This window comes from Trachypithecus francoisi, unplaced genomic scaffold (genome assembly GCF_009764315.1).
Source record: "Trachypithecus francoisi isolate TF-2019V2 unplaced genomic scaffold, Tfra_2.0 Lachesis_group14, whole genome shotgun sequence".
Lineage (NCBI taxonomy): Eukaryota > Metazoa > Chordata > Mammalia > Primates > Cercopithecidae > Trachypithecus > Trachypithecus francoisi.
The window spans coordinates 55,903,351-55,972,310 of NW_022681459.1; the positions used below are offsets into that span (position 1 = coordinate 55,903,351).

The window sequence follows — 68,960 nt, forward strand, 5'->3', positions numbered from 1 at the left end:
AGTAGAGGTGGAGATAAAGCCAGAAGTGACAGAAGCAGATGTCCCAGGCCTGGGGCCCATCCTACACCAACTCAGCACCAGGAAGGCCTTGAGACCTTGAGCTCCACAAAGCCAAGGTCGGCAGAGCCAAGGTCAGCAGAGCCAGGAGGCGTCCCAGGACAATGGCGCCAGCACCTTTGTCCTTCTCTGACAATTATTTCCCAACTTCTCCCCATGGAGGGCGTCTTGCTTGTGTCTTTTGGTTTCAAGCCCGTTCTAAAAGCCAGCCGCATGTCCTTGTGGAAGCTTCATTTTCCAGTTAGCTCCCCACAGACGCATGCAGGCCAGCGCTCCACGGAGCCTTCCCCGCCAGCCAGGCTCCATCACCCAGAGCTTGCCGCCCTTCCCCAGGGCTCTGAGGGGACTTCTCTTCAAGGCTCGATAGGAATTTGAACGGCCGTCCATTTCCCTATCATTTGCTGCAACTGGGGAACAAAGATGATGATTGTAGCGGCTTGTGGGAAAGGGACACAAAGAATGTATTTTTCCTTCCCTTATCCGAGCGGGGTCACCAGGCCCATGGGCTGCCTGGGAATTCCGAAGCTGCAGGGAGGAGCTGGGGCAGGGGGCGGGATGGTCATCCCCGCAGTGCCTCGGGGCGTCCATCCTAGCCTGCATGGCCCATGCCTGGCCCATGTGCATGTGTGGGACACCCTTGGCCTCTCTTTCTCCCTTCCCGACACAAGCCTCCCTGACCTCCTTCTCCAGGCCCCTTGCTGGCTTCAGCCTCCTCCCGGCCTGCCACCCTCCCTGGGTGCTCTCCGAATCCCCGGGCACCAGTGTCTCCTATGCTGCCTCCAGCTGCCCCTTACCTCCCAAGTTGCCAACTGGGGTGCCTCCCAGGAGCCCCCAAACTGCCCTAAAGCCTGACCTCTCTCAGTGCTCCCCGTCTTGGCGTAGGGCATGGCCTACCAGAAATCTGTGCATGGCCTAACAGCCCCTCACCCTCCACACCTGTGACAACCTCCTAGGAGTGGCTTCCTCAACACCTCACCACCCTCGACACTGTCACTGTCACTTGTGCCCTGGCAGGCTGCCTGCTCCCAAAACAGCTCCCCACTGCACTCCCCTGCCCCTCCCAGTCCTTCTCGCAAAGTGCCTCTGGGCTGGGCGCAGGGGCTCATGCCTGTAACCCCAGCACTTTGGGAGGCCAAGGCAGGTGGATCACTTGAGGTCAGGAGTTCAGACCATCCTGACCAACATGGCAAAACCCTGTCTCCACTAAAAATACAAAAATTAGCCAGGCGTAGTGGTGCATGCCTGTAATCTCAGCTACTTGTTAGGCTGAGGCAGGAGAATTTCTTGAACCCAGGAGGCAGAGGTTGCAGTGGATAGAGTTCATGCCATTGCACTCCAGCCGGAGTGATAGAGCGAGACTCTATCTTGAACAAAATTTAAAAATAAAAATAAAAACACCTCTGACCCTGTCACTCTGCCTAAAACGTTCTGGAGCCTCCCTGTGGCCGCAGGATGAAGCCCCCAGCATCACGTGCCTCTGGCTCGTGGGGAATGTCAAGGACACTGAACCTGCAGGGTTGGGCATGCCAGGAGCCGTAGTGCAGGTCCCCGGCCCCACCTCCGCTGAGGGTCCTGCACAGATGAGTGTCCTGGCTGCCCAGGCCTCCTGGGGGGGTTTTGTTGTTGTGCACTCATTGTTTTTGGCCCCAGACAGTCATGGAATTCAAAGTTTTTCAGACATCACAGGCCGCGGAATCTTAAGAGGACAGAAGGACGGCACGTTGAGGATTACCATTGCCTTCTGCAGGAGGAGGGAACTGCAGAGCTGGCCGGGGCCGGGCAGGGACCAGGTTTGTTCTGGGTGGGGGACGCAGAGGTGACCCCATCTCTGGCCCTGACCCCAGGATCACCAGGCCAGTGGTGAGTGCTCTGGCTCACGGCCTGGGCAGTTGGGGTTGGGGGTCAGGAGGCCCCTCCCAGGCATGAGGCCCATTGCTTTCCAGGTGGAAGGGGTGGGGAAGGCACTGTGGGGAGAAGGAGCACCAGGAATGTTCTAGCAGGGAGAACACCTAGACCAGACTGGAGCAATGGTTGGTGTTCCATTCTCAGGTTTTGTAAGAACTTGCTCATTTAATCTCCATCCTGGCCCTATGGGATGGCACCAGTGATCCCCACTCTGAGGGTGAGAAAAATGAGGCAGAGGGGTTACAGATAAAACTGGTGGAGCCAGGATTTGAACCAGGGACTCAGCTCTGGAGGCTGGGCTCCTAAGCGTCATGCAGTCCTGCCTCTGGGACTTGGGGGGTTCGGGGGGTCAAGAGTGAGGCGGGACAACCACAGGGTGCCAGGGCCGGCTTCACATTGCACCGCAGGGCTGGGGAGGTACAAGTGACTGGGAGACAGGTGTCTGGGAGGGGAGGGCAGTGACCGAGAGAGAGTGAGGAGCCCAGGATAGCTTGAGCCCCAAGTGAGAGCTGGGGCCTTTGCCCTGGAAGGAGGACAGACAGGGAGGTCTGGGGTGAAGAGGCCAGTAGGGCCCCGTGGGAGGGCCGGGGAGTGAGCTGGGTGCTGCCTGGGGCTCTGTGAGTTCCCAGCCAGCCAATGTTCCCCTGTAGCCCTCTTTGGAGCTGTGGGCTGGCACTTCAGGGGCCAGTGGGACCTGTGACCCAGTGCCAGGCTGGAAAGGGCCTGCTGAGTGGACCGAGGTGGCTGCAGACTGCATCATCTATGGGGCAGGAGGCCTTCAAAGGTGGTCCAAAGCCATCCCTTCCCTGGGGGTCAGGCACTCAGGCCCTTAGGCTGTGCCCAGTCACCCTGCCAGAGCCGGAGGCCCCCCAGCATGCCAGCTATCTGCCCCTGTAACCAGCATACCCGAAGAGCTGAGGATGCCACGGACTCCTGCTAGGATTCCACGGAGCTCACATTTCCTTCCCATGAGTCCACAGCCCTTCGGAGCCCAGCCCTGGCAGCTGAAAACTGCAGGTTCATGGCCCCAGGCCTGGATGCTGTGGCCTGAACAGAGGAGAGGGCTCAGTGCAAGGGTCAGGAGGCTTGGCTTCCAGCCCTGGCCGACACTGACCATGGCATGACCTTGGCCTGGCCTTTGGACTCTCAGGGCCACGTCACACAGGAGTGAGGAGGCCCTTTGGCCTAGTGGCTTTAGGGGATGGCTGTGCCCATGATAATACAGCCACCCAGCCCCCTGTTGCTCCCTGGCCCTCAGTGGCCCCCCGACCCAGCTGGACCCCACTGTGCCCTCTGCCTCAGAGCACCAGCCAGCAGCCAGTACTTGGGTAACTGCCTCCATTGCAGGGCCAGGTCAATGGTGTGCAGCCCAGGGTGGCTGTGTCACCTCAGGACTGTGCAAGACCAAGCTCCTCCACCCAGTCACCTCTTCCCCTTGTGCCCAGGGACCTTCCAGCTGCTGTCAGGTGGGTGGCTACCACCATGGCACTAGCCAGCACAGGCCAGCTACACAGACAGCATTAATTACAAGATGAGGCTGGGCATAGTGGCTCACGCCCATAATCCTAGCACTTTGGGAGGCTGAGACAGGTGGATCACTTGAGGTCAGGAGTTCAAGACCAGCCTGGCCAACATGGCAAAACCCCATTTCTACCAAAAAGACAAAAACTTAGCTGAGTTTAGTGGCACATGCCTGTAATCCCAGCTTCGTGGGAGGCTGAGGCAGGAGAATCGTTTGAACCCGGGAGGCAAAGCTTGCAGTGAGCCGAGATCACCCCGCTGCACTCCAACCTGGGCAACAGAGTGAGACTCCGTCTCAAAACAAACAAACAACAACAACAAAAAACTACAAGATGAGTGTCTGTGTTGGGTCTGGCTGGCCATCAGCAGATCAGGGGCCTGAGTCCAGTCTGTCGGGTGGAGAGTGCCAGGTCCCTGCACGCCGCTTCACGGGTGACCTGATGGCTGAGAGCAGCCAGTGCTGAGGCCATGCAAATTTCAGCGTCCAGTGTGGGGTTGCAGACCCCAGCGCCCTGGGTCTGAATCCTGCTGCTGGTCCTGAGATATGGGAGCCACAGGTACCCGGGTGTGGGTGCTGATGGCTCTCGGGAAACCTGGAGGTGATGAGGTGGCTCCTGGCGCGACCCCTGTCCCAGTTACCCTGGCCACCCACACTCTCAGCTCCTGCCACTGCTGCCCCAGTCTGGGACCTGTCTCCACCCGGTCCCCCAACCCACGCTCCTGGAGGCGAGGTGCTTCTGGAAGCCTGCCCCCGACCACGCCTCGTCTTCCCCTCCTGTGCTTCTCCCTGAACTAAGGGTCTCGTTTGTGCTGCTCGCTGCTGATCCCAGGGTCCTGCACTGAAGGCCCTGAAATAGGCCTGGGGGTCTCGGGAGGTGTCACGTAGATATGGCGGGCGTGTTCTGGACAACCTCGGTGACCTCTGTGGCCAGCTCAGCATCTTCATTCTGTCCCCTCCCCTCATGGGCACAGGGCCCAAGTCTCTTCCCAGCCTCTGCTGCCTCCCTCCCCTCTGCCCGCCTGGAGCACTTTCCCTCCTTCCATGGCCCACACTGAACACAGGGCTCCCTCTCTGAACCCCAAATCCACCAATGCCCCCTGCCGGACCCACCCACTTCCCTCCACCTCAGCCTTCACACATACTGTTCTCTGTGCCCAAAACACCCTTCCTGCCCTTGCTTCCTGGGACCCAACTTGCAGGGAGGGGCTTCCCTGGGGCCTAGCAGGAGTGACCCCTGCCCTGCACCCGTATGGTGGCATCAGCTCTGGCACCTGCCCAGCGCTCCCAGGAGCGGATGCTCTCACTGCTTTTATGGCTCTTTGCTTAGATGTGGGCTAGGAGCGGGGCACAGTCTGAGCCAGGCCCATCCCCGGTGTGGATCCCTGTGCGGGGGCTGACAGCAGATTGAGCCCGGGAGGGCAGAGGGACTGGGCGTGGGAATGGGGGCCAGAGGCCCGGCAGCACCAGCCCCAGATCTGGGCTCTGCCAGAGGCAGGGGGCCACTGAATCCACACCCCTCGTGCATCACTGGAGAGAGAGTTCAGGGCCGTGGGGAGTAGCCCCTCCCTCATGTCCCATCTCCACCGGCTGCCCCTCCACACTGCAGGGCACCTGCCTGGGGAAGCCCCCACCTACCACCCTGTCCTCTCTGCCCCAACCCGTGTGACCCCAATCCAGAATCTACACCCAGCCAGAAGGAACTTCGAAACACTCCTCTGGGCCAGGCGTGGGGCTCACGCCTGTCATCCCAGCACTTCGGGAGGCCCAGGTGGGTGGAGCACTTGAAGCCAGGAGTTCAAGACCAGCCTGGCCAATATGGTAAAACCCAGTCTCTACTAAAAATAACAAAAACATTAGCCGAAAAAAATTAGCCGGGCGTGGTGGTGGGTGCCTGTCGTTCCAGCTACTTGGGAGGCTGAGGCAGGAGAATCGCTTGAACCTGGGAGGCAGAGGTTGCAGTGAGCTGAGATTGTGCCACTGCATTCCAGCCTGGGCGACAAGAGTGAGATTCCTTATCATAAAGGCAACAACAACAACAACCATAACCACACTCCTCTCATCTCATCACTCACCTGCTAAAGCCTTCAATGACCTCCCATGGCCCTCAGGGACCCACGGGTGCCCAAGGCCCTTGGTGGCCTGCCCACCCTCCCCTGAGCCCCAGGCCCCGTCCCTGGCAGGGGCTTCCTCACCTGTGCATGTTGTGCACGCTTTTCCTCACCCCACAGCCCTGCTTTATCTCTGCTCTTTGCCTTCAGGACTCAGGTTAGTGGTCAGGAAACGGTCCGTGATTCTCAGGCTGATGAGGGCATGCCTCCCATGGCCCATGCATGCTCCCTGTGGCTGCCTTCACCCACACAGAATGGATTTTGGTGCCAGCCTCCCGATAAGGCTGGACATTCCTGGTTCATGCCAGGGAGGCAAACCTCACTACGGGAGTTGGGGCTGCAGGTGCAGGCTGGATGCTTAGAGTCCACGGATGTGCTCCTGCTGCTCCTCCCCTCAGCCTTGGTTTCCCCGTCTGTGAAATGGGGAGCAGTTCCACAGCACGGGGGCAGTGGGGTGTGCTGGGGACAGTGTGGCTGTGGCTCCGTCCAGCGGTTGCCTGCAACACCAGCTCTGTCACTCACCACCGCGAGACCTCAGGTTGACTTCCTCCATCCTCTGTTTCCTGGCTGTGAAATGGGGATGACTGCAGGGGCCAGAACTTGGGAGGACTCCGCGGATGATGTGCAGCATGCACCGTCAGAGTCAGGCTCGCGGGAACAGCCCAGGCACCAGAGCAGTCAGGGAGCTCCCAGCCCAGGTGGGAGGCTGGCACTGGGAGGGTCCCAGGGGAAGGAGGGCCCGCATGAGGACACGGCGGGCATGCTGTTGGCCCTTCCCTGACTGCCCACCCTTGGGAAGGTCGTTGGCCTCCTGAGCAGTCCGCCCCTCTGAGGCCTCGCAGCATGGCCAGGCCTCACTGTGTTCCCAGGCCCCGGGTCATGGCCTGGCAGCCCAGCTGTTCCTGCGAGCTGGCCCCGGCTGAACGCGGCACTCAGCCAAGCCGTATTTCTGCATTTAGCACTGGAATTACGGTCCCGTAAAGCAGAGAGGCCACTTCCTCTTCCTCCTCCTCCTCCTGCAGCAAGAGAAGCACCAAGGCCACCCCTCTGCAGCTGCAGGTCACCTCAGGTAGCTGGTCGCCAGCCCCTGCCCTGGCTGAGAGCCCCTCCAGCGACACAGGCTCTGGGGCAAGACACTGGGGGCCACCACAGGCTTGGGGTGGACGAGTGAGCATCAGGGATGAAAGCAGCCATGTGGAACCTGAGGCCATGCTGACCTGGACTGGGCACTTCACTCTCTGTGCCTCAGTTTCCCCATCTCCTTCCCCTCGCTACTATTTTGTTCACCAAAGGCCAGGTGGGCCCAGCACCACACCAAGCCCTGGCCTTGGCCCTGTCCATAGGGCTCCATCTGATTCAACTGATTCCAGGAGAGGCCCATCCTGGCTGTGGAGACACAGGGCTGGGGTGCCAGGAGAAGTGGAGGGAGTGATTTAGGTGATCTGGGGCCAGGGAACCAGAGGAGGGGCACCTGGGGCCTGTCCCCCATCAGCTACGGTGTTGAAGCTTTATCAAGCCCCAGCCCCACCCTTCACTGTGTGGCTACTAACTCCAGCAGAGGCCCAGAGACAGTGGGGGCCTTGCCTGAGGACGCACGGCCTAGCTGGGGGCGTGCCCACCAGGCCTGGCCGCAACTCCTAGCCCACTTCTCTGCCTGCCACCAGGCTCCCGCTATGCCAGCCAGCAGCCACCCTGCCCACTGCTGATGAGGCAATCTCACCCCGGGCCACCTGCCCCTCACTGAGGCATGGGTCGTTCAGCTGGAAGAGCCGGTGGTTTCCCTGCCCTTGGGGTCCCAGCTCCCATCAGCTGCCAGGGCCTCCTGCCCACAGCCATTCCCACACCCGGGCCCCTCCCTGCTGCTGTCTGCCCCTGATCCCCCCGAGACTCCCTTAAGGATGTCTCCCCGAGGCTCTAGGAGGTTGGAGACTTGACCAGGGTCACCCAGCTGTCACCGTGCTGGGCACAACAGACAACAGTGTTTACTGCCCCCCACTCCTATGGCTGGCCCAAGGGCAGAGGGGAGCAGGGAAGGCCCCTATCCCTGAGGGACACCACAGTGTGACCTGGACTCATGTCTCTGCGTCTTGTATCCTCACCTAGAGCACAGGGATGGGACACTGGACCTCGGCCTCTCCTGGGATGAGATGACAGCACGGGAGACGCCTGGAGACACCTCCTGACACCTGGCAAGTGCCGGACCACCGGGGCTTCCTCTTTGCTCCTGTCTCTCACCATCTCATCTGCTAGGTGTGACCTCGGGCCACACGACCTTCTGCAGCAGGGCATGGGGCAGTACCCTCTGCTCTGCCAGCGGCCCTGGTGGGGATACCCTGTGTGCAGTGGCTGGCACCACGGTGGGGGCAGTGGGAGCAGAGGGTGGTGCAAACAGGAGGGGGATGGGCAGGGCCTCCTGGTCTGGCCTGTGGCCAGCCTCACCCACCCACGGAAGGGGTGGAATTATTACCTGTTTTACATATGGGGACACTGAGGCTGGGAGAGGCAGAGGATAGTGGAGCCCAGGGTGAAGTGGAAGTGAGCACAGAGGGAGGTGGGGTGAGACCCCAGTCCGCCAGAATTCCTGCAACCCCACTGGAGGGTTGAGGGGCCGGCCTCCTGCACACCCCTCCACCCACAGCCCACAGCCTTCCCCAGCACCGTGCCCGCCGGGGGATGTTGCTGCCGGAGCCGGAGATGCCCCCCACAATGGTGGCAGTGGCCAAGCCAGTGTTGGAAACGCTGTGCACGCACCCCACCACCTCCATGCTCTTGACCGGAGGGCCGCTCAGTCTAGGGGCCGGTGTAGGCGGGGCCAGGCCTCCCTGACACTGATTCTCCAGCGGGGGGCGGTGTCCACATGGCCGCCCCTTCCCAGACCCACGCGTTTCACTGGGTGCCAGGCGCCACCTGGTGGTCAAGCCAGAAGCCGCCGCTACCGGAGCCGCGTGGAAAGCATCCCCAAACCCTCAATGTCCTCTTCCTGTGAGCTTGGGGAAACTGAGGCTGGGGAGGGGTCGGATCTCCCCAGGTCCCTCATAGAGGCAGGGCCTGGACTAGGGACAGAGGTCAGGGCTCCTGATGCCTGTCCAACGCCTGCAGCTGGGCTTAAGTGGCTTAGGGGATGTAGGGGCCTGGCCATGCAAGGATGGAGGACAGAGCCCAGCGCCTGAGGTCCGGTGCACTTGCCCTGGCCATGCCAAGGCCTGGGAGCCATGAACACTGGCAGGTCCCACCTGCTTCCCCAGCACGGGTCCCAGGGCCCACGTGCGGCAGCATCTTTGTAGGAGACACTGGCCTCACTCTTGATAGCAAGGAAATGGGATCAGGTCTGGGGTTCACACCTAGGAGCCAGACCCTGCCCAGGCCCAAGGCCCAGCTCGCTGGGGAGAGGGGGAGCCCACAATGGCCCAGAGCTTTGCCTAGAGCGGCAGCACCAACAACCACGTGTCAGCGCCTGTCCTCGGAGGTCCCAGCCCTGAGCCAGCCTCACGGAGCAGCTCAGAGCACTGCCCAGCTCTGAGTCCTGTCTGGGGCCTGGCTGGGGTTCCCTTTGCTGCTCCGGAGCCCGCTGAGTCCCATGGGGGCAGGGTGTGAGGTGCGCTTTCTGACTCTGAGGGCCCCAGGCGACAGGGTAAGAAAGCCAGGCCTCTCTTTGGAAGCCCCTAGGGCAGGGTGGGCAGGGAGGGTGGGGGTACCGGCAGCTACTGAGTCTGGTGTCACGGGGTGGGTCTAGGTGGCTCCCCTGGTAGCAAAGGCCTGGCCTCCAGCCCTCAAGGTCAGTCCCTGGGGCACCTCACACATGACAGGTCCTAAACTCGCCTGCCCAGACCTGTCCCCAGCCTGACTCCTCTGTCCCAGTGGCCACCCACCCACCCACCTGGAGAGACCTGGGCCTCCCCGCCACCCCCGTCTCTGCCCCAGCCGGTCCCCAGGTCCCAGCTATGTCACCCTTCAACAGCCTCTCAAATCCGACACCTCCAACACTCCCTGGTCATTAGTGTCGTCTCAGCATATCCTTTGGTCTGAGTCCAGGCAGCCACCCTCTCAGAGCTCTACACCCCCACAACTCCTCTCTCTTCATGGTGGCCAATGCAGGGTTGCCAGCCCGGGCTGCGCTCAAGTCCTGTGTTGGCCTCTGCACTGTGGGACAGCCACTGGGTCTGACTTAAAAAGCCAGAGCTGGTACAGTCCGGCTAGCCCAGGAAACTGTGGGTAAACCGAGTCACATGGACTTGTTTCCTCCCTGCAGGCCTTGTCAGAGCCTTCAATAGGTTCACCACAGCATGGCTCCAAGAGAGGGCATTGTCAGCAGCAACTGTGGGGCATTTGTCCAGGGAACGTGCCATCCAAGAGTATTTCCCAGGCTCCTGAGAGGGACAGCCAGCCAGCTACCTCCTCAGCCTGGGTCCCCAGGGTCCCCCAGGGGCTGCCCCCTGCTGCTGGCCTGCCCTGCAGCCCCCTCTGCCACTTTCCCCCATGGTGCTAGGTTCCACCCTATTCCACTTGACTGAGTCCTCACTCTAACCTGTTTGTTCATTCAGTGGGCCTTTTTTTTTTTTTTTTGAGATGGCACCTCACTCTGTCACCAGGCTGGCTGGAGTGCAGTGGCGCGATCTCACCTCACTGCACCCTCCACCTCCTGGGCTCAAGTGATTCTCTTGCCTCAGCCTCCTGAGTAGCTGGTATTACAGGCGCCCGGGCAGGAGGCTGCCAGGCATGTCACTGGCTCGGGACAGTGACCCGCCAGTCATTGGCTATGGTGGGCACAGAGGCCCTCACACCTCCCCTTCAATCACATACACGCCAGGGGAGCAGGAAGCGCCCCGGTGTCCCTCCCCAGGATTGTCCTCAAACCCAAGGCTTCCACAGCCCAGAAGGGGTCACCCTAGTCCCAGCTTTGGCCTCGGAGGTGGGGGCTGCTGCCACACAGTGTCGCTGTCGGGAAATGCACAGTCCAATGGCGGGGGTGGCTGGCAGGCAGGGGCCCAGGCTGCCCAGGAGGGGCGGGTGGTGGGGGAAGCAGGGCACGGTGAGAGATGGCAGCCATTGAAGGAGGCACTGACCTCCCGGGGCAAGGTCCTGTACGGATTCCCTGGCAGGGCACGTGGCCCTCCTGGGCCTTCCTCCACAATTCACAACACAATCACAAACCGCACCCCTGTGCGGGGTAGTGAGAAGACACCCAGGGCCCAGGCTGGGTTCGCGCTGTCTTCACCCGTCGTCCACCCCATTCTAGAACATACTCATTCCACATTCCACATTCAATATTCCAGGGGCCATTTTCCCTTCCTGCTTCAAAAGAAATGGAAACAAGACTCTTCCTGGGCCCTCAGCTCTGTGCCTCCTGCTGATGCGTGACCCGAGAAAGTCCCCCCCAAGATGCTCCCTGTCTGCCACCCCACTGGCCTTGTCCTAGCCCTGGCCCTAGATGGCGGCCCTGTCCCTTGGTGCTCAGGCTGCCGGGTTCAAGAGGTGGGCTGGCTCTGCATCCCTCCTAGGAAGGCCAAGGTCAGCAGTGGCCCTTTTGAACCTTAGGGCCCAGGGGCCTCTCAAAGGGCCCACTCCGGACAGCCCAGGAGCCCCCTCGAGTCTCTCTGAGACCTCATCTCCTCGGAGGGCAGGCCGGTGCAGACCTCTCTTCCTTGGGTAAGGCTGTGCTCTGGCAGGACTGCCTGAGCTGGGAGGGGTCCATGGCACGAGGCTCCTGCACAGCCCAGGAAGCTGGGGCCATCCTGAAGGTCCCTGGTCCCCGGCTCTTCTCTCTGGACTTTGTTCTCAAGGTGACTCATCCACATCCCTGGGCACTCTGATAGGGTATCAGCTTAAATCCTCATGGGCGCCCTGGGAGGTGGAAGCTACGGTGACCCCGCCACAAGACGGGAAACAGGCTTGGTGAGCAGAGTGACTGATCCAGGCCTGTCACCCCCAGAGCTTTCACAAGCTGCTGCCAACCAGGTGATAAGTGGCTCCCTCCTCCCACGGCCCTCATCCTATATTTTGGGCGAGTTCTGGCAACCCCATCTCTAGGTACGGCCAGTCCTTTGGTCAGCTGGAAGGTAGAGAGGGACACGGGGTGAACTAGGCATCACCTCCTCCAGGAAGCCACCCCTGACTACAGGGCTGGGTCCAGGGATCCTTAGGGTTCCCCAGCCCTTGGGCTACTCCACTGTGATGCTGACCCCAACACGTGGCCACTGTGTGTCCCTGGCAGCTCCCCAACCAGGCCTTGAGCGCTGCAGGGCCAAACCCCTGCTCCAACTACACAGTATGGGGGCCAGGAGGAGAGGCCACGTTCACAGTCCGCTCAGACACAGAGGCTACAGTGGCCAGAGGTGGGTCTGAGCCGTGGACTGAGGGGTGGGGGAGCCGTGGTGAGCAGGAGAGAGTCCTGGTGGAGGTGAGCACAGGCATGAGGGAGGGGTGCTGGGAAGCAGCGCAGGTGAGGGTGTCGGCAGAGATCTGCTCCGGAGACAGAGGGGGCTGCCCTGACTCTGAGGCCTGGCAGTGGGAGTGGGGAGGTATGGAAATGGTGTTCACAGGACAGAAGTGACCAGACGTGGCTGCGGACTGATTATGGGGTGAAGAAGGGGAGCTGGACAGTGCTCATGTGTCTCCCACTCTGGCCCCAGAGGATGATGGGAGAAGGTCACTCACTCTGGCCCCAGAGGATGATGGGAGAAGGGACCACGGGGCACGTCACTCACTCTGGCCCCAGAGGATGATGGGAGAAGGTCACTCACTCTGGCCCCAGAGGATGATGGGAGAAGGGACCATGGGGCACGTCACTCACTCTGGCCCCAGAGGATGATGGGAGAAGGGACCATGGGGCAGGTCACTCGTCTCCAGCTGCAAACTCCTATGCTGTCAAGACCCAACTCAGATGGCCCCTCTTTAGGAAGCCCTCCCTGCCCTTGGGCTCCTCCTCCACATTCCCTTTGCCCTTGGCCCACAGTGCGGCAGCAGCTCTGGGAGGGTAGGCAGGCCTGGGCTCTGAGGTGCTTGCCATGAAGGACTGGCACAGATGGGTGTCAGGGTAGGGGGTGCTGGTCTGTCCAGATGTGGCCATGCAGGGCTGGGGTTGCCTGCAGAACCAAGGCAGGTCAGGAGGGCACAGGGGGGAATCTGGGCCAAGATCGTGGCCTGGGTCAACAGGAGGGGCGAGGATGGGCATTTGGGTGGGGGAGGTGTGGGCCCAGTTGTGTCAGCACCTCCCCTCCAGGGGCTCTCAGTGCTGGGCCAGGCATGGACAAGCCCACCCTGCATGCCCAGGGTGGGACTGCTGGGACCAGCCTATGGCAGCTGCTGGCATGGGGGCATGAGGCCTTCCAGGAGAATGGGTGCACATTTGGGATGGCAGTCGGTCAGAGGAATTACGAGTGCCCTGGAAATGGTCCTGAGGGAGGACAGAAGGACAGGCATGTCCGGGCTTTGGTCAAGGCACTTAAGGCACTGAGGTGGCCTCGGGAGCCAAGCCTTGGCAGTGCTCTGAGCTGTGGACCTGGGGCCTCGGTGGCTGCCCCGTGGGGACCTCTCCACTGGGCTTGGGTCCTGGTGCTCAGCCTGCCTGGCTCAAACGCAGCATGAGAGGGCAGAGAATGGACTGGGCCTGGCATCCTGAGCCCAGGGTGCAGCATGGAGCCAGCTGAGGACTCTGGAGGCGCTGGGAGGCACGAGCAGACAAGCCTGATGACTTGGAACAGCTCATGGCTGGGGGCCTCCACGCTGTTCCGCAGCAGATGCACCCCAGAGCCCAGTCCCTGGGCTTCCAGAATGAAAGGGGCCAGTTCCAAGTTCACGGTCAGAACAGCTTTATTGACTCTAGGCCCCAGATGCCGGCCCATCTTCAGCTCAGGCCCCCATAGGTCACCGACGTCGGGGGCAGCCCTCCCGTAGGGTCGTGTCACTGGGCTCCTCAGGGAAGGCAGTAGGTTGTATAGTTATCTTCTGAGGGGCAACATCACTGCCCTGAAACCACACAACCTACTACCTCACCCCGCCAGGCCCGGCCTTGCACTGCGGGAGGGCCCGCTGCCCCCGCCCAACACCAGCCCCTGCCCAGCGGTCCTCAGTCACCGGAGCAGGAGGGCTGGGCAGGCGCAGGGCAGGAGGGATGGGGAGATGGCACCCCAGGAAGGGGCAGCTGCTGCTGGCTGGTCTCGGGAAGCCCCGGCTTTCTGGGCCTCAGTTTCCCCAGGTACAGAGGAGCCACCGTCTGCCTTCAGGTTGTGCCCATGTGGGGCCCAACGTGTGCAGAGCTGTTCCTCTCACTTCCTGCTCGGGAAAGGTGCCTCGGCCTCCCTTCCTCCACAGGCAGAGGCCCTGCCACTGAGCTGGCCAGGCCGGGGCACATGCTGGGCACCTGGGGTGGTGGGCAAGGGCAACACTCATGGCCCTGTGACCTCCGAACGTCTCAGCTATCCCTGGCCCCGTGGTGCCTTCTGGTGCTCAGTGGAGGGTACGGCCCAGTCTCCTGCTCAGGGTCACCCATAAGTCTGTGTCTGATGGGGGTGGTGTTGGGAAACAGAGGTCGGACAAACAGCCGCATGGGTCGCCACTCTCAGTGTGGCTGGGGCAGAGGGTGGGGTTGGCTCAGCTCTCCTCTGCCCTGGACGCTCTCCTTCCATCCGCATCTCCTTCTATCCTCATTTGCCTCCATTTTACAGAGGAGGAAACCGGCCCAGAGAGATCAGGGGCCTGTCCAAGGTCACACGGCAAGAGGAACCTAGGCCTGCCAAACTTCTTAGTGTAGGGAGCCCCTGCCCCTGCCTGCTGCCAAGCTTGCCCCCAAACCTGCCCCCGCCCCTCCCAGCCAGGGTTCCAGATGCTCTGTCCACCGCAGATATTACAGCCACTTCAGGAAAGACAGTAGATTGTATAGTTATCCCATAGCAGGGCAGAGCCCCAAACTATACAACCTACTACCTCACCCCAAAGGGCAGTCGGTCTTGGTGCCGATGGGACTCCATGGCTTCCAGAGGCACCTCCTGGAGCGGGGGAGGAAAGAGGGCTGAGGGGAAAAGGGCTCGGGGTTTGGCAGGCCACAGGAACCAAGGGCACAGGGATTCTGGTGGGCAGGTGCGGTGGGTGCAGGGGACTGGGACACCCAACCTTTGGGAGTGAGGACATCGTGGCCGGCACCAGCAGGGACAGGAGCCTGCAGGAAACCACCAACCAGAGAGGGTCGAGAAAGAGAGAAGGAAGGAGGGAGGGAAAGCCCCAGTGGCAGTTTGCGACACTGTCACAGGCAGCCGGCCCCCTCTCATCTGGACAGGAGTGGCCATAATGTCCCCAAGGAACTCTGCACTGGAGACCCTAAGAGGAGGGCTGTCATCTGTCAAAGGCCAGCAAGCCACGGGCGTGCGATTGCCCACCCTGCTTGGCCCTCCCTCCCCGCGCAGGCCACCAGAAGCAACACCTGGGGCCCCCAGGCTGGCTGAGCAGCAGCCCCCGGGACATGCTGTCTCCTCCCACTGGGCAGGCAGGCATCCCTCCCCAGGGGCTCTGGCTCTGGCCCTGCTGTGCAGGCTGGCCGGGGCTGACCATGCTGTAGGAGGTGGCGAGACATGGTTCTTTCCTTCCTTGAAGGAAGTGGCCTCTCGGGAAGAGCAGCTGGGGGGGGGAAGCACAGACCCTCGAGGCCACCCAGGGTCCAGTGCCTGTCCCTATGGGGGCTGGCACACTCACTGCCCTAGCTTGGGGCTCACAGGGCTGGGACAGAGTGTGGCATGAGGACGGCACTGAGGGGGGGTCTCAGGGTTCCCCTAGCAGGGGAACGTGGCAAGAGATGGGCCTCCCTGAGCCCCGCCTATCCTGGGCCTGGCGCAGAGTCAGCCTCAACAATTGCTAACTGTGGCCACCACCTTCCTGGGGGAGCCTGGGGAAAAGCTGAGGAGGCAGGCACGACTGTCAACTCCTCTTACAGGTGAGGGGACTGAGGCCCAGAGAGGCAACGTGACCCAGATGTCACACAGCCAAGGGGGGTAGCAGAGTGAAGTCCCAATGTTCTGCTTCCTGCCAAGTTAAAAGGCACGCTAGCTCTCAGCTCCCCGGGCCCAGCTGGACTTGGAAGGTCTACCCAAGCCCTCCTTCCACACCTCATCCTAAGCAGGCCGCCTACTCCAGGCAGGCACCAGGCTGAGCTGGACCATTTAATCTTCACAGCCCTGGTGAGGCTGAGATCATGGATCCCACTTCGTAGTGGGGAAACTGAGGCTCAGGGGTGCTGAGTCTCTGGCTGGATCCCACTCTGTAGTGGGGAAACTGAGGCTCAGGGGTGCTGAGTCTCTGGCTGGATCCCACTCCGTAGTGGGGAAACTGAGGCTCGGGGGTGCTGAGTCTCTGGTTCTAGGTGTCTTTGCTCTCAGAAGTTGGTCGGGGAGGGGGTCTGCTTGCTCTCTGGGCACTGTGTCCTACTCCCTCCTGAGGGGCATCTGGAGCAAATCCCAGGTCCTTAGCCAGCAAGGAGACCACTGAGGCTCACACCTGGTGCCGCCCACCCAGAACTGGAGACTGAGATGCTGACTCACCCAGGCGTGGGGACCAGGAGGGCCCCAATGCAGCCTGACCCTCCTCTGTCCGGGCATCGTCTGGCCTGGGGTCTCGAAAACCCCGTGTTCCCTCAAGGCCTCAGAACAAAAGCTGTATGAGAGGGTCTGGGGGTCCTGTTCCCCTGCCCCAATTCTGGATCCCCTGACTGGTGGGCAGGACCAAGATGTCCCTAAGGACTGTTCGGGCAGAGCCAGTCAGGGTGGGGCGGGGGCTGAAGGGACAGTGGCTGAGGGTCTCCTTGGACCCTCCCAGCTGTGGTGAGTGGCCAGAATGGGAAGATCAAGGCCATCCCAGTTCTGCTGAGCTCAGGCTGGCTCAGGCTGTCGCTCACCTCATCACCAGCTCCCAGTCAGGTGGTCCACCTTGAATGTCCCTGCATCTGCCCCCATCTGCACCCCTGGGAAATGCCTTGGGGAAGGCTGTGGGGTGGGTTGCACCCTAAGCATGCGCTCTGGGCTCCTGACTTAGTCTCTGGCTGGCTGGGTCCCCTCACACCTACTGGGTTCTGACCCATGGTCCCAGCAGGCTAAAAAAGGGGTGGGGCAGGATGGTCCAGCAGGTGAGCTGTGGCAATCCAGGCCGGCCTTTGGGCTATATTCTGGGCAGGTCTCATGCCCTCGTGGGCCGTGGTCTCTCCACTGAGGCAAGGGGTCAGCTGCCAGGGCCCCCGCCACCAGCCATCGGAGCTGGAGTGCAGGTGGGGACCACCACACAGATTCCAATGGCCCCAGCCTGGCCCCCACAGGTCCCCCAAGCCAGGACTTCAGCCCCCCAGAGCCTGCAGTGCCCACCATGGGGGGCCCCAGCCCACAGGTCTGGCTCTACAAGGTGTGGCAAACAGAGAAAAGGAGACAGGCCCCTAGTCCACCCTGGTCATCACCACAAGTGCCCTCTCCCTGGGCCCCCCGGCCCTGCCTGGGAGAAGTAGATGTGACTCAGTTTCCCTTATTTGGCCTTTCTTGTTCTCTTGTTCTGAGTTACACTTACCCAGGTGGCATCTTGAGTCATCCTGGGCGACGGCAGGTAGCTTCCGGGCATTAGGGCTGCATTCCAGGATGACCGGTGGCTAGGTGACAGGAGGGGCTACCGCAAGGGCTTCTGTCCCCAGGGAGCACTCGAGGCCGGCTGGGCCCTGCAGACAGGCAGTGCGCGTAACAGAGCCCAGGGCCAGAGAGTCTTCAGGGTGTGGAAGTGAGGCTGAGGGCGCCTCTTCCACTCAGACGCCCTGCAACGAACCACAGCTCCTTCAGGCCCTGTCCAGCCTGAAGGGTGCACCACCAGAGTCAAAGGTCACCATGCCCCAAGTGCACAGGGGCGGATGAGGTGGGCCAACCGGGGGAGCTTGCTGGAGGAGTGGCGGGAAGACAAGAAGAGACATGGCTTCTGAGGAGGCCACAGCCTGGGCAAAGGTTTGGCCATGAGAGCATCAGGTCCCCATCTAAGGACCTCTGTGCCTGAGGGTGGGGCCTGGAGAGGACCGGGAGTGGCCTGGTTCAGACAATGGCCCTCCCTCCCTATCAGACCTCCCATGGCTCCTCCTACCTCCAGAGCCAGGATGGCAGGAGGTCCAGCTCACTGCGGGGACAGCCAGCCACAGGCAAGGGCTCCAGGTCAGCGCCCCTTCTTGACCTGTTTGGTTTTAAAAACAAAAGTGACAAGTGTCAGCTCTACAAGAGACGTGGCCTCACCCAGCCGTGAACCCCTTTGTGACCTTGGGCCTTGCCTAGACATCCCGCATCAAAACCGACACTCCAGCCTGGCCTGTCTCTAGCTAGTGGCTCACCCACCCCTGCAAGGGCCTGAATGGAATGGCCTCCGTGGCCAGCCCTGTGTTGGACAATGCCAGATCAGAGGCGACCAAGACCCAGAACTGTCCTTGAGTGGTCAGTGGTCATGCTCCCCTGCTGGGAAGCCTGTGCCCTGCCAGGCTGGTGCCTGGATGCTCTATGGCCCAGAGGAGGGCCAGAGGATGCACAGGGGGACAGCCTGGTGCCACTTTCCCAGGCGCCTGGCTTGTCAGCAGGTGGCTGGACCCTGTAGGGAGGGATTAAACCCCCACTGCACTGAGGAGGATGCTGAGGGTCCACAGGGGCTGTGGCTTCCCCTGGGACCCAGGCCGAGGAAGGCTTGGCGTCCTCCCACGAGCGGAAAGCCCCCAGAGGGGCCCACAGGATCCAGTCTGGGCTGCAGGGCTTCGGCAACGGCTTGTCCAGTAAATCAAAACTTCACTTCACTCCAGCCCATTCTGGCCAGAGTGCCCTTGCAGGACGGGCGCGGGGTGCAAAGGCCAGAGAGGCGCATCCAGGCAGGAAGGGATGTGGGTCCCCAGGGCTGAGCTCAAGATGCTGGATGGGAGCAGACATACTCTGGTTCCCCGCAGCTCTGTACTGTGTGACCTCGAGCAAGGGCAGCCCTGCTGGGGACCAGGAGAGTCACCCACCAGGCTATTGAGGGGCCTGTGGGGACACCGGTTGGGGGGTGCCCTTCCCTCCTCCTCCCTGAGCACCAGCCCTGCCCGCACTCCCAGCCAGCCAGGCCATCCACCACTGCTGACACCCTCTCTACTGTCTCTGCCCCTCCCCAGTGTGCCCACAGCCCTGGCTCCCCCTCCAGCCTTCCAGGGCAGCGAGTGCCCTGAGCAGGCCTCTGCTCCCAGCATTGCCCTGGCCTGTCCCTCTGCCAGGCACGACCACCCTCCTTTTTCCCGCTCCTTTCCCCAGAGGGCCCTGTGTTCCCCGGTGAGTCCCGGCTCTGCCCCCAAGGCTCTAGGATTCACATCTGGACCACCCAGGCCTGCAGTGGTCAGGGAGCCTGAATGTGGTAGTGCCCACTCCAGGGGACTCTGAGGAGGGTGTCTGGACACACTTCCTGCACACCCTACACTGCCGTGCTCTACAGGACCAGGAAACAGATGCTGTGACCTCAGTGGGCTCCACCCCTACCACAGGAGGATTTGTACAGGAGAACTCCAGCCGACAACCTGGACTTTCTTGGGTGCGGGGTGGGGAAAGACTGATGTTTCCACGTCGTGACCCACTCATGGAGCCATTTCTAAGCTGGTGGGGAGAAGGCCCCAGTTGCATGCATTGTGGGGTGTGCGCGGGGGTGATCTCCAGGCCCACCTACCCGGCAGCCCTGGGGGTGAGCATGGGGCTCAGGCCTGGGAAGACAGCAGGAATGTCCCCTTTCTCGGGAGGCTTCCTGAGACAGACCAGAGAGACCCTTCCCAGGCAGCCAGGATGAGGGCTGGGCGGACCACGCAGCATGAACGGCGCTCCCTGAGCAGAGCTGACGGGGAGTGAGCAGTCGGCAGGCGCTCTGCCATCTGCCAGCTGCCACCTCCCGGGCGCTGCCCTGGCCCCACGGTGTCTGCCCATGGGCAGGGTGCCCGGCAGGCCCAGGCGGGGGAGGGGCCAGGCCAGCCAGGACAGGTGTGAGGAGGCCTCAGTGGGCAGGTGGCCATTTCAGGGCTGGGCGGATGTCTGGAGCAAGTGAGGCAGACAGACGGTGTCACCCTGAAGTCACCTCGGGCTTGGCTCAGGGCCACTGGGAGCCGGACCCCCCCAAGGAGCACACCCCCACCACCCTGATTGGGTTTCTCCCCATAAAGCAGCCAGTGTCTCTGCTCAGCAAGCCGTGCCAACAATGGGGTCTGGGAAAAAGATGGGGAGGGGTGGCGTCCGGGGGCTCGGACGGGAGGCGGGCCTCCTGCAAACACGGCCCAGAAAGCTAACGAGACGCGCACGGGGCAGCCTGCGGCTCTGGCTTGGCCGCGGCAGGGCGGGGACCAGGGCGAGGTGTGGGAGGCATGTTAAAAGGACCAAAACCCAGCCATCAGCAGAAATATCTTATTGCAAAATTTAAAAAAAAATCAATGCAGAACGGTCCACGACCTAAAAATATCAAATCAAGATGGGACAGGTAAGGGTTATTAACCTCTCCTCTGGCCTCAGGCCGCAATACAACTAGGACGCCCACAGTCTCATGGTCCCCAATAGCATGAGGCCGTGGCAAAGCCACAACTGGAACTGCACCCCTCAGATCCAGGCTCCTCCCCTGGCCCTGCACACCTCACGCAGGTGGGAAAGGGGTGCCCCCAGGATGGAGCATGGCCCGGACCTCAGGCCTGCCTTCCTTCCAGGGCTGTCTGGGGTCCCAAGGTCCCCTCACTGGCCCTCCTGCTAGCACCCTCCCTGTCTGGCTTCCCCAAAACTGACACCCACATGCTCTGGGTCAGGCTCTCCACTGTCAGGGGTCTGTGCCCTGTCTAGCTTCCTGCTTTCCTGTTCTCTCACAGCCACTAAGTTCTCAGTGGGGGTGGGGGGCAGGCTCAGGGAATGTCCACTCCCTGGGGCAGGGGCCAGGCTTGCTGTGGCCACATGTCCTGCACCTAGAACGGGGTCAGAGGTCCAGCAGGCACCAGCGTTGTGGCCACAGGCATGAGCATGGAAGCCCGCAAGAGTAACGCAGCACCCGAGACACCTGAGGGCTGGCACTGGCAGGGGAGGACCGTGCTCTGCATCCATGGGGCACAGGCCTGGGGGCTGCCAGGCCTGGTTCTGACCTGCTGTCTCCCTCAGTGATGGGCCTGGGATGGGGCAGGTGAACCCCTCTGGGCCTCAGCTGCCTCCTCTGTAGGATGGGTCACGACACCAGCGCCCTGGGATGTGGCGAGGATCTGGGGGAGCTGCTCGTTAATGCTCCAGGGTTATGCAAACAGGCTCACTTGGAGTCCAAAGGGGAAAAGCAGGAATGCGGAGCCCGCTCTTGTCCTGTGGGGACCTCTGTCTGGTGTTTAATCATTAGGCATACTTTTAACCTCAAAGGCGTGTACTTATCTGAAAACATTCTTAATTCAAGCCACAGTCTGGGTCACAAGGTGGGGAGAGTAGGAAAGAATCGGGGGTGGCGGGGGGTGGTGACCAGATGCAACCACATCATTGAAAATACCCCAGCCTGAACCCGCCCTGCAGTCACCCCACCCAGCAGCAACTCCCCACCAGGGACCAGCCCTTCTGCGGCGGGGGGGCTTTTCCTGCCGGGAAGCCTGGGGCTCCCGTGTGCCCCAGGAAGCTGCAGGCCTGGCCTGGCATGTGGGGCAACTCTGGTCTGAGCGGGCAGGCGGGCAGAATTCTTCCTTCCCATGCCCGGCTGGGTTTCCCCAGGGCGAGGGCAGGGCCTGGGCAAATTTCACTTCGTGGTGACGGAATGTTCTGTTCAGGAACCACAGGGAGAGGAGTCTGGGCGGGGTGTAGGGTGGCGTCCAGAGACCTTCCCAGGCCTCAAGGGCTTGGCTGGGTGCCTGGCAGGTGTCTGGGGAAGGGTCTCCTCCAGCAAGGAACCGACCCACGGCCACGTGGAGAACACAGGCCACCGTGGGGTCCACCTGGCACCATCCCATGCCACCCATAGAACCTGCGTTGACCCCTAGAAAATGCACACACTTATCAAACACCATTCCCTGCTTCGCCTGGAGATTTCTCCCAACTTCTTCTAGGAGGTGCACTGCCCTCCAGGGGATCTTGTTGCAGGGATTGCAGGAACCCATGTGTGGCCAACCTCACAGGGCTCCCACAGGGCCCGACTGCCCCCTCCCGGCCTGGCCAGGCCAGAGGCACAATTGTCCTCCACAGCCCACACCCAGCGTCTCCCTGATGCTGATCTGCAGCCCCCCGGCCCCCGGGGGTTTCCTGGAGACCGTCCCTTCGGGAATGTGCCACTTGGAATCCTCTGGGTGCTGGAAGGGTAGGTGCATGGATCTGTGATGGGGCAGGAAGCAAGCTCAGAGGCTCGGGAGAGGCCGAGGGGCTCCGGTGAGGAGGGAGATGCTGTCTGGAATGGCTGAGGTTGTGGGGATGGGGCCTGCAGGAGAGTGGGGGCTGTGCAGGTGCCCAGGAGAGAACAGGTCCTCCACTCCTGTGTGTCACAGACCTTGGCTAGCCCCACCACAGGGGAATCCTGGCCAGAGTGCGGTCCTGCCCTCTTCCTGAGGTTGGCGGTGCCCGTCTCTAAGTCAGAAGCTGGGCTGGCCATTGAGAGACCCACTCCTGGCCAGGCCAGGCCAGACGCGCGATAGGTGCAGTGGTCAAGGCCTGAAGGCATCACCCCTGAAGAGGTGTGGGGAGCCCATGGGGCCCCACAACTGCCCGCGCTGCCCTCGGCCCAGGGCTCCCCTGCCAGCGAGGCTGCACCGGCCCGGCTCTGCCTCAAGGCTTCTCTGTCTGCTCGGCAGGACCGCCTCAGGGTGGCGAGGGGCCGGCAGGGCTGGGTGAGGGGCCAGGACTCCCAGCCTGCCTTGCCAAGGGCTGGCTGATGCCAAGCCCGGGGCAGACACGGCCAAGGCCAGACTGGGCGGGGGCCGGTGCTGGGCTCTGTCCAGGCCGCCAAGGGCAGGCAGGCAGGCCATGGCCGCCCTCCCTCCCAGGCCTCTCCAAGGCCACGGCCACCTCAGCTACAAAATGGCGGCAGGCCGGGCGGCCATTTTGCAGAGCGCTTGGAAGACAAAGGCCGCTGTGGGCGGGAGCGGCTATGGGGCTGGGAGGAGGAGGAGCCACTGGAAAAGAAGCACAGTTCCCGCCCCGTGCGTGGGCCCAGAGATAGGCAGGCCTTTTCTGGAACCTTCTTCCGCCCAGGCTCCCAGGGGCCGGGGCTTCTAGAGACCTTGTCGTCCCATCTAAGGGTCTTGCAGTGACCCCAGGGGACTGGGGCCTGCCTGGGGCACCGATGCCCTCCCATCTTGCAGCCCAGGTGGCCTAGCCTGAGGCACGACCTGTGGGGGAGGTGGCAAGGACCTACTGAGCCTGGGCTCCCGGATTCAAAACCTTCCTTTGCCCCCAGACCCAGGGAGGGCTGCTCCTCATTTGGCTGAGGTTGGAGTGGTCCCCAGACAGGCGGCTCGAGGGCCTGGCCTGAACTCCAGGGACCACTGTGCCATGAAGCAGCTACCATGCGAATGCCAGGGAACCTGCTACAGGGATGGGAGGCTGCTACCCCCTCCACCTTCCACAGCACCCACCCCACAGCTTGGAACTTTTGGGGCCCAGCCGACAAGGGTTGGTGGTGGGGTCCACTCAGCCCCTCCTGGAGCCCTGCCCCAGCCAAGCTCAGCACCAGCCACTTCCCAAACAAGCTCCGAGCCCCGTCCTGCTCATCTGTCTGGTGACCGTCTGTCCACTCCCTTCTTGTGTCCCCTTCTCCGGCCTCCTCTGGACAAGAGGCACAGGCCCCACTGCTCCCAACAAACACTCGCTGGATGTAGAGTAGAGCCTGGCAGGCAGCACCCCCAGATCCGACAGACGGACGGCCCCAGGGTGCCACAGGGATGCCTTCCTGCCCCCGCCCAGCAGTGGTCTCCATGTCTCTTCACCAGGTCTTACTGAGAACCCAAAGGTCCAGCCAGACGTCCAGCAGCGAGGCTGCTCCTGGGCTGGGGGTGCAGCCATGTGGCACTCCCTCCTGGCCTGTGCAGGGCAGAAGCCTGTGATCGCCACCAATCCTGCTGCACAGACAGGGAGGCCAAGGCCCAGGGCAGCCGGGCTGTGGCTGGCAGCGGGGTGCTCGCAGGGCCACCGGGTCAGGGGACAATGTTACTCACACAGCTGAGGACTCAGCCCAGGCCTCTGACAGGGACCGCCGATCCAGAGCCACGGGCAGGGCCTGCATCAAAAAACAAGAATGAAATGAGGGAAGCCCGCATGGTGGTCACAGGGTGGGGTTGCCTGGGTGACACGGTGCAGCATCAGGGGCAGGTGCTACTGTCCCCATCACCGTGTCCCCAGTTGCCCTGATGACTCTCTGGGTGTGAACGGCACAGCCACCTCACCTGTTCCCGGGGCCTCTCCCACGTGGCTGCTCCACGGTGGGGCTAGACCAGCTGCATACCGCAGGCTCCTGGGCACATGTTCCCAGCTGGGGACCGGGCCAATGTGAATGCTGTGTCACTGTGACACGCCAGGCACCCCATGAAGCCCCTCACACCTGGTGACTCACTCAGTCCACGTGATAACCTGATCAAATGCAGGAATGGAGTGGCTGTTCCTTCCCCCACAGCCACAGCCAGTGCAGGAGCAACTGTGCTCCCCATGTTTCAGGGATGAGGGAACAGGGACCCAAAGATGTTTACCTGCCTGCGCACAGGACTAGGTCCTTCTGTGTTGGGTGAGCCCAGGAAACCCCCATCAGGAGGCCCGTTTTCCTTTCTCAGGGACAGCCAGGGGCCTCTGGCTCCCCAGTTCTCGAGGCCAGCCTGGCTGGGTGGGCGAGGTGTCTTTGGAGAAGGGCACGTCGTACCTGGGACAGCTGGAGCAGCGACATGAAGCTGCGGGATGAACTGGGAGCCTGCTCCTCCCCAGAGCTGGACATGACAGTGCTTTCAGCTCGCTACTGTGTGGTGAACAAGGCCCCCAGCCTGGGCCATGCCTGAGGCCAGGTGCCCAACCAACCAGGCCAGGGAGGGAAGCTAGAGCTAAGAAGGCAGCAGCCTTGGGCACTGCCAGGAGCACTGGGGCTGGGGTTTGGCCCACCCCAACGCCATCCTGGCAAAGGCCTGAGTGGCAGGGCCTGTCCCCACCACACAGCCAGACTTCGGAAGGCTCGGCCCAGACCCCAGACCTCAGCCCCTCCCTGCCCCTGAGGGATCTGGCGGCCCCACGTCTTGGTGAGACTACGTTCATGGAGCCCAGAGGTACTTCTACTGCGGGGCAGCTTGGGGCCAGAGCCCTGCTCTGCTGTATGCCAGCCTGGTGGCCGGGGCAAGCCCCATAGGCTCTTGGAGCCTCAGGTGAGGGACACTCAGCAGGGACATCAGGAAGAGGGACGACTCCACGTGACTGGCTCAGGGCTTGGCCCACAGGAACTCCTAACAAATCTGAACCGAATCAAGGTGTTTCACCCAGATGCTGTTGCAGGTGGCTGTCCTTGCACCACGTCCCATCCCTCGTCACAGTGAGGGCTCAACCTCATGCTCACCGAAGTTTCTCCCAGCCAGAAAGCACTGCTCAGAGCCAACAGGGAGGTGCCGAGTGAAAAAATCACTCTGCATTTTGTCCATAAAGACAGCCCCGACTTACCAGGGTCCAACTTAAGGTTTCTCAACCCGAAGGGATATGAATTCAGTAGAAACCAACCACACTTCAGTACAGTGTTGAATAAATAACAGGAGATCTTCAACACTTGATCATCAACAGGCTTTGTGTTAGATGATTTTGCCCAACTGGAGGCTAACGTTAAGTGTTCTGAGCACGTTTCAGGGAGGCTGGGCTAAGCTATGACGTTTGGTAGTTAGGTGTATTAAATGTATTTTTGACTTACAATATTTTCAATTTACAGTGGGTTTCTCAGGACAAACCCCACTGCAAGTCAGGAAGCCTCTGTATTTTCAGCGGGACTGAAAGATCAAATGCAGAACCATTGTAAGGCCTTGCTTGCTTCTGTCCGGGTATAAAAAGGCATCTGGGGCTGGGCGCAGCGGCTCACACCCGTAATCCCAGCACTTTAGGCTGAGGCGGGCAGACCAGCTGAGGTCAGGAGCTCAAGACCAGTCTGGCCAACACGGTGAAATCCCGTCTCTACTAGAAATACAAAAATTAGCCTGGTGTGGGGCAGGCACCTGTAATCCCAGCTACTCTGGAGGCTGAGGCAGGATAATCACTTGCACCTGGGAGGCAGAGGTTGCAGTGAGCCGAGATCATACCAAGGCACTCCAGCCTGGGCAACAGAGTGAGACTCCTGTCTCCAAAATAAAATAAAATAAAATAAAAACATTTTAAAAAATTAAAAAAGGCATCTGGGTGGCTGGACGTGGTGGCTCACACCTGTCATCCCAGCACTTTGGGAGGCCGAGGAGGGTGGATCACAAGGTCAGGAGATCGAGACCATCCTGGCTAACAGTGAAACCCTGTCCCTACTAAAATTACAAAAAAATTAGCCAGGCGTGGTGGCGGGCGCCTGTTGTCCCAGCTACTCGGGAGGCTGAGGCAGGAGAATCACTTGAACCTGGGAGGCGGAGCTTGCAGTGAGCCGAGATCATGCCACTGCACTCCAGCCTGGGCAACAGAGCGAGACTCCATCTAAAAAAAAAAAGGCATCTGGGTATTTGACATGAGAACAAACTTCTGTCCCCTCAACCTGCACGCAGAGACAACCTGGGGCCGTGGCTCACGCCCTTCAACCTCTGGGGAGAAGAGAAAGTGCCACTCCACCGTCTGCAGAGGCCACATCATGGTCCTCCGGGGCCCATTCTCAGGCTGTGGATACCAGGTCCACTAGGCAGTCTTGGAGCCGGCTGATGTGGCTTCTCAGCATGGCTCTGCCATGGGGTGACAAGCCATCGCCTGTCTCACATCTGCACCCATTCCTGAAGGACGGGGCGGCCTCTCCATCAGCCAGAACCCAGGGTACCCAGAAAAGGAACAAGTCCCTTTAGAAAACCAGCCAGTGCTGGGTATCAAGGGGGCCATGTCACCGCTGGCTCTGGTTGGGGCTGTGGCTCCTGTTGTCTGCCACCGAGTAGGGGTAAGGCACTGGGCTACTGCCACGGTGTGGCCAGCAGGATGCCACTTCCTCAGTATGAGGCCTGAATAGCCCAAGAGAGGCAGGCAAGGCCGAGGGACCTGCCTGGCTGAGGTTTCCCCGTCCTGGGCCAAGGACTCCAAGGGGAGCAGTTTTGACTTAGCTAAAAAACAAACGCTGCTGAGAAAGTCCCTGTCCCCATGGACCTTCAATGGCTCCCCCAGTCCAAGTCAGCACCCCAGAGGCCTTCCAGAGCCCCAGCAGCCCTAAGGCTGCAGGCCAGAGTAGGGCCAGGCTCCTGGTCCCCAGGCTCCGTCTCTGCAAGAACAGTGTGGGACCGTAGCCCTGTCTTGCTGGTGGTCCTAACAGAGGGTGTGTGACCCCTGTGGTGATTATGCCAGCATCCGGCATCTGATGAGCACTGAGTAAGCACCTACTGTGTGCACCCCGCCTCATCTTGCATGGGTCATGCATATTGGGGTGCTGGTCCCAGCCCCGGACTGTCTACTCTACCCTGCAGGCCTCTTCTCCTCCACTCCAAGCCCTTTCCCACATGTCCTGAGCCTCTGCCGCGGCACACGGGTGTCCCCTGCCCATGATCCAGGGGGCACACCCTCGCAGCCTCCCTGGACATGTCTGTCCAGGCTTGGGAGTCAGAGACTCAGGGAGGGGCACATTCCATGCCCAATCCTGTGTGAGGGACACGCCTGTGGGGTCTGTTTCATTTGGAACCTGGAGGCCACCACCGCTGCCTGTGGGATGTCGGGGGGATTACATTAGATGGTGGCCAGCTGTGTACACATGGAGGGCTGGGTGCAGGTGGGATGAGGTCCCATGGGCAGGCCTGGGCTTACGGTGGGTGCCAGGAAAACCCCGGTTCCATGGACCAGATCACCTTGGCCAAGACCCACTAGGTCCCCGTCAGATGCCTGGGGTCAGCTGCTCCTGCAGGCTGGTATCCCTGTGACAGCCCCGCAGTTCCAAGGGCTGCCTGCCCTGCCCTGTGTCTCCTCTTCCCCAGTCCCTGCTCCTCTCCTGCCCCCACGCTGTTCTCCTTCCTCTGTTACCCTCCATCCTCTTTCTCCTCTGTCCTGCCCCTCCTCCCTGATTCCCCCAGGGGCCTCCCCCCACTCCCCACCTGTGTCCCTCCCCACTCTCTGCTCGGCTGGTGGCCCAGCCCTGCATGCAGACACAAAGGCCCCGGGGCCGCAGCGTCTGCAGAGTCTGGCGGGCAAGGCCGACCTGTAAACACGCCGGGCCCCAGATGGCAGAGGGGTCCGGGCCAGACGCCGGCTGCTCTGCTGACATGCAGCGGTCTGGGGTCCTCTCCGCACAGCCTCGGGAGGGGGGCCTGCCCCTGGCCATGGCAACAGCAGGGAGGGGAGAATGCCAGTCCTGCCCAACCCACATGGCTGCACGGATGCCCCAGGAGGAAAGAATCATCGGTGACAGTCTGCACTTGGGGCTGGCTCGCCAGGGCGAGGGGCCACAGGCTGGCTGCAGCCTCTGAGCAGTTCCCAGCATGACAGGCCCATCCCCAGCCATGGCCACGAGACAGTCATGACAGACAGCAGCAGGCAGGGGACATCTTACCTGCTGAGCCCCCAGCAGATACTGCAAATTGCCCCATAGTCACTGGTCCCCTAGGCTGCCCTTGGCCTCCCCTCCCAGGGCCCTTGAAACAGCTGGATCCTTGCAAACAGAGGCGTCACCCAACTCAGGCAGGAGGGAGCCAAAACACAGGCCCAGACCTGGACCAAACCTGGCTTCTTGGAGCCCTGGTTCCTCAGCTGCAGAAAGAGGCTGGTAGGGGCGAGAAGGGAGGAGGCCAGGCCAGCCCCAGCTGAGCCCATGCCAATGTGCAGCAAGCACCTGCCTGGCTCCTTGGCCCCCAGAGCTCTGGGGCTGGTGTACGTACACATGCGTGGTGTGTGTGTGTGTCCAGTTTTAGGCATGCCCAGCGGAGGGTGGAGCCAGGAGGGAGAGGTCTGGGGAGCCCCGATTTTCATCAACGTTCACAAACTGGACTGACTTGAGGGTGGACACAGTCCCTTGAGCTTCAGGCGTCACTGGGGAGGTGGCCAAGGGTGGAAGACCTGGAAGGAAAGAGAGACGCGGAGGAAGTCTCATGGTGGAACCCTCGGGTGTGTGCGGCACTCTTCCCTCATCTCTTCCCTTTTGGCTCTGGCCTTGCCTGCCCTGAGACCGCCATGAGGCCTGGGCCCAGCTCAGGGGCTGCCTGAAGCTTTGGGTGCCCCCAGGCCACCTGGATGGTGAGGAGGTGGTGGGGGGTCCCTGTCCCATTGGGCAGGGCTGCGGGCAGTGGTCACATAGTAGGCCAGGGACCCTTTGTTCTACTCCCTCACTCCCGGGCCTGGAGTGGGGTCTCTTCTAGCTGTCAGGGTCAGGCTGAGCCCCTCGAGGACCCAGGGCAGACCGGGCTGCAAGGTAGGCCTGGGAGCTGGGCTGCTGCCGGGGTTTCCCCTTCTCCGCCAGACCACCCACCTCCAGGCTGCCTGTGACTGGAGTGGGTCCTTCCCCGCCCAGGCTGAGGGAAAGGATGCAGCTACCTGAGCCATGAGGTCCGGGAGGGTCTTCCCAAGCCCGCGATGTGCTCCTGATGTCTCAGGTGATGCTCTGGGACAGGGCCACGTTCTGCAAGACACAAGGAGACCAGGAAGTCAGTTCAGGAGGTCTGGTGGCTGAAGACTGGGGAGGGAGTGAAGGTGGCCCCTCCCTCCACCCCTCAAGGATCCCTCACAACCTCCCGCAGGTGGGCCCGACCCAGCGAGCCTTGAGGTGAAGAACTTTCCTGGGAGGCAAAGGGCTGCGAGGATGGCCTCTGTCTTTGCCTCTGCTCCTGCCTGATGCGCACGCCCAAAAGCAAACCCCACCCACTGGCTCTTGCACAGCCAACTGTGGACCTGGCTGTCCTCTAGGGTCCGCAGAGGAGGGGCCAGTGGGGCTCAGGGTGCTGGCTCACAGCGGAGCGCCGTCTCTCCACCTCAGTGCTCAAAGGAGCCCCTGCTCCCCTCGCTCAGCCCTGCCTTGGCACCCACTGTTCCCGAGGGCTGGAATGTTCTCCCACCATCAAAGGCCCCATTCCTACCCATTCTTTAGGTCACCTCCTCCAGGGAGCCCTCCTGAGTCAGGGATCTCCCCAGCTCTAGCAGTAAACTGGGGGTCCCTTGAAATCAGCTCACAGATCCTTGCAATGCCCACATCTCCCCAGGCCTGGGAGCTCCACAGCAGGGACCATGCCCTACGTGACTTTGTCCCTGGGTACAGCACATAGTGCCTGGCACCCGGGATGTTGGGAAGTGCTCCACTCACCCCCCATCACTCCTGGAATGACACCCAATATCTGGGACTTACAAGGTACAAAGAGGACTTTGCTTCTTTCCCAAGAGGTGACTCAAGTGGTCACTGTGAGCCACGGAGGGAGACGCCCCAAGACTGACTGCAGGAGAACACCAAGGCCCAGGAGCTGGCATTCGCCTGGGGTGACCCAGAGGCCCGCTCCATACCCTCCCCATCCTGCCTCAACTCAGGCTGGCAGGCGGGCACTGCTTGCTATTGGTGAGGATTTGAGGGCAAACCCAGGCCAAGTCTGATGCACCATGGTTGGGGTTCTGCTGGGCCTCAGGCCAGACTCAGGTGGGGTGCTGAGCCCTGAGTGGGGGTAGGAGGAAGGTAGGGTCCAGGTCCTGAAGCAGAAGGGCGCTGCACAGCCCTGCAGGGCTGCACACCTCGGGCACTGAGGCCCCCGGAGTCTGTTTTCTCTCTCACACTCCCTGGAACCCTCCCCAGGCCCAGGCTTCCCAGCTCCTATGGACCCCGGGTTGCAAGAATGCTTGGCCGGCTGGGTGGCCTAGTGTGGCCGCCCTGAAACCGTGTCACCTGAGGACTGGGGCAACTCTCCTCTTTGCCAGCTGAGAGTAAGTGGTGCTGGGCCAGGGCCGGGTAGGGCCAGGAGTCGCCCCGGTCACCACGAACGAGCTAGGGAGGCGTCTTCTCAGCCACACTCCGGCCTCGAGCTGGTTTCATGAGGCCTCCGAGGCTGGGAGACCTGCTGGTGGCATCCCACAGATGTGCTTGGCCACACGCTGGGCCGAGCCTGCAGCCAGCACCCCTACCCCGACCCTCTTCCCATCCCGCAGAGGCTGTGCCACAATCAGCCCATCTCTGAAAATGGAAACAGGTCAACGGTGACAATCTCCATGCCTACCGAGGGCTGGGAGGGGCCCGGGGTCCCACAGAAGCTGCAGGTGATAGATAGCAAGGGGAGGTGGGCGCAGGCCCGCTGCTCCTGCCTCTTGGACAGAGCCTGCAGGAGGCGCTGTGCTGCATGCTGTCCTAACCCTCAGGAGGCTGTGCTGAGGCCACAGAGCCCATCATCGGGATAGCTAGGGCTCCCTCTCCACTCTCCCACCAGCAGCCTGGGCCAAAATAAAATCCCCCACCCTGGGGCCCAGCGTGCCCTGATATCCACTCTAATAACCCTGGGTCCCCCTGCCTGCCACCCACGGAGATGCCCCCCTGCAAGCTGGTTAAGGAATCCCACGTGGCCCACCCTCACCTGCTGCCCTGGGCTGGGGTCACCCCAATGCCCTCACCTGGAGCGGACAGGACAGGAGTTCTGGGGTCCCCCAGGAAAAGTACCACAGACTGGAGCTCCCCAAACAGCATGGGGGCTGGCATGGCATGCCCTGCTCAGGTTCACAGGGCTGCCACCCGGGCAGGCCCAGCCACAGAGGCCTACTTTTTTGTAGCTAGCCTAATTTAATGTATCTCGAACCCAGATTAGCATCAGACGTCAGACTTCCAGGTTACAGGAGCCAAGGGAGGGGAGGGGAGATGGGACAAGCCCGTTCCCCCAGTGGCAAGTGGAGAGAGACAGTGGGCAGCCCTACAGCCCACCTCCCGTCTGCCCTGGATGTGCCAGAGTTGTGGGATTTCTACCCTCACAGGTGAGTGGGCACCAGCTTTGGGGCAGGTGTGGCCCTGGGAGCTTCAGCTCCCCCGCTTGGAGACACAGGAGCCCCATCGAGCAGCACCAGCTCCCACAGTCTGCCCACCACCACTCACCCCAGCGACCTCCCCTCCTCTCTGCCTGGTTTTCGTCACTGGGTTCTTGAGTTGGACAAATGCTGCATTACCTGCCCACGGAGACTTGAAAAAATCTGAAAATGCCCTGCTCCCTGGGGACCTGCCTGAGCCTCCCAAGGCTGTTCCCCCTCTGAGCCCACACCCCAAGGTGTGCTTACTTGCAGCACAGGGCCAGCTTAGGCCATTTTCACAGATCGTGGCCCATTGAGGCTGGTGCTAAACCCATTAAGAGTCAACACTGGGCTGGGAAAAATGTCCCGGAGGCCGATCCCCAGTCCCATCCCTGCCCCCTCCCTGTCCCTGCCCACAAGCACCCCTAGGTCCATCCGCAGGGTCTGTTCCCATCTCAGCTCTGCCCCGGTCACCCTGTACAAGCTCCTTTGCCTTTCTGGGACCCAGTCTGTCTGTCTGTAAGATGGGGACAATGACACCCACCTTCTTGGATTTACACCTATGTCAGAGACGATGTTCCTTGCCTGGGCATGGTGGGACTCAGTGGACGGCAGCACCCACTGCTGATCCCCCAGGGGGCTTTGAGTACATGGGAGACGTCACTCCAGGCTCCAGTGCCTGGAGAAATTCCTCCCCTGTCTCTTTTCATACAACTGACTGCCAGCTGCAGTCTGGGCCTGTAGTAGGAGGGGCTTGGGAGGAGGTTGCAGGGGCTGGCTGGGAGATGTGACAATAAACGTGGCCAGCAGGACCTGAGCAGACACTTCTGGAGGCAGCCCAGGAGGCTCTGAGTGCCCTGCAGGAACCCCGACGTTGGCCAAGCTACAGGGCCTAGGTCCAGGGGCCAGGACTAGCCCAGGAGGCTCTGAGTGCCCTGCAGGAACCTCGACGTTGGCCAAGCTGCAGGGCCTAGGTCCAGGGGCCAGGACTAGCCAGGGATTCAGTCTCATCTTATCTTCAGCACTGAACTTGGTCCCTCTCCAAGGTCACATGTAGGAGAAACATCCTCCATGCACAGGTCAGTTACACCAAGCGCCCCTCAACTGATGTGTGAAGATGCTGTGGAAAGGATTGAAATCGGCCCTGGGTAACGCTGTCAGATGCCCAAGGCCTCCAAAGAACCCTGAGCAGGCCAGGCACAGTGATTCACGCCTATAATCCCAGCACTTCGGGAGGCCAAGGTGGGCGTATCACCTGAGGTCCGGAGTTCAAGAGCAGCATGGCCAACACAGCGAAACCCCATCTCTACTAAAAATATAAAAATTAGCCGGGCGTGGTGGTGCATGTCTGTAACCCCAACTACTCAGGACGCTGAGGCAGGAGAATTGCTTGAATCTGGGAGGCAGCCGTAACAGTGAGCCAAGATCACGCCACCACATTCCAGCCTGGGCGACAGAGTGAAACTGTCTCAAAAAAAAAAAAAAAAAAAGAACCCCAGTCGGTCGGGAGAGGTCAAAAACACATGGCAAAGTTGCAGGCAGTCACGTCCCCTAGTGTCCCTGAGTTTGCACAAACCAGGGCTGTATCCCCATCTCTCAGCCACTTCTCTTGGGCCAAAATGGCTCCAGTCGGGACGTCTGATGGCTACCACGGCAGCTGGTGTGGTCAGGGCACAGGGGGAGTTCATATCTCCAAGGACACGGCATCTAGTGGTGGAGCTGTCACCCCTGGGAGAAGCACGGGCTCTCGGGCCACACACAGGTTGCACAGAATCTTCTAGGCTCTTCAGTCTTCAAGAAGCCGGCCTCTCCTCTCCGAACCCCAGCTTTGTATCCTAAAGGCAACTATTTACACCTACTCTGTGATCTGACGCCACAGTAAAGAGAAAATGAACAGACGTGAAATTCCCAGCGGCTTGCCTGGCACACAGTGGGTGCTCACACGAGGCAGCTGGCAACGACTGCTAACCACCAAGTTGGTTCTGGAAAAGCAAGCCACGGCCAGACACGTGGCCATTCACACGCCCACCGGGAGCTTCTGTTTGATGAGGGTTTGTCACAAACACTGCTAGTATCTGTAATGGCAAAATGACAGGCCACTGGTTCTAGATGAGAGAACTGAGTCCTGCTTTCTTTACAGGTATTATTTCCAGACATCACACTCGCAGCATTCTAACCACGCGCCCAAGGCTATACAAGGACGGATTCTGCCCCAGAAGCAGCAGCAAAGTTGCTCTCATCAGCCATGCCAGATGTGGGGGAAGCCGGCCTTGCAGCACCCCTGTGCGCCCAAATCTCCACAATACCCCTTCCTTCCCCTTCAGTCGGCTCTGCTCCTTTTAAATGGAGGAAAGAAAATGTGCCTGGCAGATGGGTGCTGCCACCCCATGACCTCCCGAGCATTTGCAAATGTCTCTCTTTTGGGGGAGAACATGTTGCGATCATTTAGCCAGGTTAGTGTCACTCTGGCCAGATGATAAGTTTTGTAACTTAAACATTTTTTGCACATTGCAAAAGGAATGGGTGCTCATTCAACAAAGTTCTGGAAAACAGAGAGAGAACGCGGCAGCAAACACTGACAACCCCATGCCAGGCCCGGCACGTGGCACCCTGGCTTGCAGGGGCTCCCGTGTGCGTGTGGATGTGGGCTGCCTCCACCCACCCACAGAGGCCTCTCTCATTGTGAACGGCCACACGAGAGTCCAGCAGGTCATGTTACCACAACTCCTCAATTCAAACGCCCAACCCCAGGAGCACGGCTGGTGCGTCGAGCTCCCCACATTTAAAGAGGCACGAACATCTCTGCAATAAATCTCTCCTCTGTCCTCCAAGTGGGATCCCGGGTTGAAGCCCAGGAACGTTTTCATGCCTGAGGTAGCCATTCCACACCTAGACCCTCAGAACCCTCTAGAGATCCACCATATGTCAGAAGTGGGGGTCAGAGAGATTGTGGGAAGCTGGGGTTCAGAGCCAGGGAGGGGCTGGTCCAACATCCCACAGCTGAGTGGGACCCAGGCCCTGCTCACTGGCCAGCCGTGAGCTCCCCAAGACGCACTTGAAAGGCCTTCCCCGAGCTGCCTCGGGTCCTCTGGACAAAGATGCCAGGCCCCAGGAGGGTGTGTGGGCATCTACACCCTTGTTCATTGCAAGGTGGAACATGGAAAGACAAGGCATGGTAGCTGCGACGGTTCCTTCCTGAGGGACCAGATTGGCCAAGGACCCAGCTGCCAAGAGCAAGCAGGAGAGAGGGCCCAGCAGCGCGTGAGGGCTTCCTGGAGGAAGAGGATGTTCATGAGCTATGATGCAGACGAGGGGTTGTGCAGGAAATCTGTAAACTGAACCTAAATTCTCTGACCTAAATTAACAGAATGCATCACCACCCACCAGTGACACCTGATGGGTCAATGGGTTCCTGCCTTCCATACCCAGCAGTCTAAGAAGAAAAGGCCCCATGACCCTTCTGGGCCACCTCTGTTTGTTAATGTTCCCCAGTGAAACCCCCAAGCAGTAACCTCGGCTTCTCTGTAGCGTGGCGCACACAGCCGTCCTTACCCAACGCCGGCGGAATGGTCCCCCACCACGGGCTGTACCAGCCTGCCTACTGAGTGCAAAGATGCCGTTTTTGATGACGTGTGACTTCACAACCTGTCAGATCAGTCCTGAAGGGGAACTTACTTAGTGGACGTGGAGAAGTAAACTTGCTGGGGCAATGCCACAGTCTGGTGGCTTCTGATGTGGCACAGAGCACAGGAAGGCAGGTCATGGCTTTCTCTTCTGATTCATTCACTCATAAAATGTTCCCCAGAGGAACACTTCACTGTCCCCAGACAGGCAGTGACGAGGTCCCAGGGCCCACAGCAGGGCAATGGGTGAGTGGAGAGCAGGGAGGCCTTCCAGGAGAAGGTGACACTGGTCCATAGTTTAGAGAGGTCAAGGATGGGGCCATGGAGGGGGTCAGAGCTGGCTGTTGAGGGTCTCAAGAGTCCCCTGAAGAGGAGACTGGAATTCCGCCAGGAGGACAGGCACCCTGAAAGGCAGGAGACAGGGTAGGATGGGCAGAGGTCTGCTTTGCGACCACCGCCACTGCCACTCCACCTGCATCCCTTGTTCTAAGGAGGGACAAGGGTCTCTCCAGCCCTTCCCACCCAAGGCCACTGAACGTGGCCGTGGTAGAAAGGCCTAGGGTTTGGGCCAGTGGCCAGACTGGCTCAGGCTCCACCATTGAGAGGGCCACACGAGGCTTGACCTCTCACACCTGGGCTTCCTGGCCTGTAAGACGGGGCCGGTGATCCGTCAGGGTTCTGTGAGGTGGCCCTGATGACAGATGTCAGTGCCCAGCACATGGAGGAGCTGTGTCCCCTGTGCTGTGCCACCTGCCCAGGGACTGCCGAGAGCCTAGAACCAGGAGATTAAGGCGGAGTTCAGGTGCTGGGCCCACCTGGTGGCCTCCATCTTCCCCATGGCCACTCTCCAGGGTACAGGGCACTGGGAGGGAGGGGGCAGGGAGCCGCCAGGAGCCGCCTGCCCGGCCGTAAATCACCAACCACGCTTAATAATCATGTGGGCACTTAAGCTCCTCTGTCTTCTCTTCCCCTTTCCCTGGGGAAATTTCCTTCATTTCCTACATTATCCCAGCCTCCCCCAATGTCTAAATCAAGCCCTGGCCAGGACCGCGGCAGCCGCTCTGTGCTGATGTCCTCGGCCTACTTTTCTCGGGAGGGTGGGGTGGGGGATGCAAAGGCAGGGGATGCAAAGGCTGTGGCCACCCAGATGCAGTCACTCGAACCAAGGTTTCATTCCTTCCCAGGACAGAAAACTGAAAATGCCACCAAGCCCGCCCTTTGAGCCACAGTGACAATGTCCCCTATCACTCGGACCAGTCAGCAAAGCCGGGTGGCCTCGGGCGGGAGGCAGGGGCAGAAGCTGAGTGGGGAGCTGACTCAGCCTCTTGGCTGAGATGGAGGAAGAGGAAATGACAACTCAGGCTACCTGGGCCACCAGGGCGGGGTGGCTGTCACCCTGGAGCCTGCCAGCAGCCACTCCAGGTGGGCCTGACCACAGTCAGCCTGGCCCTGTTCTCCTATCACGGAGCTGGGCTCTCTGGGACATGTGGTCGGTCTTGCTCATGACAAGGATGCCGGGTGGGCACAGTTCCGACGCTGTCTCCTGCCATTTATCCAGCTCTGATCCCGTTTCTCATCTCGTCTAACTCTCACCCTAACCAGGAGGTCAGGGTTACTAGCCCCATTTTACAGATGAAGATACTGAGGCTGGGGGGAGACTAAGCAAGCTGCCCACCCCACTGGGCCATTCGCTCCCTGCTGCCAAGGTCTGCCACCTCCCAGGGTTTGTTCGTCTGTGAGCTGGAAATGTGTTCCCAGGCCAGCGCCAGCACCCACAGGGCCCAGGGGAGGCCACCACGCACCACCACCCCAGGCAGCAGGAGCTGCGAGGTCCCGTGGGGAGAGCCAAGCTGGCCACAGGCAGGCCAGGCAAAAGGCCCCAGCACCATCATCACCTCCCCGCTGGAGCCTCCCAACTCCCAGGAGCCGGAGGAGGAAGACACCACCAGGATGTAGTCTGGGCTGGGGCCACCTTGCTGCTGACCCTAACAGCCCGGCACCCCCAGGTCCGGCCCGGCAAGCTCTTCTTGCAACTCAGCCACGTGGTGGTGGGGGCACCTTCCCAGGCTTCGCTAGGCCCCCTGGGGATGAGTCGGCCAGGTTTTTAAAAGCTGGATCTCATTTTCTGCCCACATTTCTGACCTCCGGAAACCTCTTGGGGAGTTTTCCAGAGCCCTCCGGATTCCGGCGCAGGCACGCTTCCTGCCTCCACTCACTGTGTTCACAGCCAGGTCACTGGGTGCTAAGCAGATGCCAAGGCGGGCCAGTGGGTACCGCTGCCCGGGCTTCTGGCTGCGCCTTCCATGCTGCATGTCCGTGGGCTCTGGCTAGCTCTTGGCCCCTCAAACAATCACCTCTGGTCAAATTCCATGACTCCTTCCCTCAAATCAAACCCTCTTTGAAAGCAAACAAAAATCCCAGTTCTGAGATCCCGGCACACCAGCGTACTATGGCTTCATTTTCTCTTTGTCTTTCTTTCTTGGCATTGCAAGGAACTCAAGAAATAGACAGAGGCTCTCATTTTACAGATAGGTAAACTGAGGCCCAGAGAGAGGAAGGGGCTTATTCAAGGGCCCACCAGTAATTGTACTGCCCAGCCAGGATGGGAGCCCGGTGCCCTAACTCAGATCCAGGGCTGAGTCCACAACACCAGGACCCAGCCGCAGCTGGCCTTCAATAAGAAAGGACAGGGGAGCAGCCACGGTGCTGGGCATCAGGCACCGCTGGTGGGTGTTGGCCAGAGCGTGCAGGGCCCAGACCGCTGGGTTCCCTGGCACGGAACGGCTGGTGCTCAGTAAATGTGGGAAGAAACCCCCAGGGGAAGCCTTGAACTGCAGGGGCAGAGCTCAGGGAAAGCAGGCCGGCTCTAATGGAAACCAGTCAGCGGGCCAAATGCAGCAGAAGCCCGCCCCCCCACACCGTGGTTTCCATGGGGACGGAGCCCAGGAGGCGGAGCTCTGGCATGGCTGCTGCAGCAGATGTGGCCTGTACAGGGCCGGCACGGGGCGGTGCCTGGCAGTGGGGCCCTGGGACGTGGCAGGCCCAAGGGCTGGACGCAGGGGCCCTGCAGCTGCACTTGGAGGTCAGCTTTGGGAAGGAGCCGGGGGCTGCAGAGCTGCCACCTCTGGAAGGCTTCCTGGCTTCCTAGGATGCTCCAAGCTAACTTCTCAGCCCCACCTGGTATTGACCTCTGACTAGTCTCCGTTTGGTGCCCGTGTTTGCTGAGGACACGCAGCCTGCCTCTCAGTGAGGCCGCCGTGCCTGTGGGCCAGGCGCAGGCAGTGCAGGGCTTAGACCGTGGGTCTAGGGCTCCAGCCCCTCTGGCCAAGGTCCCAGTGCTCCACCAGGTCTGGTGGATCCCATCACTCAACGACATTCTCGGGACTCTTCCTGTGGCCATCCCGGGGCCTGGCACATGATGGATTCCATAACCTCTCTGAGCCAGTGCTCTGCAGAATGAAGTGAGCTCAGAACTGCTCTGAAACATGAGAATAGCTGTGGACTCAGGGCCACGAGTGCCACAGCGCTCAGAGATGACTGCTCATCCGTGAGTGTGAACCATGCTGATGGATGGGGTGGGGTCTCCAGAAGGTTCTTGTGCCCCCTGACCTGACGTGGTCCCTATCTGCCCATGCAGGGCTGGTGTCTTGTGAGCCCATCCTGGTCTGGCACATGGCGTCTGGGTGTACAGTCTGGGTGTACAGTCTCATGTGGTTCCCACCTCTGGGCCGTAGGAACACCAAGAACAAGGACGACCGCAGCTCCCTCCTTCCCACTGCCTGCTGCCACACTGCGTGCAGTCTCGCACCTGCCAGCACACCAGCCTGGGCACAGAGCCCGAGTGGCAGGGTGCCCTGGAGCCCCGTACAGCCCAAACCAGCACACTCTGAATGCTAGCGCAATGGCCACCCAGCCATAATGGTCTCAGGGCCTCAGAGCCAGAGTGGCCCATGCCCCCAGGACAATTCCGGCTTTCCTTGGGGTAGAAGAACTCCAAGCCGATGGAATGGTCCTTCCTAGTGCTGGGTATCTGGAGAGAACCGGACAAGACCGGCATCCAAGAGAGGCTGAAGATCTGAAGATAAACAGGGATCCTGTGTGGTTCTGTGCAGGCACAGTTGTGGGGAGAACCTGGGTTAGGGAGAAGGCTCTGGTACCTGCTGGCCCCGTGACTCTGGGGAGATCCCTCAGCCTCCCTGAACCTTGACCTCCTCATATAGAAAACCATTAGCACCCACACGTCACTAGACTGGAACTTCCACCCAGACAGGGACCCTGTCTGTCCTGTTTACTCCGTATTCTGGCCTGAGAACAGCACTGCTACATGCTGGCTCCAAATGGATGTGGCAGTGAAATGGAATTGGCAAATTAAATTTTAAAATGGATGTTTATAAAAATGGACGGAAAGCATCTGGCCTGGGGTCTGGCACTTAGTAGGTGCTCAACAAAGCTCAACACCCCTTGCCCTGTGGGGCTGAGTCTAACATCCAACATGCTCCGACACTGCCCTGGGGTGCCGAATGCGGCCCCCAGCTTTCTCCCCTGGACCAAGGCAGGGGATTTCCACCACCCAGAGTTCTCCGCTGCTCCTGCCCTGCTGGCACCCATCGTCCCGGCAGATGGAAACGCCGCAACGGCCTCATCTTTTCCTCCACAGCACCTGGCCGAAGCTATGGCCGCCGTGGGCCGGCGTGGCCTGCCACATTGCTTGGCCCCAGGAGAGCCCATTTGCAAGCTGCTTCCATAGCGCGGATGCCCCGGGCCGAGCCCAGTGGGTTTGAGTCATTTGAGCCCGTCACAGGAGAGACCTCACCCCTGGTGCTGGAGACCCTCTATGGAGGCCCGAGCCCCCTGCGGCCCACCTACCAGGTGCTGGGAGTCTCCACAGGTGCAGGCATTGGGCAACTTACTATCTGGAGCTGAGGGCGCCGCCTCCACGCCGCCCTGGCTTCTAAATGCGGCCACACGGACTCTGAAGGGCGTTCGCTGCGGGGTCACAGGCGCCAGCGTCTGCTGTCTGGACCTCGAAGCACCAGGCCCAGGAGGAGTCCTCCTCCCGTCGAGTTGAAAGAAGCCGCGCAGGCGGGAGGCCTGGCAGGGTGGGATCCCTCCACCCACGTCTGGGCCGGAAGCGTGGGCACACCCACTCCAGGAATCCTAGGGCGGGGTCAGGCTCCCAGGAAATGGGGCCAGAGGTTCCCTCACAGGCACTGGCGCAACCCGGCTGCCTTCCCGGTCCCCGCCTCCTGTGGATTCCTTCTGGGGTTTTGCCGGAACGGCTGGCCCAGCCCACACCCTGAATCCAGCCCGCCTTGAAGCTCGGAAACCCAGAGACTCATACGAGCTGATTCCGGGACCCTTCTCCAGGACCACCTGAAACTGCCGCTCACCTGGCGCCACCCTGGCATCTGGGCCAGTGCCGGGTAATACCATCCTGTTAAGGTCCTGGGAAGCCGGTGGGTAGGGTTTGAAACGGGCTGAGACGAGCCCACCACAGAGCCCGGGCCTCCTGTCCCGTCTTACAGGCCACGGCAAGGGAAACACCAACGAACCAAGGTCTCCACAGACCAGGGGCTCCCCTGACCAGGATCTCATGTGGTGCCTCCAACCGTCTACTGAGGCGGAGGCTGGAAGCCCCATTTTAAAGACAGAAGCCGAGGCCTTCTAGTAAGAATCATTTTTATCACGGTCTCTTTTCTCTGAAGGTGTGCTGGGTGTTTACACCGTCTCATCAAACCCCAGGCCCTGCTATGTTCCCTATTAGGAAATAAGGCCGCTAACCCTCCCTGTGCCCTGGCACGTAGCTACACGTGTGTGCATGTGGGCAGACACACAGACCTGCCCGGGAAGGCCCGGCCAGCTGGCCGCTTCTTGGAGAAAGGCCGCTAGCACGCTGACCGGTCGCCAGAGGCCTTCCAGGCCGCTCCCTCCCTCGGCCCGCCTTCCCGGTCCTGTTCTGGGCCTGCCCACGCCGCCATTTCCTCTCCAGGGCCTGCAGGCCTCACTTCCACTCCTCCCAGTCTGCAAATGGCCGGCGCCCAGAACCGCCTGTCCACATAAGGAGGCAGCAGCGCGTCTGGCCAAGGCCCAGCATGCAGGCCACTCAGCCAGGGCCTCCCTCAGCAGTGCTGAGCACCTACGAGAAGCCCACGCCGGGATACCCAGTCCACCCACTGACGGCTTTGGCTAGCCCTGGGCTGGGGAGAAAGAACCTTCTTCACACAGGCATCCCTGGGGCGGTGGAGAGCCCACGGCCCCGTCATCCCCAGGGGTGGTCTGAGGACTGTGCGGCCCACTCAAACAAATGCACCTCCAAGCGCCAGTTCACCTCTTTGGAAACTGCCGACCTACCAGGAACCTCACGCAATGGAGAAACGAGGACACCTGTGCACATGTGCAAACATTACACGCACACAGCTCTGTGTACAGGCATGCTGTCCACACCCGGGGCCCCACACACACATGTGCAGCAACACTCATCAGTGAATGCTATGGCAGCACGTGGGCTTTGGAGGATAGCAGGGCTGGGTTCAAGTCCTGGCCAAACCCTTATCAGCTGGTTGAACCTCGGGGAACCCACTTAGCCTCTCCGAGGTTCGCTGCCTCCCCTGGTGGAATGGAGGTGATAAAAATGCCCCCTTGCAGGCACAGTCTGAGCCTCAGAAATAAGGCAAGGAAGCAATAGCATTTATGGGGTGCTCACCACGAACCCAGCTTTCCGTATGTTCAGAAAGTTGACATTTACTGCCTCCCTTTTACAGATAAGGAAATTAAGCTAGAGAGGTGAAACGACTTGCCCCCGATCAATACGGCCCGGAAACAAAGACGACTCAATCTGAACCCAGACCCTGGGTCCCAGAGTTGGCGCTTTTCTGAATGCAGGAGCCACCGCACACAGCAGGCGTCTGTGAAGAGCAGCAGACAGTGCTATTGCTACTATTACCACCATGGCCACGCCCACCGCTGCTCAGAGGCTCTGAGACCCAAACGCTGGGGCCGTTTCACTTTGCCTCATCTTTTAGAGCACCCAGACCAGGGCCATATTCCTCTTGCTACGAGGGCGGGAGTCAATAGGCTAAAAGACCAGAATTGGAAGGGATGACGTCGTTAAAACTACCAGACAGCAGAGCTGGCTCCCAAGCAGCTCTGGCGAATTTCATCAACTTTTACTTTTCCTATTATTTGCTAACATCTCCGCCAACAGGTCCATCCCTTCAAATAAACAAGCCACAATAAAGTGCTTCTGTGAACAAATGCATGTGGCGGCTGGAGCTCGCAGGAGGGAATACAGGGGGCGCGCCCTTCCCTCCTCCCGGCCACTGCCACTGAGGCAGGAACGTGGGAACGTGGTCTCAGCCGGTGAGAAACTGTAGAGCCTGAATCCAGAATTTAGAAACACAGAGGCAAACAGTTACACATATGGGAAAAGAAAGAAGCCTCCACTGATTACATCATAATATGAGCATATTTGCAAAATAAACAGTTATCATCATTTGCAAATTACTGTGGCTGTAAAAACTGCTCTGCCCTCAAGGAGGCTGATACAAACCAATAAATTCTGCACTTCGTTATCTTGGTGAGATAATTTTTTTTTTTAAGTTTATGGCTACTTTACGTATTTTACCTGCTGAATTTTTTGTGGATGGTGTTTGGATTTAAATATGTCTTTAGACCATCTTAAATATTCATCATCTGATTTTTCATAAAGGCCTCAAAATAATATGCAACTCAACACAGAACAGTTAGAAATTTAACACCTTCCCTATAGAGATTAGAAAGATATTAAAATTATTAAGATGTTAAAATTGCAGTCAAATGATATTAAAAACCACACCCAGGAGTTTGAATTTAAATCTTGTGTCCCACTGTTGATGTTGCAGCACAAGAGAAAAATGGGTAATTAGTTAAAACATTGATGGGTCTTTGACACAGGGCACGTGGGGTCTTAAAAGATGAAGACCAAAAATTAAATTAAAGTTGAATGAAGGTGATGATTGTTCCTCTGTCGAACTTTTCAGGGAATGATAAGATCATTGAATAAGTCTGTTTCTATACACAAATGCAACTTGTTTATTTTGACCCCAGTTCTTCGAAATTGTCGACTCCACAATTGAAATATGCTGTGTGTTCCAACAAGTATCCAGCAGCCGTAATGACAGACCAGCCCATCTGTGCTGCGAGAATGTATAATTTCAGTCTATAGTGGAATTTATATAGAAGCGATGATGTGAAAAGTGCTTTGCGTGGTACTTTCTTCAAAAAAAAAAAAAAAAAAAAACTGCTGAGAAGCACTGGGAGCCATGGAGAATGCTGAGATTTTAGCCTGATTTTTTAAAAAGCAGAATCCACAGCATTTTACTGATTTTGAGGTGGCCGGGAGGGGTCAAGTGTTAGCCAAGCTAAAAAACTAAGATGATAGTTGATCACATACAATGGTCCCAGGTATCCAAGGTATACACAGGAAAGTGTGTTATCCATACATGTTAAAAATACTAGATAAATTTAACTGCAGTGGCAATATTAATTTAGAACGAAAATGTTTCCTTATGTGAATTAATTGATTTTTCTGCTACTTGCCCCCTACCCTGTCCAAAAAAACAAAAAACAAAAACGATAAATTGATGATCAGGAAATTTGACCATCTTTCATTCCAGGATTTAGGATTAAGGCTCTATTTGCCTACATTAATTATACCAAAAAAAAAAAAAAATGAGTAGCCAGCTGTTAAACACGGGAACACTTTTAAAATGCTGAACTCTCCCCACTTTCCCCCCGGTCCATTTCCTATCTCCTTGACTCTTTTGCCTTTGAAATGTATTATGCTCTGTGTTTTTTTTTTTTTTTTCTCTATTACTTTTATTTTGCCACCAGTGTTTTATTTGATGCTTGCTAAATATTTGGGTGGCATGAGTCCTCCAGCTTGCAGCAGCAGAATGTGGCTGTCACAATCATGAAATGTTTTAATTATCTCTGCTATATACGCCTGTTTCTGCAGCCCAGACCCTCCAGTATCGACTGCTGGCTCATCTACGAACAAAAGCAGCCGCGGAGAGTCCTCATGTGAGCTGAGCTCCGTTTACAGATTTGGTGCTGTCTGCCGAGGCCGGCCGCTCAGACTGAGGCCTGCGCACGCAGGGCCCACGCGCCTCCGAACTGGGAAAACAAAGATGGATTTCCATGGGAGTTTTCCTCTCGGTGCTGTTTAGAACTTTCCGGGTCTGATTCTTCCATTTTCTATAAATCAAGACCCTGGCTCCCCTCAAGGGTGGGGAACCAGGCCGCATCCCAGGACGCTTTTGTCAGCCTGCCAGAGCGTTGGAGGTGGGCATGGGGCTGCGCTCTGCACAGCCCACCTTGGAACCAAAAGGACCAGCACTTCTGGAGGGCCAGGGACCGACAGGGATACCCAGGCAGCCACTGAACCCAACTCCGGGACAGCAGTGACAAGGCGGAGGGACTCAAAGGCCTTTGAGGGACTTCCAGCCCTGCCGGCCACGTTTCAGGCCCTGGACGACCTAGGTATCTCCCCTCAACAGCTCTGCAGGTGAGGAACTGGGTGGGATCCAGGACACGGGCAGGCCATGAGGCCACTCAGGACATCCCCAAGGGTTCGTGTAGTGGACAGTGCCCAAGCGCACCCCACACGCAGTCTGCGGGCAGGGCGGTGACAAGACAGGCACAGCACTTTCAGGCGGAACCCCCAAGTTGAAATAAGTGCTCAAAAACAAAGCCCAAAACAACCTAAAATATTTTTCCCCACGCTGAGCTGAGAGCCAAAAGGAGCTTGCTTTCTTTTTTTTCCCCAAAAAATAAAACGAAAGGGAGAAAGAACTAGATCCCTAAACTGTGGACATGGTAGCATTAAAGATGCCGGACAAAATAAAAGGGCCTCTGTTTCTAGATGCAAAGTCCTCCCTCCCGGGTGCCGGCCTGGCCCTGCCTGCCGATGAGTTTGCTGGGAGGAGCCGTGGACGGTCCTGGTGGTTTTCCCTTTGCCACTCCTGGTGCCACCAAAAATTAAGACAATGATAATAATAATAATAACAATGAGACCCCACACACAAACTGCCACAACCAGGCAGGCAGGAGTAGGCCATGGCTATTAATACTCCCAAAGCATTTGTTCCCATTATAATGGAAGACGCAGCTACTGTGAAATAATAAACATTCATTTTTATTGTGATTTCTAAAGCCTGTAGCTTTGGATCTTGAAAGTAAACGGGCTTGGCTTCTGCATTTTCCCTGCAGTTTTTGGCAGGGCTTCCTGCACGGAAGATGGAGGGCTCTGAAATAGAATTCCGAGTTTGCAGAACCAATTAGAGGAAGGACACGTAACAGGCACCGGGGCACAAGATGGCAGCACCCTCGGCTCGTCTTCACGACAGAAGGAAAGAAGGTGACTTACCCGAGGTGCCAGAGGATGGAGGCGCCTTCTCCAAAGCCAGGAAGTGAAAATGACGTCCATGGGCCCGGCCGGTCACCCGGGCGGGGGAGGAGGGCAGGTCCTGCCGGCCAGCAGGCTGCCCGGTGCCAGCCCCGGCTGCGGGCCCGCGGGCCCCCTGGTCTCTGGCCGTCACCGTCCCTCGGTTCAGTGGGCTCGGCTGGGCCTCGGCCACCCCGGCACAGGGGGCAGGGCTGCCAGGAGCCATGTGGTGCTGGGGGAAGGCCCTGCTGCCAGCCCCGGAGTACGAGGAAAATGCTACTTTTGTCTCCTGCTCTCATCTGGCACTGGCTGCCCGGGGAGGGGGGGGCAGAGGCGGCCGCTGCAGCTCGGCCCCGCCCACCGGGAATTTTTGAAAGATGCTCGTGGGTGCGGGAGGATGGCAGACGTGGCAGTGGCGGGTGGGCCGGGCCCCCAAACCCACCACCAAAAAGGAGGAGGCTGGCCGGGCGGGAGAGGGAGGAGGAAGCCGGCGTCTGGCCACTCAGTGGCCGGCCAGGGAGGACATGGGGAGCGGCCGCCTGGGCCTGGCCAAGGCGCCTGCACCCCGTGGATGGGCAGCGTGGCCTGGACGCCATGCTGTGGGCGCCTGCCTGACCGGGCTGCTCTGAGGGGCTGGGCGTCCGGGCGGCCTGGCTCACTCCAGGGATAGAGGCCACATTGTTCCCACGCCAGGCTCAGCAGGAGGCAGCCAGCGCTCTGGCCGTTTCTCCAGGATGAGGCCAGAGACCCCACCCTGAAAGCTGCCCTGGCCGGGGCCCTGGCAGTGAGCCCCCTTCTAACGCCTGTGGAGGCTGGCGCTGTTGTAGCTGGGAACCCAGGCTGCAGGTGTGAATCTGGCCCTGTGTCCGACTGGCCACTTCACCATGAGCAAGCCTGCCTCAGTTTCCCCATCTATAGAAAGGGGATAATGGCTCCTCCCACTCAGGGCTGCTGGAGTGGCAGAATTAATATGCACAGAGCCCCAAGCCCCATGCAGGCACCCAGTCAGCGCTCGACGCCAAGGAGTCCGAGAGTGGCCAGGCGGCCGCGGTGGACAGGGCGTCGGGGTGGAGTCCAGGCCCATCACCCTCCCCTCTCAGACCCTCACAAATCCTTGCCTTTCACCAAAACCAAACCTTGCCACTACCTCAGGGAAGCATCCCCATTCTCTGGCCCTGCAACTGGGGCTGGTAGACCTGGGGTTTCACTGTGGCTCTTCCATTTGGAGACAAAATATCAGACCCCATTGCTCTCTCCTGCGGGCATCAGGCTGGGTCTGCTGGGTCACCTGTTTGTCCAGCTCTCCCTTCTCACCCTCTATGTGACCGGGAGCTGCAGCAGTGACCACTGGGGTGTCCTTGTGTGAGTGAGCAACAAGGCTGGAAGTGTGGGAAGGGGTTCTCCAGGAAGCGGTGCCACCCACCCCATGGCCGTCTGGGGGCAGGCAGGGCCAGCTCTGCACCAGAGGGAATGGCATGGAGTGACCACTGCCTTGTTCTGGGCCTGACTCCTGGGTGTACGGGACACATCAGGGCCTTTCTGTCCATAAGGACTCGAGGTAAAGGGTGGTCTGGGTGGACCGCAAGAGCCCGAGTGGACTGTGAGAGACTGCCGCAGTGGACAGGAGCTCCCTGCTGCCTGGATTCTGTTTTAACACTGTTTTACGCCTGCTCAGAGCTGGTCCTGCTGAAAGCCAAAAAAAAGGGGGTGGGGGTGAGTGAGCGAGGAGGAAGCTGCCCGGGAGGAGCCCTCAGTCCTGGGCTCTGGTCTCACGCACACGGCCACGTGACTGGCTCGCCAGCTGATGCCAGAGACAAAGCAGGTAGGATTCTGATGCCATGCGCCCCAACAGGAACGCTGGGAATTCCATTCTAGCAGCGGCTTGGCCTGGCTGCCAAGAGTCTAGCCCTGGGAGGGGAAGGGTCCCCCATGCTCCATGGTGCGGGGCCTGCTCTGCCAGCAAGCAACATCGGGAAGCCACTGAGGACGAGATGGCAACAGTGGGACCCACAGGGGCATAGCAGGGGAGGCAGGGCCCGGGTTACGGTTGCAGGAGGAGATGACAGTTCCCCTACCCGCAGAACCGCCTCGACCAGAAGTGTCCACTGCTATGCCCAGCTGGCCGCCCAGGAGATAATGGCTTCCAAAGCAGGCCTGCAGGCCACTGTGGGGCTCAGGACACGAAGGCACTGGGCCTGGACCCCAGCCCGTATCAGGCCTTTCTCAGATGGAGCTGCAGGTGGTGAAGCTGGGCAACCATTGCACTGTATGGGGCCAGAATCCCCGTCGGGCCCTTCTTCTGGCAGTGGAGGGAGGGCCCCACAGGTAACACCCGTGTAGCCGCCATGCTCAGGACACACGTGTGCACTGCAGGCCAGAACTCACATGGTGGGTGGCGGGGGGGGGGGGGGCTCTGGGTGATGGGCAGCCCCCATTCAATTCACAACAGCTTCTCTTACAGTTAAAATACATGGAAAACTGGAGCGCCGGCACCATCATTTTATTATAATTTAAAATGTAATTATAAAAGGCTGATTTGAATGTAAATATCTCTCTTAAACACATGAAAGGGGATTCTAAATTTAAGAGCCCCAAATCAGCAGGTAAATATTTCAGCTAAATGCTCTTCCTGCCATCTGAAATGCCAGAATTAAGGAAAGGGCGTTCCACAGGCAAAAAAAAAAAAAAGCCCTGGTTTTAGAAAACCAAAAGCATCAGGGACGATTCTTTTTAAATCTGGAGGGAAAATTCTATCACTGCTTAAAAAAAAAATTGTTTGGCCTTTTTACCACGTAGATCTCATGCACACATTTAGTAACCACAACCACCGGTCTTATTTTACGACACTAACCGGTGACCCTGCGGTCACATCTCTACTCAGAAATCCTCTCGGCGCTGGCTGGACAGTGGGCCCAGCCACTCTCTCCACACAGGCTCCTGGGTGGTCAGAAAGATGAGACTCCCCAGTCCAGACCCCACCGAGAAGCTCCCCATCCCCAATTTTCGTTTTACTTTCAAACTGCCTCCCACCATGCACAAAAAAAGTGACTAGACACCTGGTTTTGGGTTTATTTTTTTTTGCCCATTGTCACAAGATTTCATTCTCTCTCATGATTTCCATTATACCAGTTCTGCCTATAGCATCAGAGGCTCCTGGACACCCTGAAAGAGAGCTCTCTTCTGAGTGGGCGGACGTAAAGGGCTACAGGGGCCAAACTGAGACGCTCTGGCATTGAAAGCAAAATAAAACATGTGACAGCCGATTGACAAAAAAAAAAAAAAAAAAAACCCTCATTTCTGAAGCCAAATATTATACTTGGCCAAGAACACTGCTTGGGTGACCCTGGTCCCCCACCTGATCAGGGCCACTCTCTCATCTGTCCTCCTTCAAGGCCTCGCTGGGGTGTCCAGACAGGTCCCCCAATGCACTGGGTGTCCCCGGCCGATGGGCCACCTCAGCCTTCCCAACGCTCCCCTGGCACCACAGGAATGCTTCACTACAGCTCCAGCACGGCCCACTCCTCCCAAATCTGCTCAGGGGAGCCTGGGCTCTGGCCTGGCTTTCCCGGGGCAGCTCCTCCAGCACCTCGGAGAAGGGGCCGGGGGATGGCTCGTGTGTAGGCCTCTTCATTCTATCAATTCAGAAAATATTCACGGAGCCCTGACTCTGGGCCACATTTGTCAGAGTTACAAAAACACCGTCTCTAGCCCGGAAGGGTGTTTGCTTGTGCGTGGCTTCACCAAGTCAGGCTGGACTCGCCCACAACCTACGGGGCCACTCCCAGGTTCATCTGAGAATGGAATCTGGGGAGGAGTAGACACTGGAAAACCACAAATATTGGCCCAAATCGCCCTCTCAATGGCCTCTCCCTTAGCCCTTTGGGGACAGACCCTTCCTCTTCTGGGCTCTATTTTTCCTCACACTTCCATTTTGTGACCCAGCTGGCTAAGGCCAACTGGGCCTGGCCGAGGGAGGCCCCATCCGGCCCACGATCCCAAACCTGGCCATCGTTCTAGCACTCGCAAGTGAAGCCCTGCGGCTTTTAAAAAGAAATCATGGAAGAAAACAAAATTAACTCGTGCAAGCTTAGCCTCCACTCAACAAAGAAAGCCAGACGTGCCCACTGAAATTGTCCAAGAACCACGGGTCAGGAGACTTTCTTTTTTCTTCTCTAAATCTCTGTCCCCAACTACACGTTTAGGGCCTGCCACTCCCGGACGCTCGAACTCCATGGACTGTCCCAGCCCCGGGAACACTGGGCAGCTCTGAAAATAAATATTTCATATGAAAGATCCATTGTCTCTGCTTGGAGACAATTGTTGCTTTTTCTCTCTGCTCAGTTCTGTAACATCAGAAACCATGACCAATGCCATTTAGGGCTCTCTCTTATTCCGACAAGATGTTTTCAGCAAGGACGATCTTGCTGGGTCTTCCTGAACGACCCGCTAGGAGGGAAAACTCCAAAGCAGGCATGTTGGTTAACGTACCAGGGCAAAGAACAACTAGCTCGTCAGAGTGGTGAAACCCTCTCACCAAATCACCATCTGCATTTCCAGCGAGGACACTGGTGGCTGGTGTGGCCGCTCTGGGACCCTGCATCAGGACGTCCTACCCCTGCCCCTGAAGTGAGTGGGAGGACAAAGGTCAGACCCAAGGCCAGCACCCAGGTGTGCTCTCCGTCCTGCCCCTGGGAAGGGGTGCCTCCTCCGTCAGCACTACCCAGGTCCCCAAGGAGACCCTGGTCTCATCTTGTGTACGCAATGTGAGGTGCGAGGTGCATCTGGAAGCCACATTCACACCAAGTCCCTGTGATGAGGAAAGTGGTGGCTCTGTGAGCTCCTGCCAGGCCACCTGGGAGATACCATCAAGGTCCACTTTTGCTCCCACCTGTAGGGTCGGGAGAGTAAACTTCTTGGTTCATTTTCTGGTGAGACTGAAGTTGGGTTATCTGTGACTTAGAATATAACATCATAGAATATATAAAACAATAGTAGTGGTAAATAAAATAAATATTAAGCAAAAACAGTGATTATTGTTGACAACAATAAGTGACAATAGCAGTAGCCATTTATGTCCCGCCCCTCCCCGACAACGTGCCTGGAATGGTGCTTTATGGAAATAATGTCTGAGGTCTCTGAGGTGGGTTAACACTCTTCCCGCTTTAGAGCTCAGAATCCAGGCTCAGGGAGGAGCTCAAATGTGCCACGGTCACCCAGGGAGAGGCAGGGGCAGACTGAAGCTCAGGGTGCTGACTCCAGCTTGCTGCGATTTCGGCAAGAGCATTCTCCTCTCTCCCCAAACATGCAAAGCACCCTCAAAACCCAACGCCCCAAGGAAGCACGGTGGCTTTATGGTGTTTCTTGCCTGGCTTGGAAGGACCCCTCGCTTCCCAGAGGCCACCCTCCAGCACAGGCATGCGTCTACACTGCACGAGAGGACATTGCACCGGACACGAGGCAGCACCTGCCCAGGCAGGGTGCCCATCTGGGTGGGCAGAGCTCTTCCCAGTTCCTCCTAGGCCACACGGTCTGCCTTCCAGTCACGCCCCATCCATGATGGGCTGGGACAGGCCCCAGTGCCCTTTAAGGGGTCAGAGGGAGTGAGAAAGGTTCACACAGACAGCTTGACCCAGTCAGGTGCAAACCACATAAAAAGTAACCAACCCTGCTGTAAAGCACCATGCTGTTCCTGTGGAGCAAGGCAAACTGCTAGCCTGCACCTGCTCAGGCAGTGTGCATGAGACCTCACCATGGCGGAGGGGCACTGCCCAAGTGGAGCCCAGCTCGCCCCCACCAGCACCCTGGAGACCCTTCTCACCCAGGAGGGGCTGGAGCCTGGTGAGGCCCCAGCACAGGTGAGGGACTATCCTGGGGTAGGCCCTGGTTTAAAACAAAACCAGATAAAAGCCCATCCTTCTACCAGCCCACACCATAGTGCATGTGGGCCTGGCCCCCTGCTTTCCACATTCTTGATGTTAAATCCAGAAGTGATTTAAAAAACAGACAAGTGCCAGTTTCATTTTCAGAGCCTTCTCTTTTGTGTGTGTGCCCTCAAAAATGACTTGTGCCGGGATGGGAGATTCCACCACCACTGCGAAGCCCCTGGTGGGACCCTGAGACTCTGTCAGGCTGAGCTGGCTCGAAGGGAACATGGACAAAGGCAGGACAGGGTCTCGCCAGGGCCTCTGTGCCCAGCGCTGGCCCCAACTGTTGGCTGCAGAATCTTGACCTCATCCCATTTCATGGGCCAGGGGCACACTGTGTGGCAGGAGACGGGGCTCTGGAGCTTTGACGAATAGCAGCCCTCACTCAGAGGCCCTGGAGACTGCCTCCTCTGACGCTCAGACCTTTGCCTGGCTCGCCCCGGGTCTGGCCTGTCGGGTAGGGGAGGTGGATGCCGCTTGTTTCGGGATCTGTTTTAATCCAGAGGGACGCCCCGCAGCCTCAGCAAAGCACCACACCATTCCTGTCCTCGGTGCTACGTTCCCAGTCTGCTGTGGCCTCCGGGTAAACGTCTCCAGCATTTTATGGGCAAGGCCCGGTGGAACTTGAGCTTCTTCTAATTACCAACCTCGTCACTGCCAACGCCATGCCAAGCAGGAACTCCTGGCTATCACGACATGCCTTCCGCAGCTGCACCCCAATTCTGAGATCGCCCCCGAATGTCCCACCCCAGGTTTCACGTCTGCTAACTGGGTCTCATAAAGTCATAAATAAAAACTCAAAATGGGGCGACGGGGCAGCGGGGGAGGCAGCCCAACAAAAAAGACGGCCAAGGTTAGTTCCTCCAGCACAGAGGTAAACTTTCCACCTCTGGCCGTGGCTGGCTGGACCCGACTGAAATGGTCCCCTCAGTCCTTGGGGTTCTTGGGGAGGGCACTAGGCAGCTGAGGGGGAGGGAGGCGTGAGGCAAGCCTGGACTACCCAGGCCTCTGTCCATGTTCCCAGAAACACAGCCTCCAAGAGCCAGCTCATAGCCCTGGGGTGTTATGGAAACAGGCCCCCCGTTCTTTTGTGGTGAAAGCACCCAGCAAGGTTATCCAAACCACCTCAGTAAGGTGGGGAGGGCAGGGGGGAACCTGCACCTGTGGCACAATCATATTAGAAAGCAGGCTCAATCCCTCACTGTTTGGGGTTTCATTTTAACCCTAGCTCCGTACACACACGGACAAACATATTGTAAACCCCAAAGAGCTAGAACCAATGAACGAAACCAAAATGAAGCCATTGCTGGCCTGCAGGCTGCCATGGCTTTTGAAACCCAACTACGAAAAAATTAATCTCCATGTTACCTTGAAACCCTATAATCATAGCAAGCAAGCATTCCTTCACCCTTTCTTGCTCCTCACAAACTCCCCAGGGCCACTGGCTGGGCCTGTGTGTGAGGCACCTATAAAGGGGCATTTATTACAAAAAGTTATGAGTTGTTTTTCGTTTTACACCACTGTAAACAGCAGCTTCCACACAAGGGCCTTTCACTGAACCGGCCCAAATGCCGCCAACGCCGAACCGAGGATCCCCCCTTAAATCAGCTCTCCGCAAGTGTCTGACCAGGAGGAAAAAATCAGCAGCGTGGGTTTAGGAATTAAATGGAATATTTCAATTTTCCAGGAAAGAGTTGTAGCTTCCCAATAACCTTTCCAAACACATCTAACCAAAATAATAATAATAATAATAATAATAATAAATTCTAAAAACAGATGTTTTCTTTTTTCTTCCCATTGTGTTTAAGATGTCTGCTAACGCTTATTTTATGTGTTCAACAAGATTCTCTCTGGCAAATAGCCTGCACACCTGAGGTCAGAAGCTGTGCTTCACAAATTCCAAGATCCAGATTAATGCCGAGTGGAGTTTTTGCAAGCTGGTGCGGCTTCAGGTTCAAGAGCGACCTCCTCGGTGCGTTCCCTGGTCTGTGGAAGGCCTGCCCTACGGAAGTGTCCCTCTTAGAGATCTCTTCATTAATATTTAAATACTCACTAAGCAGCGAAAGTGGGAAATGCACTTACCGTCCTCGGGAGTCGCCGTGAACCCGATCGTGACCTGGGGCGCACAGGTCGACAGCCCTGCCCTTGCGGGAGGACAGCGCCTGGCCGCCGCCGGCGCCGCGCTCGCGTGCCCAGAGCGGCACAGGCCCTCAGCTAGCGGTCTGAGTCCTGGGTTCCAAATGCTCACCCTCTTCACGCGTTGAAGCGGCGGACGACAGAGCGGTACCAGTTCCCGCAACTCTTCGCAGGGTGGGACTGCTCTGGACCGCCGCTGGCGAAGCGCACGGCCCAGGCCCCACTTCCCCGGCCCCGCGCCGCGTCGGTCCTTGCCTTCGGGCTCCGGCTTCCCTGCGCTTAGCGACCCGACTGCGCCAGAGAGTGGCCCGCAGGACCCGGTCACGGCGTCCGCGTGCCGCAAGGGACCTTTGTCCCAGACGAAAACGAAAGCGCGCCGTCCCGGGGACGCCCACGCCCTGCCGCGGAGAGCCCGGCCGGCGCGCCCCGCGACTTTCTCCAAGTTCACGTGCATTCCGGGGCGGGCGTCGCGGGCCAGGACTTGCAGAGCCGGGCCGTCGGGCGGGCGGTGGGATGCAGGCGGGCTTGGGGACAGCCCGGCGGGGCGGGTCGGGGCACAATGGGCGCCGCCGGGCAGGCGAGCGCGGGGACAGCGTGGGCCCGGCTGCCGCGCGGCCGCTCGTCTCGCGCTGCCCGGGCGCCGAATGCGGCGGCGGCTTGGCACAGACGCGCCGCGCGCCCGGTGCATGCTAATGGCCGGCGGCCGCGCCATGAATTATTCAGCAGCGGCGCGGAGAGGGCTAGCGCGGCGCGGAGGGCGACCCGGGCCGCGCGTCCCCCGCCGCTGCGAAGCCGCCACGGCGACTTCCCAAACTTTCCCGGGTCGGCACCGAGGATGCGGCCCCCGCGGCGGCGCCGTCCCCGCCCGAGCGCGCCGGCCGCGCTTCCCCCGTTGCCGCCTATTTTATGTCTTTTGTCTCGGAGTTGGCACCTGTCCCAGAGAGCGCGTTTCCCTGCCCACCCCTTCGCCGCCGGATCGGAGCGGGGGAGGGAGTACTGGGGACCCAGGGAGGAGGGGACGGGGAAAGCAAGGCGCCTGCGGGCCCCGCAGCCCGCGGAGACTGCCCGAGAGCGGCGGCCGTGCCCGCGCGCCCGGGCACCCCTGTTCTGAAGGGAGGTCGGGTCTGCAACCGCGCCCGGAATACCAACGAGGCCGCCCACGGCCCCCGCCGTGCCCGCTGCGGGTGAGGACCGGGCGCCGCCCCTCCTGGGTTCCCCCCTCCACCGCCCCCTACCCCGGGACGGCGCGCGCGGGCGGGGCAGGCGGCGCGAGCAGCGGATTCGCCGCCCGGGCCCCGCGCCTCGCCCCGCAGCCTCGCGTGCGCGTCCCCGCGGGCACGCCGCCTCGGGCGCTCCTCGCCAGCGCGTCCCCGCCCCGCAGCCCCTCCCGCCGCCCACCCCGGGCAGGGGCACCGCGCCGCGGGGACCCAGCGGCTTTCCGTTTCGCGCCCCCGGGCCCGCGCGGCCAAGGCGGGCGGGCGCGAGCGCCCGGCCCGGCCCGCCCCCGCCGCCCTGGCACCGAGGCGGCTGCTGGGGCGCGCTCGGCGGCTGCGCTCCAAGGCGCCGGCTGCCATGATTGCGGGCAGCGGGACGCGCGCGCACGCTCGGGCCCGGCTCGGGGACCCGTGGCTGACCGACGGTCCCTGCAATCCTCGCAGCCTGGTGCCCGCAGCCCCGAGCGCGCCGCGGACAGCGGCCAGGCTCTCCCGGCTCGTCCCCGCGGGGTACAGTGTGCGCCGCGGGCCTCTCGACGCGGCCCCGGGACAGCGTTCGGGGCCGACAGTGGCAGCGGGCTTCCCCCAGGGTGGAGTTCGCGCATGGGCGACCCCGCGGTGGCTTCCAGGACACTTCGGGCCCCTCGGAGCGAGGGGTGCCCAGAGGGGTGGGAGTCGGGACCCGGCACACGGGAGCCGGCCTGCGGAGGCAGGGGTCAGCGCACGGTGCCGGGAGATGTAAGAGGGGCGCGCAAGGTGCCTGGAGGAGTTGGGTTGGGGGGTTGTTCATGGTGCCCCGGGAGGCGTGGGATGGGCGGGGGCGCGGTGCCCGGAGCCGCTGCCCAGCTCCGAGCGCGCTCTCTTCCTTCCCAGTGGAAACAACTTCCTGCTTCCCCGACTCAGGGCACAGGAGCTGTGGGGAGAAGTTCAAGGCCGCAGCTTTGCTCTCTCGGAGCCCGATGGCGACACTGCTGGCCCCGAGCCACACGGTTCCTTTCCAGGCCCTCCAGGTGGTCGGGACCGGCTGGCCTCTAGGGTCCGGACACGGGTTAGAATGCCAAGGAGGCCGCGGCGTCTTTTCCCGCCCGCTCCACAGAGGCGCCCGAGTGGTTCCCAAACCGCAGAGGGGCCGGCCTGGGCCTCCGGCTCTCGGGGACGCACGCGGACACAGAGTCACTATTCGGACACAGAGTCATTCTTCGGAGACCCGGTCTCCCTGCCCAAGCATGCGCTGGCTCAGAGCCGCATGGAGCTGACTGTCCCCAGACGCCTGCGACGGCCCGTTGGCGGCCAGGGCCCGAGAGGAACAAGGCGTCCCGGGTCCCATCCCAATGTCTCTCTGTGCTTGTCTCCCCCCAACCCCCCCGCCGCCGGCCTTGGCATTCTAACCAGTGTCCCTTGACGTCACATCTCGCCATTTCTGCCAACCAATTGAAACTTGCCCGTTGTCATAAAAATATATATACTTTTTATGCCATTGGTAAATTCAAAAGTTCCTCGTGTGCCCTGCTTCCCAGGAAACTTCATTTCATGTTGGATTAGACTGCCCAGGAGGGCAACGCTGGGCAGGGGCAGCCGGGCAACTCTGCCAGGGCCTCGCTGCCCACTGAGCTGCCGTCCACAGCTCGCTAGACCCCCATGATTGTGGCTGTGAATTGTGCCAGCCACCCTGATACACACACCACTGCCTCCACCCCATGACACAGAAAATTTGGGGGGAGGGAAGGAGGAACTAGGGGTATGTTAAGAAACCTTCCCAGTTGCTTTCCTGGGAGTTGGGGCGGTGGGGACTGGAATCTTAGTACAGCATCTTCTTTCTAGAAGCTGAGAGAATTCTAGGGATAGCTTTATTTATTTATTTTTTGCTATGGGAAAACTCAGTTTTAGAAAATGGAGTAGAAATGTTTTCCAATTAATCTTTTCACTGGAATCCAGACTGACTTTCCCTTTCCACAGCTGCCTGGTGGCTTCACTATCGCGTGGGTCGCCCTCTTTTCCTGAGGAAGGTCCTGTGTCTCCCCCTCACCCCCCAGCTCCAGGGGCTGTGGGGCCCAGAACTGGAAGCTAAGGAGCTCTGTGCTTCCCCAGAAAAGGGCACTGCTCTCTCAGCAGCCTGAGTCTCAGACATGCCGTGCCTACCTTCTAGCAACACAGCAGGGGAAATCAATCCTGTCTAGCACTGTGCTTTATAATTTTCTTTCTTCACTATTAAAAATTTCAGCCCCAGATAGGAAGTGTGGGGTAAAAGCACACATTCCCACAGGATGAGTCTGTGCACAGCAGTGCCCAAAGCCCCACATATGCCCCTGTAGCCCCTCCTAACCCGGCCACACCAAGGCAGAACTCAACCACTAACTGCTCTATAAACTCCTCCTGTACCCCATCGTTACTGTATGGTTCAACTACTTTAAAAAACATGTTACAGATATTTTTGTGGTTTAGCAAGTTTAGGGACTCCAGAAGAACAAAAATGCAGAGATCTAAACATCATAAGCACCAGGCCTTTTAATATGGAATCTTGTTTTTCCAAAATAATGAGCACACCCGGTAACGACCAAATGGGGATTCTGAACATAAATATATGGTTACTATTCTCAATAAAACTGTTCTCAAGGGCAATCTCTAGAAATGATGCATACCTCGGAGATACACGTTCAAGGGAAAAAAGGAAAAAAAAGACCTCATCTAACAACCACACTATAATCTATTTATAATCACGTTCCTAAACACTATAAATATTATAACTAATGTGATATATGTTTTGTGATTAAATGGGTGGATTAAAACATTGAATTTAAAAAGCCACAAAGAAAAAGAGATTATCTTCTATTATGCCACTTACAACTTTTGTTCCATTGGCACAAATACAGATTTGACAACTATATCATTACTGAACGCAGTGACTAAATGCCAGGATATTAGCTTTGTAATTTTCACCTGAGATCACTGTATAATCATACTGGCTTGCTAACCTTCTTTTTATTAACTGATTTTTTTTTTCTTGCTCTCACACCGTAATAAGTTAAATGCCTTTTTTCCACTTACAGTTTTTATTTGGTAAAGCAAGAAATCAGATAAGTCAGAACAATATTCAAGAACACACACTTTTTAAAAAAAATTTCCCCCTGTACTTGGCAAGGATTTACATATAATTTGGTTGCAAATGCAGAAATCAAATGCTGCTTTATTCAGCAAAAATCATAGCACTCAGGTAATTCCACTGGATAATATTCAGGTTAGCTTGTTTTTGTCTATTTGCTATCATATTATTCAAAGTAAATAATATTTTTTAAAGTATGCTTAAATTATCAACAAGAAAACCTAGAAAATTTACATTTTCGTTGAGCACTATGATGGACAAGTTTCCAGGAAGAAAAACGTGGTTTTTGCCTGTGGGCCACAGCCATGCCTGAGGTCAGATGTTTGAAAATAAGCTCTAGGAAGGCTGTTGCTGTACTAGGATGTTTACAGTATCAGCTTTATACAGTTATTTTTTTCCTGATTTCTCCCCAGATCTGCCTAATGGGAATGGAGCCGGCAACTTCCTGCTGCCTTGCGTTCTCCGCCAGCCCCTAGCCCACAGTCCAGCCTCAGAAGGCTGAGGGGGGGGGGTGCTTCGGTTTAGTTTCTTTTTTCTTAACGGATCGACATTTAATAGTTTAAATTTTTCAGTATCCAAGACGTTAGGAGGACTTAGTAAACAGATGCATTTAATCTAATTAAAGCAAGGACAACGAGTGTGAGTGAAAAATTCCATTTTCACTCGGGTTCTGAACACTTAGTTGCACATCCAAGAATAATGATGTTTTTAAAGCCAGCCCAATAAACTTGAGATTACAAGTTTTCGGTGGCTCCTGGATAAGATGCCACTTCGATCATCCTAGACAATGTGCCTTTTGAGGAGCTGCTCAGCAGCTTTGGGGACTCTGGATAAAGGCAAACCAGGCTTATGATTTTTTTTTTTTCTCTTGCCTTTGTTTCAAAGTAGTTTGCAGGTTTGAGGGTCCATTTTGATAGGTCTGTTTCATAATAACACACGCTCTTACCGCATGATGGGTTTATTTTCACTCTCAGTTATTTATACGCAACCTCCAAGCATCAATCCGCCTTGGACAAACATGCGTTTATAATTTTCATAGAAGTAAAACAGCAAAAGATAATTCAAAGTCAATAGGATCTCAGGCTGGACAAGGAAATGTGAGCAGGCACCCGTGAAAAGGGTTCTTTCCTTCTGACATGATGAAGCATTTTTCAAAATCTTTTGCTCTATTTCACTGTTTTTTGTCAAACTTGGCATTTGTTTACCAGCAACAATAATGAAACTCTGACCAGGGAACGAGCCTGTTTAAGGACAAAAGCATACGCTGGACACTGCCCTAGCGCACCCCACCCCAAACAGCAAACAAAAAAAGCCCAGCATGCTGGCACCATTTTTTTCTATCTTCTTTCCTTTCTTTTTCAATGTAAAGAACATACTTAAGTGTGCCTGCATCTGTGAGTCATGCACATCGTGCTTTGGTGGTGCCAGCTCCACACGCGTGCAATCACATGTCTGGTTCTTAACCTGTGTAAGCAGCGCTTTGCCGCCTTTAACGTGCTTTGGAAGTCTTCACGTTCATGTTTCACGTTGCGGTGCCTGCGTATGTATCTCAAAAAGAAGTCTAACGACCCCGAAAGCATTCTTAAAGGGTTAATTATTACTTTTCAATTAAAAGGACCGCATAAAATAACTAGAAGTCTACGACAGGCGTGTGTTCAATCATATAAGAATATATTGTACATAATATTAATAAACACATGCTAGTATGAAAAATTTCCCCTGAGGAATGAGGAATTACGATTAATGTTTTTCCATTCCAAAGAAGTAACAACAAAAATCTGAAAATATGTATTAAGGATGACGGGCCAGTATCTCTGATTATATATGCATCTATCAAACGCCAAAGCTAGATTCTTGACTTTAAATGAGGAATGAGAAAAGGCACCAAACTAAATTTTTTTTAAAATAAAAATTACCATTCCAGAAGTGGGTGCTGAATTAATTTTAGTCGATCACTTCTATAATTTCTAAAATTGAATAATCAGAAATTGGGAAATTAACATTTTTCTAAAAAGTTTATGTGCTACTTATAATTTTATCGTACAGATCTTCAATGGGCTAGGTAAATTCCTCTAGAATAAACAGAAAAAAAAAAGAAAGGAGAAAAAAACTGATTTTGAAGTCAAATGGTTGCTTGTTAAGTTGGAAGGGACTGCAGGAATTTTTACTAAAATCAAGATTTCACAGATTACTTCTTTAAAATTACTACAACAAACTTAAGCTGCCCACAAATGGAACTCATACTGAAATTGGGATTTGGTTTTGGGGGACTGTCAATTACAAGTTGTTTGGAATTTGACCACACTGGTCTTATTTATTGAGAGACTCCCATTTTATTTTTAAAAAATCAAATGTGACTTCACACAACACAGGTGACTAATTTATATATAAAAATAGTTTCATTTTCCTGACTATGTCCAAGTATCCTAGCTTTTAGATCTGGCTAACTTCAAGGTTAAGGTCAGATTTTTCATAGGAACCCTTTCTACAGAAAGAAAAGAAGTGTTTTAACTTATCACTACAAGACAATATTTAATTGCTGCCAAAAAAAAAAAAAAAAAAAGCCAAAGAAGAAAACCAATGCTTTTGTGTTTCTTGATATTTTATAGAGTAGCTTTTGGTATAGCTCCTAATTTTAAAAGAACATGGAAGTTCATTTTTTTAACTCCCAAAAAAGTGGTAATGTAAGCAACCAGTCAAGAAGGGACACTGACCTTGAAAATAAACGTCTACATAATATTTACATGATGAACATATATTTTTAAAATTGATTTCAAAGTAATCTGAGATGTGGATAGGTATTTTCACTCCTATGTTGCTTGGTTTTCAATGATGCACAGAGGCAGGGGTTTTTGAATATCATCAAAGGTTTATACCTTTGCTAATATCTTATCCATCAATTTTTCAACTCTGCATTCTAAATATACTGCAAGATGCTGCTTCCCAAGCGCTCCTTGCCCGTTGACTTTCTGTCTGAGAGGAGGCAGCGGACCCAGAACCGCACGCTCCTTCCCTCACTCTCTCGACTTCTCCAACACTGGAAGTCTCTGACACATAGAATGCCGGAAATTTGTACGAGGACTCCAAGGCTCCCTGAGAAACTTCTCGAGTTGGGAAAAACCTTGTCAACGCACACCTGGACCTACAGATTCGGAAAAAGTAACCGGCTGTAGCCAAAAACCAAACACTCAACCACCGAACACAGTCTGCAAGAAACACAGAGTTCTTTGACGTGACAAGAAGAATTATAAATAAAATAGCTCCAAGGCAGACAGGCTGAATGAGCCTTTTAAGACAGCCTGTTGGTGCCTCAAACTTTAATACTTAGAATATCAAATGTTAGCTCCACCAGGACAGCATCCTGGGATACGTGTGTGTGTACGCATATGTATTTGTGTGCATAAATGTATATACGTAGGCATGTGTAGAGGATGAATGTTTTGTTGCCTTTATGGCCTGGGGGCTGATCGAGGGCCTGGTGGAACGCCCCTAGCCCAGAGGAAGGAGCAGGCCCTACCTGCGTTCTCCCTGGGTTACTCCCTTCCTCATTACACGTACACAAACACCAAAAGCCAGGGAAAGCCTAACTGTTGTAGATAACAAGGGGAGATCTCAGATAGAGAAAAGCTTTCTCTGCAATAAAGAATTATTTTGTGAATGGTAAGCCAGGCTGACCTCATTCGTCATCATCAGGACAAAGCATAAGCAAGCCGGTCTTGGGAGCGTGGCACAGTGCGGCACCAGGGCACTGAGAAGGTGTGCCCTCTGCCAGGCAGCTCTGGAGGCCGCACAATCCCGTCCCCCAGGAGAGACGGCCCAAGTGTGTGGACCGGGCTGGGGTTTGGGCCCAGTAGACGCTTACGCAGTCCAAGCTGGGCAGAGCAGTGGAGGACTGCAGACGACAGGCTTGGACCCCAGGAGAAACACTTAGGGCTCTCAGGTGTATATCCCGGGGGATCTCCAAACCGTCCACTCCAATCCCCCAAAGTGGGGGCCATCTCGTTGTCATGTTCAAAGGCCTTCAGAGGCCTGCAGTGTTCTCCGTTTCAACTCCATTTCTCAGCCCACCTCTTTCTTATAGCCAGTGCAGAGGGTTTGACACCACGGTTCAAGTCAACAAAATCATCCTGATCACTTAGTAAGTGCCTGGCACCATGTGAATCACTAACCATTTGAGCCCTAAAGCAGCAGTCTTGGAGTAGAGGGTTTTTCCTAAGGTAGTAAGGGCAGCACCTCACGTGTGCAGAGCAAGCACTTCATCATTTACACAGCGCGTTCTCACCTCGCCTCACATGACTCTCCTGGCCCGTGTGGCAGACAGAACAAGAACTCTCTTAGCTCTTTAAAGACTGGGGAAACTGAGGCCCAGGTGAATGGAGTGGTGACTAGGCCTGATACTACACAGACTTGGGACCCTGACTGCTGTGTCCACACACGCACTTTTGTTATTTTTGTTTCTTTAAGGAAAACATCACCAACCACCCCTTCATACTCATACACACATAGGCTTATTTTATGAACAGTTTCCAAGCAAAACAGAGCCCCACTGATATTTAGGTCCCAGAACTGCCTTAAGCTGGTCCGGCTTTGGGAACTCTCCCCCCATCTCCCCTGCAGTGGCTTCCATCGTCCGAGGTGCCCACCTTTCCCTGCCAGGTGCATTCTGATCAGCCCCTAAAACTAGACTGGGGCGAATAGACCTTGGGTATAAAATCACAGACACAATAGCCCCACCAGAGTCCTTGTCACAAAGCTGCTTTGCCTGAGCTGAAGAATCACAATAACCCCATCCTCTGTCCTCGTCTGCCAGGCTGCCAGCCCCTGCAACCAGAGCCTCCCTGGCCAGGCACCCGGGGTGGTTCCAAGCCCCGCTCAAGCTTCATCCCTGCTTACAGCCCTCTGTGAACCTGGCAGGCACCTGCCCCATGGTCTCAATATCAAAGGCTGATCAGTGTTGAGGACAGCCTGGAAGAACCCTCACCATCTCATGTCTGCAAGCACTGCTGAGAGACTGGTGGCAGGGTCCCCAGCCTGCGCATCAGCATTCCACGGAGGCAAACTTTCGCTGATCAGATTGGATTATTGCTCCTCAGAAAGGAGAAAGGCTACGTAGAAGTGGTGGCTTTGGGAGAAATGCACGGAAATGAGGCAGGCAGGTAAAGAGGCACCGGGCTATTTGGCAGTCGTTCTATGAAAGGCAAGAATTACAAGGCATGCCTCCCAGGGGCTTTCCTTCCCAGGTGGAGATTTGCACCACACACCGAGAAGGTGATGGCCACACCTGCCTCCCCCAACTCATGGCCCACGGCAGGACCCCTACTCAGCTCCATCCTCACAACAGTAGGGCGTATCCGACAACCCCTGACCACCAAGTCTTCCCAAAGCCAAATTCCACCTTAGAGTATTCCACCGTGCAATCAACAAGCTCAAAAAAAAAAAAAAAAAAAAAGTCTTCCTGACAAAGTCCAGCAATATTTACAGCTGATGAACAAAACTGAAATAAGTGAGAATCAGGCAGAGGGCCTTCCTTGCCTGGCCGGGCCAGGAACTGGAAGCCATTCCGCTCATCTTGAGAGGCAAAGGCTTTCAAGAAGAGTCCTTTCTCTTCTTTCCTTTTTGCACCTAATTACAAAAGAAAGTACCTTCTTAAAAATCAAACAGAACCCTTATGAAAATTACAAGTGCTAAGTCTCAAAAGCTTCTTGGGATAAAAATTATAACCTTGTCCAACATTTGAGGAAAAAACGAAGAAAGAGGTGAAATGGTCAAGGCCTGAATTTCGTGTCAACGGATGCATTCATGGCGTTAGCATCCTCCTCTGACCTAGAAGCGTTCCCAGGTGCTGGAAAGGTTATGATGTGGAGGAAAAAGAAGTTGGGGGGGGAGGGGGCCCACTTGCTGAGGGTCTGGAGGGTTCCGTCTTCCCTCACCAGAGGAGTGGGGTTCGCATAGATGGAGCGTCTTTTTTTTTCCCGTGTGACAGGCTTCCTAACAGAAATAAAGAGCAGAAAAAGGAAAACAAGAACTAAGACGCGTCTCCTCTGCATCCCGGCTGTCTGAGGTCCTTACGGGGCCTGCACAGGCGGACCACGAGCCCCGGGACCCGGGGAGCAGTGTCGCTGCGGCCTCCCCCAACCCCGCTCCAGGCGACAGGCACCCACGTGGCCGCGGGAGTGCGTGGGGACCTTGCGCAGACCAGGAGCACCCGGCCCCGGAGCGGGAGGCGCGGGCCAGTCTCAGCCGGCCAGCTCCGGGCCTGGCGGGGCACAGGGCCTAGGCCCGCAGCGGCTCTGAAGGCGGGGAGGCCTCGGTGCGCCTCCTCCAGGCAGCCCCAGGGCTGGCACGCGAGGCAGGGCCGAGTCCGGCACCAGGCCTGAGGCTCCAGGTCCGCGGCGGGCGGGGAGTTAAGTCTGCAGCGGGGCGGGGCGGGGCGTGTCCCGGCGGGTCCCCCGGGTTCGAAACGAGGCCTGGAGTCGGAGTCTGGGCCCGGGGTCCGCCTCGGCAGGGACGAGGGTTCGAGCCGGGGTCCGAGGCCCGGGTCGGGTCGGAGTCGGCGGGCGGGTCCGGGGCCTGCGTCCGAGGGCGCGTCCGGGCAGAGGCGACGGCACGCGCCCCAATTAGCCGCGGGCCGGGCGGCGGGGCTGCCCTATTGAGGGGGAACAAAGGGCGCGACCCCGGGGTCAGGAGTCGCGGGCGGCAGCCGCCGCTTTGTTCGGCGCCTGTTTACTTTGCCCAAGCGGAGCTCACAATATATTGACTAAAGCGGATTAGGGGGTCGCGCCCCGGAGGCCCGGGCGGGCTGCTGGAGGCTCCGGGGCCCGCGCGACCTCCCAGCCGGGCGCGCCTGGTCGAGTCAGCCCAGTCCCCGCCGCCCGGGCGCCCCCAGCCTCGCCTCCGCCCCGCTCTGACGGGGAAACTGAGGCTCCGGCCGGCCGGGCCCGGGAGAGGAGGCTGTGCGGCCAGCGGGCAGCCCGGGACCGCCCGGAGCCAACCGGGACGTGGTGGGGTCGCCCCGGGCCCTGCATTTTAAAGAATTCTGCCCGTCCCGATACCGTAGGTCCTGGGAATTCATTTTACAGGGAAGCAAGTCGCACTTGCCTGAAAGCTAAGAAATATTAGTTGGAAACATGGACAGATTTTTCCATATAACAAAATCCTGGCACATTATGGTTAAGGAAGAAAATTCTAGTCTCTTAACACAAGCGATGTGCTCCTGGCGTGAATAGGCAGGTGACCTAAGAGTGCAGAGAAATATTTTAAGGGCAATACAAGCTTAAAAAAATAAATGTTTTCTTTCTTTTAGAAAAATAATAAGGCAACTGATGAGTCTAAATAAACTACTAGGATTCCCACTCAAAGACCACAATTTATTAATCTGACACTATAAATCCAGGATCTATGGACTTCTCCAGTAATAAACTTTCAGAATCTTTTAAATTACCTTTAAAAAACCAAACAGGGGAAGCAGAAAACTCAAACTGAAAATCAGGCCCCATGTCATCCAACCAAGGATCCAAGAAGAAGACGGGCCTTTTCCCCCTCTTCTTAATGCTATTGTTTAGGGAACAAAAACACTTCTCGAGTCCACACAAAATCTTAAGTAAGATTTTTCTGCCCTGGTGTACAAGTATATGTGTTTGGTTACAAAACTCACGTAGTATTTGATTAATAAGCTACCAACATATAAATCTTTTATGAAAGAAAGAACAATATTGACTTACTATTCCTATTTGTTGGCCTAACGAATACTTCTGCTACGTGTATCATCCATCCCCAACGACTGAAAGAAAGCATGCCATTTGTCTCTGTTTGTCTATCTTTCTATAATGAGTCTTTAAAAATAGTTTTTCCCTGATTATAAAAATGCCACGTGTTTAAGGAAGGCACAGGAAAGTGTAAATTATGTGCAATTTAAGAATAAAATATAAAGATAGATATTTAAGATACAGATAATTTCAGTAGTAAATAAAAAATATGGGTTAAGTATAAAATACACAAAAAAAGGAAAATTCACCTACATGCCATGATCCAGAAATAATATTCTGTTGTAATTCCCTCCCAACTATTGTTCAGCACACATATGCATACACAGACATGTCTTACATATGTACATACTGTAGGGAGGTATTGTATCCCATACACACCCATGCCATTCCAAACTTTTTGTCAACACCATTTTATTATTTATTTATTTATTTATTGAGATGGAGTTTCACTCTTGTCACCCAGGCTGGAGTGCAATGGCATGATCTCGGCTCACTGCAACCTCCGCCTCCCAAGTTCAAGCAATTTTCCTGCCTCAGCCTCCTGACTAGCTGGGATTACAGGCACGAGCCACCACACCTGGCTAATTTTTATATTTCTAGTAGAGACAGGGTTTCACCATGTTGGTCAGACTGGTCTCGGACTCCTGACCTCAAGTGTTCCACCCGCCTTGGTCTCCCAAAATGTCAACACCGTTTTAAGGGTGACACAATGTTCCATTATTTCACTATGGGATAATTTACTGTCATGTCCCCCTAATATGTCTATACTGTAATGAACACTGCAACCTATGATCTCGCCTATGAAGTTTGTCTGCAACTTGGGTTATTAATAAATCTCGAATGATCTATTGTTAAGACGTTGAGGCCACTGCATTATTCTAAGGGGGTTAAGGTAGACCCCATAGACTTCATTTCTCCTGTCACGAATGTACTCGGCTATTCTAGAAATGCCTTTGGATTAGTTACTCAGAAGGCAATAGGGAGGTCTGTGTGGTTCCCCCTCCAGAGGCCTGGTTCTGTGGAACTTTTTCCTGATGGACTTGTGGGGTCGGCCAAGGCACGTGCCTGACTGTGACGTGGTATTGGGGGATTGTGCCCTTGCACTGAAGTTCTGGTGGATTTCTGCCTACCAAACCACTTGGCACTAACCCCCAACCACGCGGCGGGTGTAAGTCAGGGCCATAAAGCTGAACACCTTGGAAACGTTATCCTAACAGTTCCGATGAAACTTTGCATGTCTAAGAAGTGGTTTGTTTGATTTGGCCTGAGCATCTTTCTTTGCTGAGAATTCAAGTATCGAAGCTGCTTTTTATACGCTCTCCCCTGCTCCCCGCAGTCCATGCTGCAGTGTTCTGGGTTTTCTGTTGGGGACGGCCTGCCTGCATCTTCCCACCTCCCAGCCCTCTCCTGCACGGGAAGACCTAGTGTGCTCACCTCCACAGCTCGGGCCCTGCGAGACAATGGGTTTCATACCACTCGCTCCAGCTCCCTGACGCCCTGAGCCCACCTGCAGGCCTGGCTTTGCCATGGGGCTGTGCTGGCCGTGTGTCTGGACTGCCCCAACAGGGCTCCCAGCACAGCAGGACAAGGAGGCTGGGTGCCGTGAAACCCGAGGTCTTCTCCCTGAACACCCAGACCCTGGGCCAGGCCCTCCTGAAGGAGGCAGTCAGAAAGAATTGCCACTGAGGACCAGAAAGGCCAAGGTGACAAGGAGGGACCAATCACAAAAGCCCATGGAGTTATCTGAAAATAGATGCTAGGAGAATTGATGAAAGCTGCTCGGCAGAGAGCAGAGCCTGGAAGGAAACACAGGAAAATGTGACCAGAGCTTGTCTCTGCGTGGGAGAAAGGATGAATAATTTTTCCCTTATGTGCATTTTTCTGTATTTTCCAAATTTTCTATAGTGAGCATATGTTGCTTTCATGATCAGAAAAGGACTATATTACTGATATGATTATATATATTATAAGTCCAATAGATATAATTCATTATGAGAATTAAATGAATTATTGTTAATAGTTATGAGATGAATATAAACAACCATCGTCGTGTATTGCCAGAAAAGTTATTAAGATGATAGCAGTTGTCCTTGTGTCTCCAGCACATCCCCCTTCAGAGAAACTTTCAAATAGAAAATGAAACTGGGCATCTCTGCTATGCAAATATTGGTGGCTGTTGTCATATTCCTGCAACAGCCCTTGACAGTGGGCTGGGCTGGGTGCTGTTCTCACTTTAAATCCGGGGAGCTGAGGCTTGGAGGAATAAAGGGAACAGCCCCAGGACTTGAACAGAGCCCTTGGGTCACCCATGTCCCTACTGTAGCTTCCAGGCCATTTCCCCTGGGGATCCAATGTGTTTCCTGTTGTCCCCAGTCTTTTAAATTTTTTCCACTGTTAGAGGTAGTACCAGCAGCCAGGGTGGAACTGTAGTTCGTGAAGAATGCGTTGGCTTGCTTTAAAAGAATGGTATTTGTACGGGTCCCTAAACTACTCGAGGGCCACCATCGGGCTTGTGGGTCATGCTGGGAAGTGGCCCGGCTGCGTGTGACAGTTTTTCAGCCAGGCAGGGACTCTTTTCCACACGATGACATTGGAACTGAATGCCACACTCCTCCTTGGAAGAAAAAATTAGGTATAGGACAAGAACTCAGGACATGTGTGTGGAAGAATCTCTGTGGTACGAGCCCAGCCTGAAAGAACTCTTAGGCCAGAAACATCCCTTTTCTGACCTTATTTTTGAAAACTGGGCCATTTCCAGCCCCTAATAACGGAGGGGGACCAATCTCCAAATTCGATGTACTTGATCTTAAATATCTTTCTTTAAAAGTGAGTTAAAAGGCAAACTAGCATGCTGTTGTCTACTCTAAAAGGCAATTTCTAAATTTGGATTAAAAAAAAATTGTACTCTAGCTTGAAAATCCAGTGGCTCTCAGAATGCAAGTGAGATACACCACTCTTTGTGCTAAAATCATCTTAAGCAGTTTAAAATAAATCAAAACAAAATGATGTGAGCAGAGCATATGTCTCCCATCCCTTGTTTTTCGAAGGCCGAGTGGGCCGGGCTGCCTAGCACAGACCGGTTCCGTCCGAGAGCCGCCTGGGCCCCGATCCTGGCAGTCAATGAT

The 68,960-nt window shown here is 57.2% G+C and overlaps 2 protein-coding genes across 8 annotated transcripts; one reads left to right on the top strand and one right to left on the bottom strand.

Moving 5' to 3' along the window:
• Positions 1-13,383: 13,383 nt before the first annotated feature.
• On the bottom strand, positions 13,384-54,607 carry LOC117096321 (translation initiation factor IF-2-like). 7 transcript variants are annotated; one of them, XM_033233602.1, is made up of 6 exons: positions 53,702-54,607; positions 29,220-29,304; positions 28,682-28,745; positions 23,735-23,796; positions 17,683-17,769; positions 13,384-17,365 (listed from the first exon to the last, which is right to left on the bottom strand). In XM_033233602.1, exons 1-3 carry the CDS (start codon positions 54,465-54,467, stop codon positions 28,709-28,711), a joined length of 888 nt encoding a protein of 295 aa, XP_033089493.1. In that variant the 5' UTR covers positions 54,468-54,607; the 3' UTR covers positions 13,384-17,365; positions 17,683-17,769; positions 23,735-23,796; positions 28,682-28,708. The 7 variants fall into 7 exon arrangements, with proteins under 7 accessions (XP_033089493.1, XP_033089492.1, XP_033089491.1 ...); XM_033233601.1 differs by having other exon boundaries at positions 17,683-23,796; XM_033233600.1 differs by lacking the exons at positions 28,682-28,745; positions 29,220-29,304; positions 53,702-54,607 and having other exon boundaries at positions 13,384-14,576; positions 17,128-17,365; positions 17,683-25,714.
• Positions 54,466-56,461, top strand: LOC117096543 (translation initiation factor IF-2-like). The gene is made up of 4 exons (XM_033233956.1): positions 54,466-54,577; positions 54,807-54,939; positions 55,069-55,707; positions 55,843-56,461. The coding sequence occupies exons 1-4, from the start codon at positions 54,466-54,468 to the stop codon at positions 56,369-56,371; spliced, it is 1,413 nt and encodes a 470-aa protein (XP_033089847.1). The 3' UTR covers positions 56,372-56,461.
• The last annotated feature ends 12,499 nt before the right edge of the window (positions 56,462-68,960 follow it).

Bases quoted from the DNA above. Each gene is read 5' to 3' on its own strand.
- LOC117096543 (XM_033233956.1), top strand. From the start codon at position 54,466: ATGAATTATTCAGCAGCGGCGCGGAGAGGGCTAGCGCGGCGCGGAGGG. The intron at 54,940-55,068 runs GTGAGGACCGGG...CTCGCCCCGCAG, and splicing joins CCCCGCCGTGCCCGCTGCGG to CCTCGCGTGCGCGTCCCCGC. The intron at 55,708-55,842 runs GTAAGAGGGGCG...CTTCCTTCCCAG, and splicing joins AGCGCACGGTGCCGGGAGAT to TGGAAACAACTTCCTGCTTC.
- LOC117096321 (XM_033233598.1), bottom strand. From the start codon at position 54,467: ATGGCGCGGCCGCCGGCCATTAGCATGCACCGGGCGCGCGGCGCGTCT. The intron at 53,622-53,701 runs GTAAGTGCATTT...ACACTTCCGTAG, and splicing joins CACGGCGACTCCCGAGGACG to GGCAGGCCTTCCACAGACCA.